Source organism: Capra hircus, chromosome 18 (genome assembly GCF_001704415.2).
Source record: "Capra hircus breed San Clemente chromosome 18, ASM170441v1, whole genome shotgun sequence".
Classification (NCBI taxonomy): Eukaryota; Metazoa; Chordata; class Mammalia; order Artiodactyla; family Bovidae; genus Capra; species Capra hircus.
Genome location: NC_030825.1, coordinates 53,908,626 through 53,975,104, shown reverse-complemented (window position 1 = coordinate 53,975,104; position 66,479 = coordinate 53,908,626). Strand labels below are relative to the sequence as shown.

At 48.8% G+C, this 66,479-nt stretch overlaps 2 protein-coding genes and 2 pseudogenes across 3 annotated transcripts; 1 reads left to right on the top strand and 3 right to left on the bottom strand.

Annotated features, from left to right (window-relative positions):
• Nucleotides 11,587-25,988, top strand: EXOC3L2 (exocyst complex component 3 like 2). Of its 2 annotated transcripts, XM_018062588.1 has the most exons (10): nt 11,587-11,838; nt 13,403-13,514; nt 14,600-14,701; nt 14,805-14,905; nt 15,102-15,212; nt 16,675-16,810; nt 19,665-19,787; nt 20,255-20,410; nt 21,167-21,288; nt 23,450-25,988. In XM_018062588.1, the coding sequence occupies exons 1-10, from the start codon at nt 11,660-11,662 to the stop codon at nt 23,730-23,732; spliced, it is 1,425 nt and encodes a 474-aa protein (XP_017918077.1). In that variant the 5' UTR covers nt 11,587-11,659; the 3' UTR covers nt 23,733-25,988. The 2 variants fall into 2 exon arrangements, with proteins under 2 accessions (XP_017918077.1, XP_017918078.1); XM_018062589.1 differs by lacking the exons at nt 11,587-11,838; nt 13,403-13,514 and adding an exon at nt 14,315-14,509.
• LOC108633299 lies at nt 36,952-37,716 on the bottom strand (annotated as a pseudogene).
• Nucleotides 38,313-39,860, bottom strand: LOC102186990 (annotated as a pseudogene).
• On the bottom strand, nt 40,462-52,911 carry LOC102169696 (very-long-chain 3-oxoacyl-CoA reductase-B). The gene is given in 11 exon segments (XM_018062587.1): nt 40,462-40,969; nt 41,160-41,309; nt 41,776-41,841; nt 42,357-42,438; nt 42,658-42,692; nt 42,920-42,964; nt 47,569-47,639; nt 47,797-47,907; nt 48,171-48,249; nt 52,296-52,342; nt 52,672-52,911. Coding segments are annotated over 11 exon segments (954 nt in total). The 5' UTR covers nt 52,832-52,911; the 3' UTR covers nt 40,462-40,861.

The following is a 66,479-nucleotide window of genomic DNA, read 5'->3' as shown; positions in this document are numbered from 1 at the left end:
GCGGCCAAAAGACAGAAAGGCAGAACGAGGGCGAAGCGCCAGGAGAGACACGGACAGGCAGGGTGAGAGACGCAGAGACACAGAGAGCGACAGAGACTGATGGATCCACGCACAGAGACAGAAGGCGGGACGGAGGTGCACAGACCTCAGGAGAGAATGGAGACAAAGAGGCAGGACTGACAGAGAAGCCCTCAAAGGCAACAGCCAGGCCGGCGGCGCTTCCCTGTTCTCCCTCCCAGCCCCGCCTCCTCCCCAGTCCAGGAAGCTCTGGGGACCGCGGGCTAAGGATGCTTGGGGGGACGGTGTCTGGGCGGAGCCACTGAGGAAGGGTGACCAACCTCTCTAGCAACGCTGCCTCCCACCTCCCAGAAAACTCCAGACCCCACGGTTGTGGGTTGCAGTCTCCTTTCCTTTGCAACCCAGTAGGGGTCTCCAGACTCTGTGTCCAGCTTTGGCACTCAGGAGAGGCACTGGCTCTTTCTGGGCCTCAGTTTCACACGTCTATAAAGGGAGGGGGAGGATCTGCATGTTGCCTTCCTAGCAGGGCTAAAGTAGGTGCAAAAGAACCTGGTGCAAGTATTCTCCTGCTAGGCAAACTGAGACCAGAGAGGTCAAGGGCTTTGCTGAGATCACACAGTGCCGTGGGGGCCACGCGTCCCCTCTAGACTAGGGTGGAATGAAAGGAAGAGGGACACTGCCCTGGCCTTGGATTCAGCCCTTGCATGGGATCGATGTCTGTTTGAACGTCTTCCTGAACCTGTTTCCTTTCCTAAAAAACTGGTTTGACAATAATAGCAGCCTGCTGGAGCCAGCTCAGCAAGCTGGTTGTTGAAGTCTCAGGGATTTTGGAGCTGGTTGTTAAACAGTCATTATTAAAAATTAAATTATGCAAACATACAATTAAATAAATTATATTTAAAGCAAAGATAATAGTCATCACGTCCTAATTATTTCACGTTTGGTTCTTACGTGTGATCCTGAGGTTATTTACATCTATTGTATTCTGTTACAGTGAAACTGCTATGCAAGGGGTGACTGCACGTCTCTTTTCCCCCAAAGGCTTTCAATGTTGACACCTTGGTAGCCTGGAATTCGCCATGGTGGGAATATTTACACCATGGAAATTGGCACATGCTACAAAGAAAGGCTTTCCGCCATCACTCGGCAGAGCGCTGGTTGTAACCTATTGACCTGTATATCACTGCTTGATACCATCAGCTACATCTACTCACAGAGGCTTCCTCTGTGCCAGGCTCTGAGCACTTCATCCTTTCTGCTACAGCGTGAGATCGGACCATCATTGTCACCCCCGCTTGCAGAGGAAAAACCATATGCTGAAGTCCACACAGCTGGTAAGCAGCAGGGCTGAGGTTTGAACACAAGCATCACCAAACTCCACAAGGTAGGGTCTTGTCCACTATGGCTTCCTGTCTCTGGAAAGTAGAAGTAGCAGCCCAGCTCTGTGACAAATTAATGAGACTATGGAAGGAAAGCAGTTCTTGCGGGAACAGATTAGAATTTCTTAAATGGGTGATATTATTATTATTCAACAAATGGAGCCTGAGGAGTCTCAGGGATGGTGGGAGGCAGAGAGGGAGGAGCTCAGAATGTTGTTCTGGAAGCTTTGGGATCCCAAGGTTTCTGCGGGATGAGGGGTGGGGTCTTGGGAATGGGATAGAGGCTGAATCCGCCCAATCCCTTCCCAGCTCTAGCGCTGACAGCTGCAGTTCTCCGAAACACCACACGAGGGCAGAAGATCGCCTCCCTACACAGGTTGCCCACCACTCTTCAGGGCTCACCCTGGCTCCTTAGTTCCCAGTATGGTCCCCACCTCATTTCCCAGATGGGGAAACTGAGGCTTAAAGAGGGGAGGCTGTGGCATGGATAACCTTAAAAAGTTACGCTCATCAAAAGAAGCATACAAAAGACCATTTACTGTATAATTCCATTTATAAGAAATGGGCTTTCCAGGTGGCTCAGTTGTATAGGAATCTGTCTGCCGATGCAGGAGATGAGGGTTTGATCCCTGGGTCGAGAAGATTTCCTGGAGAAGGAAATGGCAACCCATTCTGGTATTCTTGCCTGGGAAATTCCATGGATAGAGGAGCCTGGAGGGGGTTGCGAAGAGTTGGATACAACTTCACAACTAAACAACAACAAATTGATGTGAAATATCCTGAACAGGTAAATCTATAGTGACAGAAAGTAGATTCAGGGTTGCCAAAGGCTGGGGGGAGAGCACAGTAAGGACCGACTGGAAAAGGTTTTAGGATTTAAGGATTTCTTTTTGGGGTGGTGAAAATGCTTTGGAATTAGATAGTGGGGATGGTTGCCACAACCTTGTGAATATACCAAAAACCGTTGACATACGCTTTAAAAGGGTGAATTTTATGGCGTAAGAATTATAGCTCAATAAAAAATTAAGTGAAAAAAGAGGGAGAGATCCAACAGTGTCCATGGCCCATAACAGATGCTTCGTTCCAGCCTGGCCTGCCTTCTCATTGTCATGGGTCCACACTGACTTGGGGAGGACAAAGCCTGTTTCTCCCCCTGCCTTCTCGGCCACCAAATCAGCCCCTCCCCTGGGGCCCTCTGCTGACAAATCCAATCCTTGAGTGGAGGCCTTCAGACCTTGGAATCTTAACCCCTGATGCACTTATCCCAACCTAATGTCCACAGAGCCCCCACTGGGGCTAGGGGGGAAGGAGTGATCCCTGAGCCCAGCTCCTGCCCCTAATGTCAACCCTACCTCACCCCAACCCCAATCGAGCTGAGGCAAGTGATCATTCTCTCAGGCCAAACACCTGGGATACTATGCCTGGGAACCCAAAGGGCCACCTAAGCCTAAAACCCAGCCTTGAAAATAACCCTAATCCTGCATCTCACTCCATCTATCCCCCAACCCATTTCTAGCCCCAACCCATCTGCCGTCTTCATCCACAACCTCCCATCCTTAGCACTGCTCTATCCCCACTGGTGCATTCTGTTAACAGATCTTTACTGAGCACCTGCTATGTGCCGGGCATGTATTTAGAGTTATCACGATGAACACAGTAAGCAAAATCTGCATTGAATTTACGTTTGATTGGGACAGTCAGAAAATCCACCAGGGAGAAAGAGGGATTTGATCATTTCAGGTTGTAGAAAGTGCTCTAAAGGAACTGAAAAATCAGAGCAATGTCTCTGGGGAGCGGGGAGCGTACAGGATGGGCAGAAGTGCTTTTCTGGTCGGGAACCTCTCCTTGGAGGAAAGGACGCTGGAGCTGAGACCTGGGTAATAATGAGAAGGCAGGCGTATGGAGACCTGGAGACAGGGGCTTTTAGGCAGAGAGAACCACGGAAGCAAAGCCCTGCCTAGGGCCACCCCCTGAGGCCTCCAACCAGCCCCTGGTCCCAGCAGAACCTTCCTCCATGTCTTTACCCCAGAGTGGGGAACCCAGGAGAGAACTTCGGGGCCCACAGCCAGCATGGGGTGTCTCTGAGGGGGTACCCAGGAGAGTGTTGTCACCTTGGGAGGTGTGAAGAGCAGACTGGGGGGGTTGCCAGTTCCGGTCGGGGTGGATGAATGTGGGGCCTGACCGCAGCCCAACACAGCCTGGCCTAAAAGGGCAGACAGATAACAAGTCCTTCCCGCCCCTGGCCCCAGAGAGGGAGGGGTTTCCTGACAGGAAATTGACCTCCTCTAACCCCCCCTCCTCAGATCCAAGCTCTTGGCAGTCCTGGCTGAAGGAGCCTCAACACAGGACAGCAGCCGGGACAGGAGACACTGAGGAGGAGGTGAGTGTGCAGGAGGAGGGGAGTCACGCGCCCCGCGCCTCTGAATCGGGCGCTGGACCGTAATTGGGGAGAGCGTGTCCCCTGAGGCCAGGAGAGTCTGGGGGCAAAGAGAAACTCTAGGGCCTGACCTGGTGGTGGTGGGGGCGGTGTCAGCCAGCAAGAGGCTAGGGGGAGGAGAGGGGGAGCAGGAGGAGGAGGGTGCAGGGCACGCCGTGGGGACTCTGCCGATCCAGGCTGCCAGGGAGCCACGGAGAGCTTGGAAGCACCAAGGGAGAGGAGAGACACGGTGTCATTGGGTCGGTGTCACTGGGTCGGAAGCGCTCTGAGTTCAGGTGGGAAGGCTGAGGCCAGAGGGGGATGGGCGGTCTGCTCCGTTCCCAAGAGATGGGGTCCCAGAGATGGGAGGGGTGACCAGGGTTGGGATGGAGATAGAGCAGGAGGCGGGATGAGGCTGGGATTGAAGATGTAGGTGAACCTGGAACAGGCCGGGCTGGTGACGGAGTTGTTTGCGGGCAGGGTCTGGATTGGGGTTGTGTAGGACACAGCTGGTCAGGGCAGTTCCCTGATCACAGGCGTGGGACTGGAGGTGATAAACTTCTGCAAACAGGCTGGCCGGCCTGCAAAAGGTTCGGGGCATTGGGGAAAGGCTGGTAGCAAGGAAGAGGAGGAGGAGCCCAAAGAGGGAAGCTCTGGTGGCCAAGACATCCTGCAGGGGGCACAAAGGCTGGGGGGCTTGAGGGATCCCTCGGAAGTGAGTCAGGGGCCCGCACCCGGAGGCCGATGAGGGGGCTGGAGGGGGCAGGATGTTGGAGTCAGGTTGCAGAGGTAGGTGCTGGAGCCAGGAAGGGGAAAGACGTCGGGGTCAGTTTTGGGAAAATGTTGCAGACGGGTCTGAGGATGTTGGAAATGATTTGGCGGGGAGGGGTCCCAGTATAGGGGTGGATGTGGAAGCTGGTGTGGGAATGTCAAATCTTGTTTGGGTGAAAAAAAGATCTAGTTTGAGTGGTGTTGACTTCTGCTGGAGGGAAATCAAAGGCCCCTGTTTTGAGGGGGAGGGGGAGTGTTTTGCGGGCGGAGGAATGATGGAGCCAGTTCTAGGGAATGACAGAGCCATTTTGGAGATGAGGCCTGTGGAGCCCAGCTTGGAAGATGAAAAAGAATCAGTATGTGGGGTGTGTGCATGCATGTGTGTGTGTGTGTGTGTGTGTGTGTGTGTGTGTGTGTGGAGGGGCTGGCACCAATTGCTCATAGCCACAGGGGTTCCAGGCAAGGGTTGCCATGGTGACTGCCTCTTGGGGGGATCGGGGACCATGGAGACTACAGAGAGGCTAGGATGGTGTTTTGAGGAACAGGAGGCTTGAGAGACAACAGCTAAGGTCTGGAGGCTGAAGTCAGGGAGGAAAGAAGTGGGGTCACCACCAGCAAAGGAGAGGCTTGTGCCCACAGCCCAGCCAACTCAGGGCCCCTTCAGCATCGGCTTCCTCCCAGTGCCCCCATGCCCCCCCACACCCAGTGCCCCATCTAGACCCTGTCCCTAGCCTGCTCCGACCCTGTCCTGGTTGAAAGCAGCCGTGTGTCTGGCCAGAGGAGGACGTGGGAACCTCTGACACTCCACACATTTTGTCGTAGTTGCACAGGGGAATACGGTAGGCAGCACTAATCAGAGCCACAGAGACAGGCGTGGACAAATCTCACATGTAAGATGTGAGGAAAGAAAAAGGCAAGTTGCAGGGACACATGTAGTAAGACAGTGTTTATAGAGAGTTTGAAACCACGCAAAACAATATGATATTTCTGGGTACTAGTCTGGGTAGGCAAAGGGATGGCTTTCCTTGGGAGAGGGCTAGAGCAGGCGGGATGAGGGAGGGGTGTGGGAGGCTTCAGTGCCTTTGCAGCGCTTGAGTCTTAGTTCCCTGACCTGTGCCTAACCTATGCCCTTGGCGGGGAAAGCGCAGAGTCCTAACCACTGGTATATGCTAAAGCACTTCAGTCGTGTCCAACCCTTTGCGACCCTATGGACTGTAGCCTGTTAGGCTCCTCTGTCCATGGGATTCTCCAGGCATAATACTGGAGTGGGTTGCCATGCCCTCCTCGGGGCATCTTCCCGACCCAGGGATCAAACCTGCATCACTCACATCTCCTGCGTTGTCAAGCGGGTTCTTTACCACTAGCGCCACCTGGGAAGCCCCCTAACCACTGGACCACCAGGGAATGGTCTGCAATGCGTATTTCTTTGGAAAACAAAAAACTGAACCCAAGAGAGCATATATTTGCATTAGATGTAGCTAGGATCGTAAGCACAAGGGTGTTTAGTAAATTTGTTTTCTATACTTTTCTGACTGTTTGGACTATTTCATTGTTTTCAAAAGTGCCCTTCCGGAACTTCCCCAGCAGTTCAGCGGTTACGACTCTGCCTTCCAATGCAGGGGGTGTGGGTTCAATCCTTGGTTGGGGAACTGAGGTCCCACACATGGCCAAAAGTTAAAACAAAGGAAAAAGAGCCCTTCACGGCTCCTCAGTGCCCTCGGGAGAAAGCTCAGGCCCTTCCTTATGACTTTTGAGGCCCTGCCTAGCCTGCTTTTTGCTGACCTCTCCAGCTTGACTTATCATTCTTCCTCCCCCATGAGAAATGAAGTCCTTGCCCCCTTCCTTTGTTTCCTGTTTGGCCCCCATTCATTCCCAGAGTGCCTGCTCTGGGAGCTGAGGACACAGTGGTGACCCAGACAGTCCTGACTCAGCCCTCTCAGGGCTCACAGACCCAACCCCAGACAGCGATGACCCAGAGTGGGAATATCAAGGAGGGGAGCACCTGATTCAGCCTGGGTATCCTGGAGAGCTTCCTGGAGGTGGCAACATCTGAGCTGGGTCTCAAAGCCTGAATGGACTATGGAGAACAGAGTTCCATGTAGAAGCAGATGTTGAAGCCCAGAGGAGCCTGGAGGAAGAAGGAGGAAAATGTGGGATCATGCTGATGAGGGATACAGCTGGCCAGCCTGAATTTTGTCCTGAGGGCACTGGGGAGCCATGGAGGGTTAAAAGAAGGGGAGGGGCGGGTTCGAGCCCTAACAAGGTCCTCAAAGGTGCACTGGAGGCCTAGAGGCTGGACATCAGGGAGGAGGCTGAAGTAGAGAAGCAGGAGGGGGCTTGGACTAGGGGTAGGAGCCGTGAAGAGGGAGGAGACAGGGATGTAGGAGATGGAATGGGCCAGACTCTGGAAGCTTCCAGCCCCACAGGGACAGAGACAGTCTGCCTTGGCCGCCGCTGTGTTCTCAGTGCCTGCACAGGGCTGGACTGATACAAATACCTAATAAGTGTGTGTGTGTGTGTGTGTGTGTGTATACATGTGTGCATGTACGTGTGTGTGTGGTAAAATCTGTACAACATTAAATTTGCCATATTAGCCATTTTAAAGTGTATAGTTCAGTGGCATCTCATGTATTCACAAGGGTGGTCAAACATCACCACAAATTCCAGAACATCTCCATCCCTCTAAGAGGAAACCCTGTACCCATTAAGTGGTCAGGCCCCAGTCCCTTTCTCCCAGTCACTGGCAACCACTAATCTTTCTGTCTCTATGGATTTGCTTGTTCTGGATCTTTCCCAGTAAGAGTTTGCTGGAGGAATGAATGGGGTAGAGGTGACAGGACTACTGACTGGATGGGGAGGAGACGAAGGTGCCCGAGAGTGTGGACAGGACGCCTGGGTAGATGGTGGGGTGCGGCCTGGGTCCCCATGTAGGAGGGGACCTTCCCCTCTCAGCCTGTTTTCTCCTGGAATAGGAGGGTCCCAGGGCAGGAGTGAGGTAGGGGAAGGGTCTGAACTCCATTGCTCCAGGAAAAGAGCCCAGGATCTAGAATCAGACAGGCCTGGGTCTGGATCCCAGCTTTGTCCCTGAATCACCATGGGACATTAGGCCCTTATGAGCCTCAGTTTCCTCATCTGCAAAATGGGCATAGTGACAGTGCTCAGCACAGGAAGCTGTGCAGATTCTAGGGGTGTATAAGTGCTCAGCCCAGTGCTTGGCACACATGCTTCAAAGTGCTGGGGACACAAAGGCTCTGTCGTCAGTGTCACCCACCACCAACAATACCGATGGGCCATTTCCACCCCTCCTGCCCCCAGGCCCTCTCCGGTCAAAATGCCCATCCTCAAGAGTCTAGGGATGGCAGACTCTAAGGTGCCCCGGGCAGGGACACTGCCTCTGAGGTCCTCTCGGAACCCCTTTGAGGAAGTCTCAGGACTGGAAGAAGAGGAGGCTGCGGAGCTGGGGGCTCTGCCGAATGGAACGTCATGTCGTCGTCGAGCCACCCTGGAGAAGCTGGCAGGCCTGTCCCCCTTCCGGCTGGGTAAAACCCCTGGCCGGCAGGCGGGCAGCCCCAGGGATGGGCAGCCTCGCTCTTTCCTGGGCCGGGTGCTGTTGCCAGGGATTCGCAGGAGCTCAGCAGACTTCGGCCTCCTGGCCAGGCTTCAGGGGAGCCGAGCCCAGGGCGATGAGGAGGCGGCTGGAGAGGCTGCACGGAGACTGGCCTTCCTGAGACTGGGGCGTGGGCCCAAGCCCCTGCGGGCATCACTGGCTGAGAGGGTGGTGCCCGCAGGTGAGGCAGCTCCCGAGCCCCCGCCCAAGGTCCCAGAGCCCCCAAAGGTGAAAGAGCCCTTGTCAGGTGAGTTGGGAGCCCTGGCTCAGACCTGAGAGAACCAGTGTCTCTACCTGTGACATCACTGTTTCCATCCGCCCACCTCCACGGACAGGGCCAGCCGTCCCTCCTGCGGTCCTAATCTCCATCGTCAAGCTCCAGCTTCAGCCCCATCTCCACCCCCAGCCCCAATCTGTCCCTTTCTCCACCTGCCACCTTCAACCTTGCCCCGTGGTCCAACAACAATCAAATCACCAACTCTGGTCTCATCTCCTCCAATGCCCTCCCTGTCTCCAGTATCAATCCTCTTTCCCTTACTCCCCTCAAATTCAGCCTCAATCCCATCTCCTTTCAAAGTATCCACATTTGACCTTGACCTTAAACCCCTCCCTAACCTCCACAGTCCACCCTATTCCCATCCTTAGCCCCAATTCTGGCCCCAAACTCCAACCCCCACCTCAACCTCCTCCTCCATCATCAATCTCTTCTCTTCTTCCATCCCACTCTGAACTCCAACCCTAACTCCACCCCAATCCTAAACCCCCAGCCCCAGCCTCCACCTTCAGCTTCATCCCTACTTCCACTTATACCCAAGTTTCATCTTCAAGCTCACCCCCATGCCTGATGTCCCCCTCCATCTCCCGGCTACATCCGCCCAAACCCATCACCACCTGGGTTAGTTTTCTGTTAGTACACAGACTGGCTGACTGAAGACCACAGACGTTTATTCTCTTGCAGTTGAAGAGGTCTGAAATCGAGGTGTTGGCAGGGCCACGCCCACTCTGAGGCCTGCCTGGCCTCTGCCACCTTCTGGCACTCCGCTAGCTGCATCCGCCTGTGGCCTTCTCTGTCTTCACCTCATCTTCTCTGTGCCTGTCGGTCTTGGTGTCCAAATGTCCCTTCTTACAAAGATGACAGTCACACAGGGCCCACCCTGTTATCCCATTTTAACTTGATGACCTCTACAAATGACTTATTTCCAAATAAGATCCCATTCTGACGTATTACGGGTTAGGGCTTCACATATCTTTTTTTTTTTTTGAGGTTGGAGGGGGGACAAACACAATTCAACTCACAACACCACTTTAGCTGTATCCTCAACCCCAGCTGTACCCCAAACCCCAGTGTCTTCCTTGGTGCCTTTCTGGTTTCCAGTCACACTTATTCCAAACCCATCATCCGTCTCCACCCTGAGACACATCCACACGCTTATTCTCAACCCATCCCTTTTTCCAAATGCCATCTTTAACCTGAGAGCTATGCCCAACACCATGACAGCTGCCAAGCGGTCCAGTCCCTTGCTGCGGCCAGTTCCTCGTCTCTTAGCCCACCGCTCAATCCCGGTTCCTCGCCTCTTAGCCCACCACTCAATCCCGTCCCTGTGTGCAACTCTTTCCCCGTTCCATCTCACTCCCACCCCCCAACCCCAGGTCTATCTCAGTGTCCCCCTTCAACCCCACTCACCTCCCCAACTTCCTGGTTCAGGAAGTCGCATTCCCAGCCCCAGTTTTCAACCTTAACCCAAACTCATCCTCTCAGTCCCAATCCTAACCACCCACTTCCAGCCTCCAACTTCAACTCTCCGCATTCCTAACCCCAGTTCACCTCCAGGCGTCTTTGAACTCACCTCCTTCTTTCCATCCTCACCATTGCCTCAACTCATCCCCAGCCCCATCCTTACCCCAAGCCCAGACATGATCCTCAACTCCTTCCCCACCTCCCTCTTCAGATTGCAGCACCACCCTAGCTCTCCTGAACTCCCGCATCCCAACCCCCACCTTCACCGGATCCTTATCTCCAGCCCCAACCCTGAGGCCTTGTCTCTATTCCCCGACCCCCACCCCTGGCCTCCCCCCACAGACAGCCCTTGCTGCCCCAGCAAGGGCTCCATCCTCTGATGCCTTCCACATCCTGCATCAGAGGCTATTTCAGCCTGGCGCCCTAGGGACTGGGAGGGCACTGCAGGGAGGGGCAAAGCGGGTGAGTGGAGCCCCCGCCTTCTGGAAACGGATGGGCAGAAATAGCACTGGCCAGGAAACAGTTTCTCTGCCAGGGAGGAAGGGGAGTGGGGGGAGGTGTTGGGGGTAACCCTGGGCCACTGGGACCCTGCTTCTGCCTTCACTCAGAGGCCTCTCAGCCCCTCAGAGGACCCCCCTCTCCTGGGGGAGTGTGAAATCGCCAGAGAACCAGATCACCCCCACAGTTGTCTGCACCCCAAAAGCCCTACCTATGGTCCTCACATCCTCCTCCCACCTCCAGGCCCCCATCTCTCCCCTCACCTGGATCTGACTGCCCTCCCTCAGCCTCTCCACTTTCTCTGATGCCTTTTAAAAAAATCTTGATGCACGTTTCTATCCTGCCCTCAGCTCCCCAACTCCTCCCCACATCCTAACCCACCCCCTGATACTCTCTTCCCCAAGCCCTAATCCTTTCCTTCTTCCTCAAACCCTACCCCCATCTTACTCTGACTCCCCCATCTTATCTTCCTCCTAATTAGACACCCTCTAGTCTTTTGACCTCCTTCCCAAATGGAGACTCCCTCTCCCATCACCAAACCCCTTCTTCCCTCCCCAACCCTCTCCTGTCTCCTTTTTCCTGACTCTCTCTCTCTGCCTCCTTCATCCCCTGTCCCCCATCCTCCCCTCCCCAAGTCCTGACCCCTCTCCTCATTCTCTCCATTCTCCTCATCTTCCTCCCTTGACCTCCTCCTCCACCTCGCCTCCCACCTTGTCCCATTCTTCGCCCCCTTCCGCCCCGTTTTCCCGCCCCTGATCGCCCACTTTGCGCCCACAGTGTTGGAGATCCTGAGCTTGATCCAGCAGCGTGAGCTGGCGCGGGCCGACGAGCACATCTTGGAGCTAGAGGCCGAAGAGCTGGCGGCGTCGGGGGGCGGCGCGCCCGGGCCGCCCAAGGCCGAGGGCGCGGGCGGCGGCCGCCGGGCGCGGGACGTGGCTCTGCTCTACGAGGCCCTGCAGCGCGAGATGTGGGCGCTGGTGCGCGAGACGCTGGCGGGCCCCGGGCTGGGCGCGGGCTCCGGGGCGGGCGCCGTGGCGCAGCTGGGCCAGGTGTTGGTGCAGGAGGAGGCGGCCGACGGGCGCCGGGGACCCGAGGCTGCCCGCAAGCTGCGCGCCCGCTGGGCCGAGGCGGTGGCGCGCGCGGCCCGGGAGCGCCTAGAGGCGGCGGCGCCCGGGGCGCCCGGGGGCCTGGCCGGGCAGCTGGAGGCGCTGCGGGGACGGCTGCTGGAGGACATGGGCGTCGTGCGGGGCCGCCTGGCGCCCTCCTACCCAGCCGGCCTGGGCGCCTTCGGCACCTACCTGCGCGGCTACCACGGCGCGCTGGCCGAGTGGATCGGGGCCGCCGCCCGCCGGAGGCTGCCGCTGGCCGACCGCTACGCGCTGCTGCACTGGCACAACCAGGTGTACCCCAGGTGAGCTGCGGACCAGCGACCAGCTGCCCGAAGTCCGCAGAACGCCCCTCCCTCCACCCCGTCCAGTCCCGGCCTTCTCAGCTCCTAAGGGCCCTGGACTTTCAATCCTAGAACTTGAACGTCTTTGACCCTTCCAGACTCGGCGCTGGTGACATTTACGTTTCGAGAGTCTTATGGCTCAGCACGCTTTCCACGCTAGAACTCAGCAACAGGAAGCCTCTGGTCATAGCACCATACACGAACCTTAGAATCCTCAACACTTGGACTCTTAGAATTTTAGCAACGCCCACCCTTCTAATCTGAGAAGCTTAGCACCAGTGACCCTTGTCCTGCTGAAATCTTGGCACTGTTGACCCTTAGAATTCTAGAACCCATACAGCACTCTAGCCTTCAACCCTAGGGCACTAGCGCGGATGACTCTTCCAATCTTAGAACTTTAGAACTGATGACATTTTCAATTCTAGAACCTTGGCGCTGATGAGCCTTTTGAGTCCTATACCTTAGCTTTTTTTTTCTGGTCTGCCATGTAAGGCTTGTGGGATCGTAATTCCCAGACCAGGGACTGAACCCGCCCTCAGCAGTGAAAGCTCAGAGTCCTAACCACTAGACCACTCGGAAATTCCCTATCCCCTCTTTGGATCCTAGAACTTTGACACTGTTGATCCTTCACAGTTTTAGCCTCTTGAATTCTATAATCTTAGCATCTAGAACCTGAGTACCATTGACACCTCCAGTCCAAGAATTTTATAACCATCGAGGCTTTGGACCTTCAAACATTCCATTCTTGTGGCCAGAGGATGGCATAACATTATTAGCAATAACTGGGTCACTAGGGGCTCCAGGGAAAAGGGATCAGCCACACCCAAACCACACACTGGAAGGAGAGGGAGTGGGTGGTTCCTCATCAAAATCAGGGTGCTGACACCAGAATAGTAAGGCAACAGTTACCCCCAAGCCACATCCCATTTGGGAGTATCTGTTCATGACGCTCTCATGCCGACTGTCACAGGGGGAGGCAGAATAGGGAGCCTGGGATGTGAGATGTCAAGTCTGACTTTTAGGGAGATGGGGCTTCTGGCTGAGAGGATGCCCTGAGCCAAAGGCTGGTGTGTGGGGGGGTTAGTGGGGAAGTGTGGTGAGAGCGATGGCATGGTACAGGCCGGGGCATGCAGAAGGGCAGAAGCCAAGGGGGACGGCTGACACTGGAGGCCTACCAGGCGAGGCGAGGCCGCAGGGACTAGGGGCAGAGGTGGAAGGGAGCTTCTGTCCTGTGAACCTTTGGTGGGTGAGACCTTGCGTGCCAGATCCTCACGTCTGGACTTGATCCCTCCAAGTCTTGCCCGGACACCATCCATCAGGGAGCTGACTCAGAGAGCTGGAGCCAAGGGAGCAACAATTCCAGAGACTTCCTTTGAGGGATGAGCAAAGCTGGCCCCAAGGGAGGAAGGGAGTGGCTCAGGTCACAAACACAGAGAGCGAGAGCGTGAAGGAATGAGTGTGGGGAGGGGTTCAGTTGTCCAGCCTCAGCTCTCACAGACCCCCTGCCTCTTTCCCCCACTCCTAGAGAGGTCCTGGGTCTGGTGGACATGGTTGCTCTGGAGAACGGGGAGCTGGGGCCCCTTCTGTCGCCCGGCACCCTTCGTGGCTTGGAGGATGAATGTGTCACAGACGTGAAGGTACCCAGAACTTGGCATTAGTGATCTGGAAGCGGGAGGCACTCTGCAGAGGGGGGTGGGGGTTACACTGGGCTTGGGGGGGCCTCTCCCCTCCCCCTTTCCCTTTCCATCTCCCTTTTCCCTTTATGGACTTCTGAGTTTTGTCCAAAAGAGAGAAATGTAAGCCCATACTGATCCATTCTGTCTCATGTTCAGTGTATCTCAAACACCCAGCCAGGCATAGGAACACTCGGTAAAGGTTCAATATATTCGGACACTTCAAATCTTACAGCAAGACAGAGTTGGTCATAGGACCTCAGCTCACAGACTCAAGGACTCACAGAAAGAGGGCATCGAAACATCTTTGCAGGATTCATGTTGATGTATGGCAAAACCAATACAATATTGTAATTAGCCTCCAATTAAAATAAATTTATATTAAAAACATCTTTGCATATAAGCAGGGCTGATAGTAAATAAACATGCTTAATGATTGGCATAGTTACTGCTAAGCAGAATGGTCCTGCTGTAAACACCCATCCCAGCCGCAGCTGTGTTTCTGGTCTAAAAAGCCAGTCCTGCCTCAGCCACAGAAGTCAGAATCTTTGCAACTCTAATTCTAGTTGCAATTCTGATTCTAATTAGTTCAATTCTAAACTTGAAGCTTTGAAATTTAGACTCGAACAAGTCTAGATACTCATACTCACTGAACTGAAGACAGGGCAGGACTAGAGAATCAGAGATGTGTAAATCTGAGAACCTCAGATTCTTGGAATTCTTGACTCACAGAATTTGGAAACCCTGAGCGAACTATTTTGCGGAAGCTGAGAGCAGAGTCTTAGAATCATCAGATAATGAGAGAATAAACCCTCAAGCCCTCTGCCTATTAGATGGGGGTGCCTTAAAACCACAGACTCTTAATATCAGGCTCCAAACTGTAGGCTTAGGAATGGAAAGGGCTGGGGCAGTTTTCTGGGCCAGCCCCTCTCTCCAGTGTTGCCCTGATGAGCTCACAGGTAGACTCCGGACCTGCTGGGGCCTAAGGTATGGAGATTGCGGTGGGAGAGGCTCGCGGGGTTCTGACGCCTGCCTCTGCCCTCCTCCAGGCTCAGACGCGGGCAGCCCTGCTTCGAGTGCTGCAGGAGGATGGGGAGCACTGGGGGAGCACGGAGGACTGGTCCAGCAACCTGGCCCAGGACGTGTGTGAGGTACGGGGCGGGGAAGAAGAGGGCGAATCAGCTGGGGTGGGCCACTGGGACCTGGCTCCCTCCTCACCCCCTCCTTACACCCCCCCCACCCCGGACCATGCAGCTGCTGGAAGAGCACACAGAGCGAGCGCCCCGCATCAGCCAGGAGTTCGGGGAGCGGATGGCCCACTGCTGCCTAGGAGGGCTGGCGGAGTTCCTGCAGAGGTACGGAGGACTGGGGATGGGGGTGGGCATCTGGACCCGGGATCCAACAGAGAGAGGACAGATGAAAGTGAATCGAGTCAAGATGGGCAGGAAGGGGCGCCTCTGTAGGGATCCCAGGCTTTGCTGGGCTGACTGCCCAGCCAGGGACCCTTATCCTGCAGTGCTCCCATCTGTCTGCCGTTTCTCCTCCCACCAGCTTCCAGCAGCGTGTGGAGCGATTCCATGAGAACCCAGGAGTCCGCGAGCTACCACCCGACACCTACATCAGCAGGACCATCTCCCTGGTCAACTGTGGCCCCCCTCTGAGGTGAGAGCATCCACAGGGTATGGGGGAGATGCCAGTCCAGGGTGACAAGCTCAACTGGGGTGCCTGGATCCTGGATGGGGTGGCCCCGAGAGGCATACACAGGGGACCTGAGAATCCTACGACCTGGGAGTCCTAGAAAGAACCGCAGCACCACTAGATTATAGAGTAATGGAAACCTGGGGGTGTTGGAATCCCAGGAACCTAGAAGCCAGACTCTAGGAATTATTTTTTTTTAATGTTTTTGTCTTACTTGTATAGTTGATTTACAATGTTGTGTCAATTTCTGCTGTACAGCAAAGTGATTCAGTTATATTACTTCCCCTTTTATTGACTTATTTTTAAGTGAGTTTTTAAAATCGGGAATGCATTCAAGATACAATAGGGCATACAATGAAAAGCTTCCCTCCGTTACTCCTCTGGTCAAGTTATTACTAACGTCTCCCATATCTTTGCAGGGTTATTTGATACATTTTCCAGTAAATATGTGTAAATAAATGTATATATGCAGAGGCAAGCTTCATGCATATGCAGAGATGTGTATGCATATGCATATTTCAAACATACACAAGTAAATATATTACTATGTACATACATATTATTTCTTCCTTAAAAAAAAAAAAAGAAATACAGGGACTTCCCTAGCAGTTAAGACTCTGTGCTTCCACTGCAGGGGACGAAATTTCGATCCCTGGTGGGGAACTAAGATCCCACATGCACATGCCTTGCATCATAGCCAAAAAAAAAGGGGGGTGACTCCCCCCAAAATAGAGATGGTAGAATACTGAACACACTCTGTCCTTTTCCCTTTTACACCTTGGTGGTCTTTCTGTGAGCACCTGAAGAGTTCCCACATTCCTCTTTCATATCTGAAGTGTTGTCCACTGTCTGGATCTGACATCATTCATTTAATCTATCCGGAGTGGGTGGACAGTGGCCTCCACCCTTTTGTAGAGAAAAACTTGGCACAAGTTTGGGGACTCAGGGATATGTTCTCAGAAGGGGGTCTGCTGGAATTTGGGCAGAAAGTCCCAAATGCCCTCCAAACCGGGTTATTCTCCTTTCAGTGATGGAGATGGCCATCAACTGTTACAATGACAGAAAATGAGAAGGGTAGCATTTTAGAATTATAGTCCTTTAGAATCACAGACTTTTAGGATGGAGGCGTCCCCACTCTCACCCAGAAAGCACCAAGACAAAGAGACCCAGAGAGACCGCTTCCTCCCCATTACATCCCCCTAGACTCCCAGACAGTCCACAGAGCCCCCCAAATCCCCAACCCTCCAGACATCCCCCGATATTTCTCGCCCCAGACCCTCCCCAGAGCCCCTGACTTCCACCAGCTCCTCCTCTGACCTGTCACCCCTGTGACCTACAAAATAGGGTCCGTCTAAGGGGAGACAGGTCCAGACAGTTGGGCTGAGATGTTTGGGTCCGTGACTTTTGGTTCCATGGATCCCTGCAGGGCTCTGGCGGAGCGCCTGGCCCGAGTGGGGCCCCCCGAGAGTGAGCCAGCCCGGGAAGCAGCCGCCAGCGCTCTGGACCGCGTGATCCGACTCTGCCACCGCATCCTGACCGACCTGCTGTTCCAGGAGCTGCAGGTGAGAGGCCATGGGCTGGGGTGGGGCCAGGGTAAGGGGGCGCCCCCACCTCATCCTGCAGCTCCTTTCAGCCCATGACTCAGTGTTTGGGAAGCAGAGTGGGTGGGGTGGGGTAACAGCTATATCTGGGTGGTTTAGGGGGGTAGGGGGTGCAGGAAGGAAGAGGCAGGAGGACATGGTCAGGGGAGGATGGCCATCAGCAGGAAGGGGCCTTGGGGACTGGGTGGAGCTCCTCGTCACCGAGGTCCCCCAAATCCCTGCCCAGCCTCTCCTAGTTCCAAGAGCCCCATTTACTCATCTCTGGGCTCCTGCACATGCGCAGAGGGGACAAGGTTCAGAAGGAGTGGGGGGCTGGTGGGAACACTGGGGAACAGAACTGAGCATTGTGCGTGTCCCTGCTTGCAATTGGTGCTCAGTCCACATTGTATACCAGATTGTGTCCCACCTCTGCTTAGAACCCTCCATGGCTCCCAGCTCTCTCTGGGCAAAAGCCAAGGTCCTCGCTGTGGCCCCCCAAGGGCCTGGATGGTCTGCCTGTTCCCCCTCTGACCTCATCTCCTCCCGCTTCCCTCCTTGTTTATTACACTCCAGCCACATCCACCCGCCAGGCCAACTGCTCCTTAACGTGTCAGACACATTCCAACTTCAGTACCGTTGCACCTGAGGGTCCCTCTGCCTGGACTTCTCTTCCCTCAACAGGCCCAGAGCTCCCTCGCTCACCTCCTTCAAGTTTTGACTCAAATGTCACCTTCTCAGAAGGACCTCCTCTGACTGTCCTATTTAAAATAGAAGCCCCCTGAGACTCTCCCTCACCCCCCCGCCCCAAGCTCTGTTTGTCTCCAAAGCACTTATCACTACCTGCCATGCTATATCCTTCGCTTTTTTTTTTTTTTCCAATCTGTCTCCTCCCATTGGAATGTTAGCTTCTCAAGGGCAAGGATTTGTTGGAATGCTTCTAAAATAACTTTCTTGTAATGGAAAATTTCAAACATACACAAAAGTCAGCAGAATGACCTCCCGTGGACCAGCTCCAGCAAGTATCAGCTCCACCTTCCCCCTACCTCTCCTGCCCACTGGTTTCTTTTAAAGCACATCCTTGATATCCTATCATCATCCATCAGCACTCCAACCTGTATCTCCAAAAAGATAAGGAATCTGGCCTTAAAAAAAAAAAAAAAACATAATTCACTGCCACTCTCCTGCCTAACAAATGGAACAATCAGTCCTTAATATCATCACATATCAATCAGAATTCAGATTCCCCCCAAAGGCTTATGATGATCACGTGCTTGGAGTTTTGTTTATCTCATTTTGCACTGTGTCCCCAAGAGTTCTCTGATGTGCTCCCAGTGATCCACGCAGGGCTGGGCCATGCAGGAAAGGTTCAGAGAATGTTTGTTGAATGACTCAATGGACAAGTATGGGAATGAAAGTAAGTGAGTGTGGTGGAGGAATTAGGTACAGTTTTTATTCCAGGCCTGGCGGTACCACTTCCAGGTAGGGGGTCTTGGGCAAATGGCTTTCCCTTTGGGGTTGCTGTTTGCTCATCTGGAAAATGAGCACAGCCTTCTCAGATGGCTGTGTGGAAGCAATGGGCTTGCGGCCATAAAGTGTTTAGCTCTCGGGTACTGATCATTGTGATCTTCGTAAATGTACAGAGTTCATAGCATCAGCAACACTTCCTGAGTCAAGTGCTGTACTAAGAGTGACGGCTCGTTTGATTCACACACCTGCTTTTTAACAAAAGCCCACATTTTTGGAGGATCAGAAAACTGGGCTACTGTGGGATGAGAAGGCAGGAAGGGGGTGCAGGGCCGAATGGGATAGGATCCTGCTTCGGGCCCTCATGGACACCAACCTCAAAGGTGTTTGGGGACCTCCTGCTCCCAGTGTCCACCCAACAGCAGCATCTCCCCTCGCTCCTCCCAGCCTCCATCTCAGGGACAGACCCACTCCCCATCCCACCTCCAGGATCCAGATGCCTCCCGTCCCTCCCCCAACAGGCGACCACCCACTACGTCCTATGCATCTGCTACCTGTATTCTCCTTGCCTCCTCCTCATCCCTTCTGTCTCCTTCCAGACCCCCCATTTCTGCCTCAGTCTTGCCCCTTCCCAGCCATCTCGGTGAAGCACAAAGCTGATCTGCTCCCTCTCCTGCTCAGAACCTTCCATGGCTCCCCAGTACCCTCAGGAGAAACCTGGAGATCCTCACACAGCCCGGGAGGCTTGTGTGTTCTGCTCCGTTCACCTGGCCAGCCCCATCTGTCTACTGGGCAGTCATACATGACCTTCCCCTTCCTTGCTAACCCTGACTCCTTTCCCTGCTTAGATTGGCCCTTAGCTTGGTTTAACACTCTGCTGCCTCTTAAGTAATTATTTTTGAACAAAGGTCTCGCATTTTCACTTTGCATTGGGCCTGTGAATTATCTAGATGGTTTTGCCAGCCACACTGACCTTTCTGGCCCTCTGACCTGCAAGCCCATCTGAAATCTGAATCTTCTTCACACTGGCTCTCCCCTGGATTCAGCTACTGCCTCTCCCACTCCTCACTTGGCTAACAGTGACCATCTTCTGCGCCTCAGCTCTGGGGACCCCTCCTCCAGGAAGCCCTCCTTGACTCTCTATGCTGACTCAGCCATTCTCCTCTGGATTTCCTAACCCCCTGGAAATGGGTCTGTCTCCCCTTCTGGACTGTGAGGCCCCAGGGAGGCAGGGCTGGACTGTCTCTGGCACTGCTGTATCCCCAGCACTGTGCAGGAGCAGAGTTTGGGGAACAAATATTGAATTGCTAAGTGAAGAAAGAGGGTGGAAAGGAGGCGAGCCTCGAACCTCTGCCCACTCTTTCCCACCCAGCCGCACTTTAGCAAGCTGATGCGCAGGAAGTGGCTGAACAGCTCGGAGGCCCTGGATGGCATCGTGGGCACGCTGGGCGCTAAGGCCCTGGCGCTGCGCAGAATGCAGGATGAGCCTTACCAGGTGCGTCTGCTTGGGCGGGGGAGGGGTGCGGGGTGGAACCCGGGCGGCCGCGGGGCGAGGGGCGGAGGGGAGCCAGAGTGCTCGGCTGGGAGAGGCCTCTTCTAGGTGGGGAGCAACTCTATCAGGGAGAGATAGGTGGCGCTCAAGCTGGGGTCTGCGCGGAGGGCGCCCACGGGTATGTGGTATAGCCGGGGAGGGGTTGCCGGCAGGGTTGGGGCCTCTGGGAGTGGAGCTCCGGAGAAACCCGGAAGAAGGCTGGGATGGGGCATCCTTTGGGGGCCGGTGGGCTCGCGGGCTGATCAGGGGAGCAGGTCGGGGGTTCCCCAGAAGGAGTCAGGAGGACTGCCTGGGGACTGGGGGCGGGGAGGGGTTCCCGTAGGGTGCCCGGAGTGGGCGCGGGCGGGTGGGAAGCGGGGAGAGAGGGTCATCAACAGCTCACACTCCCTCGCGGCTTCCCGGGTCCCCAGGCGCTGGTAGCTGAGCTGCACCGGCGGGCGCTCGTCGAGTACGTGCGGCCCCTGTTCCGCGGGCGCCTGCGCTGTGGCTCCGCGCGGACCCGCAGCCGCGTGGCCGGAAGGCTCCGGGAGGACGCCGCGCAGCTGGAGAGGCTGTTCCGACGGCTGGTCAGTGCGGTCAGAGGGCGGGGGGGCTCCGAAACCAGGAAAACCGGGAATCTGGGGACTCGATAGCCGGGGGCGGGGGCTTAGAATGAGACCCGTACCCAACTGTAACACTCTGATCTCTGCCCTCTGCGGGTAAAAAGTCGGCTTTCTCCCGGCGGCGAGAGCTCAGTCAGGGCTCAAATGAGAAAAAAATGGTCCCTATGCGTTGTTGTGGCGATTAGATAAGTTAAAGGGGCTTAGGACCTGGAATCCTGAACATTAGCTATTATTACGAGCACAGAGAGTCGCTAAATGTGACAGAAACTCAGGACTTGAGCGCTCCCAAATCCAAGCATTTAAAATCAGCAAATCTTATTTGTACCCCGTTACAATCAGCAAGACCGGAAGAGTCTCACCCAGGCTATCCGGGGAGTTTCTAACCTAGAGTTCTTGGAATTTTCTTGTTAATTTGTGGGGAGATAACTGTAGGTTCACACGGGGTTATAAGAAAGTGCAGAGAGAGATCAATGACATACTTTGTCCAGTTTCCCCCAATGCTAACATTTGTCCCTGAGCCCCAAATTAACTACAAACAGTAGATTATATTACGGATTTTCCTTCAAATTTCCAAAGGTTCCAGATAATCTCTGACTACAGCCCGCCCTATGCCTGGTTTTACCGACGAGAAAACCTCGGGGCCTCGGGAGAGGGTGGTTACGAAAGGGTAAGCGTTGACGGGGGCGAGGTTGTGAGCCCGGGGTCCTCTCTCAACTGCAGGAGTCCCAGGCCTCGTGGCTGGACGCCGTGGTGCCCCGTTTGGCCGAAGTTCTCCGCCTGGAAGACACGCCGAGCATCCAGATGGAGGTGGGGGTGCTGGTGCGGGACTACCCGGACATCAGGTGAGATCCCCACCCCACCCCCCCACGGCCGCCCTGGCCCTTTCTGCCGCCGGCAGGGCCGAGGTCTCCCGCGAGCCCTGGCATATCCGTCCGTGCGTTTCCTGCCTCTTGGGCGAGGGAGGGAGGCGGCGAGCGTGTCTGACGGCCGTTTCCTGCTGGAAACCAGGGCATTATTAATACGATTTCCCTCCTTCTGCCGCCGCCGTCGCTGCCGCCGCCGCCACCAGGGCTCACAAACAAACAAGCAGTCACAGGAAGCCCGGGGCAGGGGGGCCGCGGGGCCGCCCGGCCGGCAGGAAGGGCCGGCCCATCAGGGGAGCCGCGGGGGACTCGGGGACACGCAGGGGCGCACGGGCGCACACGCACTGGGATAGTGGCAGGGGCCGCTCAGGTCCTGATGGACTCTTTCCTTTGTGATCCTCTCTGAGCCTCAGTCTCCCGCTTCTGATCCATGGGGACAATAGTTCTCTTTTCATGATTAACGAGGGATGATTTACCATCCTCCGTGGTAACAGCAGTGACACCACCAGTTCTTGTTTATTGAGTCCTTAGGTCAGACCTAAAACAGCCTTGCACACACTCGCTCTATAAGTAAGAGTTATTTTAGAATGGAAGCTATTTTAGAAATTCTTTGCAGGTAAAAGGCAAGCACTGTTCTGAGAGCTTAGCACCATCGGAGGCAGGCAGAGAGTAACTAGCTGACACCAAATGTCACAGCTAGCCAGCAGCAAAGTCTGGACTTGAACCCAGGCAGTAGGCCCTAAAGCTGGTGCTCCTGACCACCGCACAACACTGCCGCTTGCATAAGGTGGTGGTGGCGGTAGTCCCACAGCGTTGGGCAGACAGACATTCTGTATTCAGAGAGACACACCCCACAGGACCCCAGAGTACCGCTGGGTTTAGGGTCAGGACTTGGGGCTGAAGGTAAGGACTCTGGAGCTGATTCAGGATGAATAGTTCTGGTTGTGAGGTGGGGGACTTGTGTCCTTGGGAAACCACAGCATCCCAGAGTTGCATGGCATTCCTGCTGAGCTGGGGTTTCTGAACTTGAATCTGAACTTGGATATACAGCCCACCAGCTGCATATCCAAGTTTGAAAGGTCTCCAGCTGGCCTGGGAGGAGGGGTTCCAGAGCTGAGTTAGGGGGGCCACGTTTTGAAGCTCACTTGAGCTGGAAGGTTCTTGAATCCCATTTTAGATTAGTGTTTGGGAGCTATGGGGATTTTGAATTTGGAATGTGGACAGGTGAAGATGCTGAGGTGGATTGAAGGGGGTGGTAAAGACCCCAGAACCTTGTTTGAAATGAAAGTTCTGGAAATGAATGTTGGGTGCAGGGTATTGAATTGAAATATGGTGGTTCTGGAATTGCGTTTTGGATCCAGGATCTAGAGCTGAGATCGGGTGAAGGGGAGGTTCTAATGTGTTGCATTTAGGGCCGAGGGTTGTGGAACAGAATTAGTTTTGACAACAGAGTTTCTGGTGGGAGTGAGGGTCCCCAAGGTGAATTTGGGGTTCTGGGGGAGAATTTTGCTTGGTAACAATTCCAGGAATGGGCTAGTGGTGAAGTGAGTGTTCTGAGGTTGAATTTGGATGAGAGTCCAAACAGCAGTGGTGGAGAATATTCTAGACCGGGTGTTGGGGTGAGGTGAGGGTTAGGATAGGGATGGGGGTGAGCACTTCCAGGCTAGATCTGAGGGATGATGTGGAGCCGTGTGAGATGAAAGTGAAGGTGAAGTTAAGGGTTGCTACAGAGTCCAGAGCTGAAACAGGCGCGAGAGTAGCAGAATGGTCATTCAGGAGTGGTCTGAGCTCCTGAAGGGGTGGAGATGGAAGGTTATTTTAATCAAGAACTGATATGGGGTGAAGAGGAAGATGCTTGTGCTGGTTTTGGAGGTGAGGGTTCTGGAATCCACTGTGAGTAGGGGGATTTGGAACTGGTTGGAAGGGAAGTTCTGGAGGGGGGCTGGTGGGATCTAGGGGAGCTGGTGGGAAGGGAGGATCTGGGGGGAACTGATACGGAGGAGGAATATGGAGAGAGCAAAGGGGTTCCAGAGCTAAGACAAGTTCTGGAAGAGATGGCTGGGGGGCAGGGTGGGTATCCCAGGTGGGCTGGAAGTATATCTGGAGGCCCCCATGCACCTGTCCCCTCCTCCGCCCCCAGGCAGAAGCACGTGGCAACGCTCCTTGACATCCGTGGTCTGCGCCACACGGCCGCCCGCCAGGAGATCCTGGCAGTGACCCGGGACCTGGAACTCTGCGAGGTGGCAGCCCTGTCCCCACCTAGGGACCGTGCCTTCTTCGCAGACATCCCCGTGCCCCGGCCGCCTGTCTGCCTAAGCCTCCCCCTCTTCCTGGGCCGCCTCACCCTCTCCCGGCTGGCCTGCCTGCCGTGGCCTCGGCCTCCGGCTCCGTCTCCATTACGGCGGCCCCAGGCCCGACGCTGAGACTCTCCCAACCCCACCTCAGTGCCCCCCATCTTTGCTGCTGACAGACCATCCCCCCCGACCCTGACTCGACTCCTAGCCTGGCACCACAGACGCCTGGGCTGGCAAGATCCTTAGCGGTCTTCTCTCCTACCCCCAAACTCCCTGTTCCGAGGAGAAAGCGGCTAAAAGGAGCAAGGACTTTCCCAAGGCCATGAAGCCCGTTCCCAGCACCAGCTCCCCAGCCCAGCATGGGGTGGGTGGCGTTTTGGAAGGCTGTACACAAATATCCCAGGCCCCCCCCTTTCCCCTCACCTCAAGGTCTGGCCTCAATCCAATGTATTAAGGAACGTACGATACTTAGAATAAAGAGGTTTCTATTTAACACAAGGAAGGGCTGAGTCCCCAGTGTGTGGGGGGAGGAAGGACTGGGGCAGGGCCCAGGGCCAAGGGCTTCTCACACACCCAAGGCCGGGCTAGGGTCCAACTCCTGGGCAGAGCAGTGGAGGCCGCGGGAGGCCCTGCAGGACTGGAGCAGCCCTGCCGTCCCATTCACACCAGGTCCCCGAGGCTGCGTGACTCTACGGCAGGCCCTCGGCCTCTCTGGGCCAGCGACCCTCATTTTGTCCATCCCCAAGTGCCTTCTCTCCTGGGCCCAGTGGTCCCACCTTGGCACACACCCCCTCCCCCATCCTCAGGCGGGAAGCGGTATCAAGAGAGGAAGGAGGTTGGGGGCAGGGCTGGCGGCATCCAGGGCGCCCTCCTGGGTTGACGCAGGAAAATCTCAGGGTGGGAAAAATTCCAGCCTCTCACCCCCAGCCCTGCCGCCGGATCCTAGTCCCCACGGAGACCTTGAGGTGACCTCCTTGCTGACCCCTACCCCTCCGGCCCAGTTGGACAGGCTGTGATGGATGCTTCCTGGCATGGCTTTTTTTTTTCTTTCTGCAAAGTCGGAAGAAGGAGGCAGCCAGGGGTCAGAGTGGAGGCTGGGGTTGGAACCTCATGCACATTTGAACTCACGTTTGACGTCTGACGGTCTCTTGGAGCCCCAGGGCTGTGTGATGCCAGGCAGGAAGCTGACCCTCTCTGGGCTGCAGTTCCTGTCCCTCTCTGAGGAACTGCTTAACCTCTCTTTGCCCAGGACAAGGTGAGATGTCCAGAGGATATATGCCCCTCACCTCACATCCTCAAGTGATACTTTCAATGTCATGGATATACAAGCGGGGAGTTGAGGAATGAACCGGCTGCAGTTTGTGGACATTTAATGAAAGATGTATTCATCTCAGTTTGGTAGGATTCTTTTTCGAGAGTTTGGTGCCCCACTGTAAAATGGCTGTATTGAAATAGAATTTACACAGCAGAGAATTCATCCATTTAAAAGTGCACAGTTCAGGGCAGCCACCTCTGCAGTCAATCTTGGGAACATTTCATCCCCCTAAAGAAACCCTGCACCCCTTTAACCATCAACCCAACCCCTCTATCCCTTTCAGGCCTTGGGGACCACTGGGCTCCTTTTTCTCTCTGGAGATCTGCATGTTCTGGAACGTTTTTGTGTAAATGGGATCACAGAAAATGGGGTCTTTGTGTGTGTGTGTATGTGTGTACGGGTGTTCAGAACACAATGTGAGATCTACCCACTTAACCCATTTCTCAGTGCGTAATACAGTGCTGTTAACTATCGCCACAAAGCTGAACAGCAGATCTCTGCACTCCAACCGTGCGCTCATTAAACAACTCTCCCCCCTCGCCCATCCCATCTGTTCTCTACTTTGATGACTCTGAGTTATTTTCATTTTTCTTATTTTCTATTGAAGAGTATAGTTGACTTACAATGTTGTGTTAGTTTCTGCTGCACAGCAAAGTGATTCAGTTGCACATATCTATATACATAGTCTTTTCATATTTCCCATTATGGTTTGTTATAGGATGTTACACATAGTTCCCTATGCTGTATGGTAGGACCTTGTTGCTTACCTGTTTTATTATGTCGTCACTTGTATCTGCTAACCCCAAACTCCCAGTCTGTCCCTCCCTCACCCCCCGAGTTTGAGTATTCTGAATACCTCATGTAAGTGGAATCATGCAGAATTTGTCCTTTTTTGACGGGCTTATTTCACTCCACATCATGACTGTCACAAATGGAAGGACTTCTTTGTTAAGGCTGAATAGTATTCTGCTGTGTGGCTTCACCCACTCATCTGCTGCTGGACATTTGAGTTGTTCCCATATCTTGGCTACTGTGAATAAAGAAGTGATTTTTGGGGGGCCTGTCTTCTTTCACTTCGCAAAGTATTTTCAGGATCCGTCACGTTGTAGCACGTGTCACTACATCATTTCTTTTCATTGTCAGATAACATTCCACTGTACGGCTATACCTCACTGTATTCATCTGTGTATCAGCTGATGGACAGACTTCTCAGGTGGCGCTAGTGGTAAAGAACTCTCCTGCCAAAGTAGGAGATATGAGATGCAGGTTCAATCCCTGAGTCGGGAAGGTCCCCTGGAGGAGGGCACGGCAACCCGCTCCAGTATTCTTGCCTGGAGAATCCCATGGACAGAGGAGCCTGGCGAGCTACAGTCCATGGGGTCGCAAAGAGTCGGACACAGCTGAAGCAACTTAGCACGCACACATGCAGCTGATGGACATTTAGGCTGTTTCTACTTTTTAGTTATGAGTATTGTGCTCCACTTTTTTTTCTAGATTACAAACATTTTCTTGGTTCCCTGAGAAGTTCTGACCTTACCCTGAGCTTCATTCCACCGTGTTTTTTAATTTTTGACCTTGTTGCATGCTTGCAGGATCTTAGCCCCCTGACCAGGGACTGAACCCAGGCCACAGCAGTGAAAACCCAGAAGCCCTAACCATTAGGCCACCAGGGAACGCCCTCAGTTTCCACTTTTGTAAAACGGGAGAAGAGTCCTAACAGCAGCATTAATGTGGCGCCTGCAGCATGCCAAGTGCCATGCTCCCAAGGATTCACTCAGCAAACCTGCAGATTTGGAAACAGACGCCCAGACAAAGACAGGAGTGCCACTAAAGTCGCCATCCAGGGGCTTCCCTGGTGGCTCAGTGGCGAAGACTCTGCGCTTCCAACGCAGGGGGCATGAGTTCAGTTCCTGGTTGGGATACTAAGATCCCATGTGCTGTGTGGTGCGGTCAAAAAAGTAATAAAAAATGCCAAATCACCATCCAAAGAGTGCCAGGGGCAAGACCCCACCTACTCACCCCAGGCTCCCGAGGAGATTGTGTGCGAGAAATCTGGCTCAGATCCTAACCCAGGGGGAGTGCTTGGAAAACCCTTAACTGATTGGATTCACACAGAGCTGATTTCTGGACTGTGGGACTGGGGCGGGGTGGTAACTGTTTATTGGGTACCTACCTATTCTGTGTCAGGGGCTCCCTGAAAGTATCCTACATGCAGAGTATCTCAGGACTTCCCTGGTGGACCAGTGGGTAAGACTCCCTGCTCCCAGTACAGGGGGCCCAGGTTCAGTCCCTGTTCGGGGAACTAGATCCCACATGCCACAGCTAAGAATTCCCATACCGCAACTAAGACCCACTGCAGCCTAAACAAACAAAGACAGAAATAAAAAAATTTTTTTTTAATGCAGAGTGTCTCATGGCACCACCCCTTGGCCCTGGGAGAAGGGACTGGTCCTCTTAGGCAGGAAGCAGTCTCAGAGGTTAGGACAGAGGCGGTGGCTGGGATTTAAACCCCAATCAAATAGATTCCAAGAGCTCTCAGTCACTGTCTGCTGGCCCTGCTGTGCGCCAGGCCAAGCACGTGCCTAACTCACTGTACCCGTGCCTCGCTGCCTGGTCCACGGCCAGCCTCCCCGTCAACCCCTGGGAGATGGATGGTGTTATTGTTCCTGGTGCACTGATGAGGTCCCCAAGGCTCTGATGGACACTCTGGTCACACAGCCAGGAAGTGGCTGAGCAGCGCCTTCCTGGGAAGGGGAGAAAGGAGACGACGCCGGCTGGGGAGGGGCTATACATATGGGCCACGGCCACGGTCCAGATGAGAGAAAGGGAGGCAGGGGGCCATGCCCTCCCCTCGGACTGGGCTTGGTTCAGCTGGAAACAGGATCATTCGGCTTCATCAAAATGTGAAATTGCAGCCAGGACTATAAAGGCACCAGGGCAGGAAATTCTGGGAAAGGAGAGGGCCTGGGGTCAGTAGCCACCCCCACCCTGGGTCTTCCCGCACCCGCCCCTCCAGCCCCACCCAGAGTGGGTGGGGACCCTCCTTTTCTGCCCAATGCCTTTCTGATGAGCTGCCCACCCATGCCTGGTCATTTTCCACTGAGCCCTGTGTTTAAGGCAGCCCCATCAAAGCACCCAGACAGTGTGAAAGAGGCCCCTAAGGCCTGGGGGAGAGACCAACGGTGTTCAGTGCTGACCTAGCAAAGCCCTTGAGCCCCTCCCAAGGCCTCCATGACCACGCAGGTGGTCAAGCTGGAGGAGGCAAGCCTGGTTGTTGCTATCTGCAAGAGGAGGAGGAAGAAGGTGGGAACCTACGCAACTCCCATCCTGTCTAGGAGCCTCAGTTCCCAGGTCTTCTGTAACCTCCAGCCCCGTCAGAGCACCTGTCATCCTTGCCAGCCTTAACAGCTCTCTCTAACCCCCAGTCGCTACTGAGTCCCCATGCCTCATCCTGAGATGCCACCCCTCTCTGGCTGTCTCTCTCTTCGTGGCCTTGCTTCCTTCTGGAAGCCCCCTTCCAATCCTCAAGTCTCCACCTCTCACTCTGAGCCTCTCTACCACCTCTCTGAGCCCCTGGAAGCTGAGTCCTGTCCCCATCTTGGGTCCCCTCTCTTTCTGTTGCTATAAATTCACTCATTCTATCCATTCATCCACTGAGTTCATCTTGTACACCCAACCTTGTACAGGGTGATGCTGGGGACACTGTAGTGACCTCAACAACCTTGGTCCTGCCCTGACGGAACTGACAGTCCAGGGGGGAGACATGTCTGTCATACAAAGTGGTCAAGGCTAGAGTTGGGGAGCTCTCTAGGGGAAGTTCAAACTTTCCCTGACTTTGTCTGGGAATCAGGAAGGCTTCCTGGAGGAGGAGGCACCTGCTCTGAGATCCATCCCTCCACTAGACCACGGATATCATCTGGCAGGTCATAATACCCCAGAGGGCCCGAGGAAGAAAATGGAATCAATAGATTCCCCCAAATTTTCTTGTAGTCTTGCCTAAATAACTTTGTAATACATGGAACGATGTTCAAAGGGAAATTTAAAATGCTCATACCCTTGAACACAGAAACCCCACTTCTAGGAATGTGTCCCTTTGCAGTACTCTCGCAGGCGCAAGACAGACACTGCTACGCTGTTCAAAGTGGCAACGATGGACAACAGTCAACAGGTGACCAGTTAAGTTGGGTCCAGTAGGTACAGTCCCCAGTGGAATACAACATAACTAATACAAGATTGGAGGTTGACACTCTCATTTTATTCCCAAGCTCAGAAGGGAAGCATTTAGTCTTTCATTATTAAGTATCATGTTGTTGTTGTTTAGTCGATAAATCTTGTCTGACTCTTTGCAGCCCCATGGACTGTAGCCTGCCCAGCTCCTCTGTCCATGGGATTTCCCAGGCAAGAATACTGGAGTGGGTTGCCATTTCCTCCAGGAGATCCTCCCAACCCAGGGATGGAACCCGATTCTCTTGCATTGGCAGGTGGATTCTTTATTGCTGAGTAATCAGGGAAGCCCAAATAGCATGTTAACTGTAGGCTTTTCATAGGTGCTCCATATTAGGAGGAGGAAGATCCCTTCTCCCAGCATGATGAGAGGTTTGTATGGAAAATAAAGTTTGCTTGATGCTCTTCCTGTATCTTTTAGGGTAATTAAACTATTTTCTTCTTTATTCTATTAATGGAAGATGAATTACTTAGATTGATGGTTGATTGTTCAAACAATCTTGAATTTTTAAGGTTAAACCCACTTGATCATGACGTATTACTATTATGTATTGCTTGCTTTGTTTTCCTAATATTTTATTATTTTTGCATTCATGTTCATGGAGATATGAAAAAGAATTAGACATGAACTGACACCTTTTACGACAAAAAGCAATAGATAAACTAGGAACAGGAGCTAAATTCTTCAACATGATAAAGGAAATATATTAAAAAATAAGTAATATTACCTGCAATGGGGAAAGATTGAAAACTTTCAATCTTTTTGAAACTCCCTAAGATAAGAATCAAAACGAGAATATTTGCTTTCACCATTTCTATTCAACATAGTACTAGAGTTCCAGCTTCTAGAAAAAGGCAAGAAAAAGAAATAACTGGAAATGAAGAAATAAAATCTATTTGCAATAGCATGGTCTTATAAGTAGAAACTCCTAAAGAATAAAAAAAAAATTAGAACCAAAAATGAATTCAGCAGTGTGTAGGATATAAAATCATCACACACAAACCAGTTGTATTTCTATACACTAGCAATAAGCAGTCTAACATAGAAATTAAGAAAGAATTCCATTTACAAAAGCACACAAAGTAATAATTAGGAGTAAATTTTGCCTGGGAGCGAAATTAGGAGTAAATTTTCACTGAAAACTAAAAAGGTACTGCTGTAATGGAGAAGGAAATGGCAACCCACTCCAGTATTCTTGCCTGGAGAACTCCATGCTCAGAGGAGCCCAGCAGGCTACAGTCCATGAACTCGCAAGAGTTGGACACAACTTAGCAACCAAACCACCACCACCACGCCCCGCCAGGGCACCCCAGGGCACAACAGATTGCTGCCGCAACACAACTGGCCCACCCTCTCAGGCAGGGCTCACATCAGGGATCCAGAGGTGGGATATAAAAAACAAAACAAAACGCTGCTTTAAGAAAGTATAATTTGAAAAGATACATGTCCTCCTATGTTCACAGCAGCACTATTTACAACAGTCAAAACATGGAAACAAGCTAAACAGCCATCGACAGATGAATGGGTAAAGAAGATGCAGTGTATATACACAGTGGACTATTACTCAGCCGCAAAAAGAATGCGCGAATGCCATCTGCGGCAACACGGGTGGCCCTAGAGATTCCCATACGAAGCGAAGGAAGTCAGAATGACATGATATCACTCATCTGTGGAATCTAAAACATGACGCAAACGAAGATGTCTGTGAAACAGAGACAGACTCACAGACATAGAGAACGGACATATGGTTGCCGAAGGGGAGGAGGGGTGCAGGCGGGAAGGACTGGGAGTCTGGGAGTAGCAGATACAAACCAGTGTACATGTAGGATGGTTAAACAGCGACGTGTGACACAGGGAACTCCTTTCAACACCCTGTGATAAACCATAACGGGAAAGAATACGAAGAAGAATGCGTGTTTATGACACTGTACATCACCTATACGTCAATCATTTTTTTAAAGCTACAGTAATCAAGACAGTGTGGTACTGGAGCTTCTCTGGTGGCTCAGAGTTGAAGAATCTGTCTGCCCATACAGGGGACACGGTTTGATCCCTGGTCCGGGAAGAGCCCCCATGCCGAGGGACAACTATCCCCGTGCCACAACTATGCAGCCCATGCACGTGCCGAAACTGAGGAAGCCTTAGCGCCTAGAGCCTGTGCTCGGCAGCAAGAGGAACGACGGCAGCGTGAAGCCCTTACACGGCAACCAGAGAGCAGGACCTGCTCACTGCAATTGGAGAAGGCCTGTGTGCAGCAATAAAGGCCCAGTGCAGCCACATATAAACCAGTAAATACTTTAAAAAAGACAGTGTGGTATTGGAATGAGGATATATATCATACAAACACAATAGTGCCAAAATAGACCCAAAGTTTATTTTCTATAAACATGTAGTATAATTCAAGGGGAGGAAAGTCTTTTCAATAAATGATCCTGAAACAACTGGATATTTGCATGAATAAAACTGAACCCAGTTCACAGTGCACACAAAAATTACCTCAAATGAATCAGAGACCTAACATATAATCATAGACCTAGCATATAAACTCTAAAACTATAAAATTTCAAAAAAAGAATTGGAGACAATTTTCATAAACTTGGGGTAGGCAAGGTTTTTTAGACAAGACATTAAAAGTACTAACCATAAAAGGAAAAAAAAAAAACAAAAGATCAATGCAACTTAACAAAACTTAAAACTTCTGTCCTCCAAAAGACAAAATTAAGAAAATGAAACTGTAAGCCACAACCTGGGAGAAAATATATGTAATATGTTTTCCACCAAACTGGTTGAAATCAGAATATATAAAGTATCTTTATAATTTAATAATGAAAAAAAATTTTAATTTCCAACTTTAAAATGGGCAAAAGACATGAACACTGCCCAAAAAGAGATATATTAAAGGCAAACAAACATATCAAGACAGTTAGCATCTACAGTCACCAGGCATTTTCAAATTAATGCCACAAATAGATATGACTATACATCCAGAAGACTAAAATTTAAAAAGACTGATAATACCAAACACTGGAAAAATATGCAGCAGCTAGAACTCTCACATAGTGTTGAAGGGAGTCCAAAATATTGGGTTGGCCAATAAATTCGTTTGGATTTTTCCTTAAGATGTAATGGAAAAACCCAAATGAATTTTTTGGCCAACCCAATAGTACCCTCACTTTGAAAAACAGATCAGCACTTTCTGGTCAAGTTGAATATACACTTACCCTGTGATTTAGAATCCTCTTGGGTATTTATTCAAAAGAAATATATATATGTATATAAGGCTTCCCTGGTGATGCACTGGTTAAGAATCGCCTGCCAATCCAGGGACACGGGTCACATCCCTGGTCCAGGAAGTTCCCACATTCCTCGAGGCAACTAAGCCTGGGAGCTGCAACTTCTAGAGTTCTAGAGACCATGCTCCGCGACAGGAGAAGCCACGGCAATGAGAAACTGCACACGGCAACCAGAGAGTAGCCCCCCCTCTCTGCAAGCAGACAAAAGCCCAACAAGCAACAAAGACCCAGCACGGCCAAAAAGAAATAAAATTATTTTTAAAAAATAGTGTATGTCAATTATAAGCTTCCTGAATTCAATCGCTGAATTGTTGTTATTAGAACAGAGTCTTTGTTCTTGGGAGTTACCTGCTAGAGCGTTTAGGGGTAAAGAATCATAAGGTGTCAAATTACTTTCAAATGGCCCATTCATTAACAACACCACCACGACCATCATCATCACATATCCACGGAGAGAAATAAAATCAAGTTAAACGAACATTAATGAGCAGTGACTCTAGATGAAACAGTGAACAAAGATACTAGTCTTGTAATTTAAATAGGCTTAAAAATGTTCAAAATAGAAAATTAAGAATGGCCCAGCCTGTGATACCTGTTTCTGTTCTTTGAAGGTGTTCAAGCTTGACCCCAAGGGGAGGGCTTGCTCTTTCTGTGGAGATGGGTCTGCAAGGTATATTCCTGGGAGTGGCATTGCTAGGTCTGAGTAAAGACATATGTTGTTCAGCTAGTTAGCTGTCATCAGATGTCTCCCCATGGAGTTTGTATCATTTTGCATATCCACCAGCAATGCATGAGAAGGCGTTTCCCACCTTAGAAATTGTTGCCAGTTTTATAGGTGAAGACTGCCACTTCAGGGTAGTTTTCACTGGAGTTGCTCTTATTATGAGTGAAGTTGAATATCTTTTCATATAGTTAATGATGGCTCATATTTGTTTCTCTGTGATCTGTTTCTTCTGCACATTTTAAAACATTGGGCTTTTAGTCTTTTCCTTATAAAGAGGTAAACATTTTGTGTGACAAAAGTTGTAAATATTTTCTCTGAGATCGTCACAGTTTTACTTTGCTTATAGCATCATCTTCTTTTTCAATAATCTCAACACTCCAACGTTTTATTAACTATTTTATGTGCATTGCTCTCCAGTCTTGAAATCTGATAAAATATGTCCAGAGTTCTTATAAAGACAAGTGCAAATGCTCATTTACATTTTGCACATTAATAATGACAATGAAAATGACACTACAGTTATAACGACATAAAAATATATACAAAGATTTGGAAACTCCGTGGTGGTCCAGCAGTTAGGACTCAGCACTTTCACTTCTGTGGACCCGGGTTTGATCCTTGGTCTGGGAATTAAGATCCCACAAGTCATTTGGTGTGCCCTCTCTCTCTCTCTGTCTCTCTGTCTCTCTGTGTATGTATATATATAGTAACTTTACCGACAAAGGTCTGTCTAGTCAAAGCTATGGTTTTTCCAGTAGTCATGTATGGATGTGAGAGTTGGGCCATAAAGAAAGCTGAGCGCCGAAGATTTGATGCTTTTGAACTGTGGTGCTAGAGAAGATTCTTGAGAGTCCCTTGGACAGCAAGGAGATCAAACCAGTCAGTCCTAAAGGAAATTAACCCTGAATATTCATTGGAAGGACTGATGCTGAAACTCAAATACTCTGGCCACCTGATGCGAAAAACTGACTCATTCTTCAGGAAAGACCCTGAAGCTGGGGAAGATTGAAGGTAGGAGGAGAACGGGATGACAGAGGATGAGATGGTTGGATGGCATCACCGATTTGATGGACATGAGTTTGAGCAAGCTCTGGAAGTTGGTGATGGACAGGGAAGCCTGGTGTATGTTGCAGTCCATAGGGTCCCAAAGAGTCTGAGCGACTGAACTGAACTGATATAATAAAAGTATAATATAGATTTATATGGATTCAAGATAGACAATGTTATTTGACTTATAAAACAGGTAGATACTACACAAAAACTGAGGATGTAATTTCCAGAAAAGTAAAATGTCACTTTTCTTCTTAACAATAAATTTCCTGTTGTAATTACTAATTCATAGCCAAATCTTAGACTAATTCAAATTAGCCAGGATTAAATACTCTGCATTTAAAAAATAAGGTTTGCAATTTAATAAACATACGTAGGGTTTCCCTGGTGACTCAGATGGTAAATTTGATAGCATTTTGACAGAATTAAGAACTGTTTATCCATGTCATTCTAGATCCTGGAAACACACTAGAAAAAGTGAATACTGAACAGCTGATTCTTTGGAAAGCTGCACCCCTAGCCCTGGAAAACATCCTTAAGGGGCCCAGGGATCACACCCTAATGGAGGACTTCCCTGGTGGTCCAGCGGTTAAGAATCTCCCTGCTAATACAGGAGACGCAGGTTCAATCCCTCGTCCAGGAAGATCCCACACTGCCGCAGGGCAGCTAAGCCCATGTACCACAGCTATTGAGCCTGTGCTCTAGAGCCCAGGAACCGCAACTACGGAAGCCCCCACACCTACAGCCTGTGCTCCACAACAAGAGCAGCCAACACAATGAGAAGCAGCACACCGCAACTAGAGAAAGCCCTCCACAGCAACCAGTGCGGCCAAATAAATAATTAAAAAAGAATAGGGGGTTGGGAAGGTCATATTCTGCTATATTCAAAATGGATAACCAACAAGAACTATTGAATATACACGTGACATGAAACTTTACTCAATGTAATATGCCAGTCTGGATGGGAGGGGGGCTTGGGGGAGAATGAATACATGTGTACGTATGGCTGAGTTCCTTGCTGTTCACCTGAAACTATCATAACATTGTTAATCAGCTATGTGTGTGTGTGTGTGTTAGTTGCTCAGCTGTGTCTGACTCTGCAACACCATGGACTGTAGCCCACCAGGCTCCTCGGTCCATGAAATTCTCCAGGCAAGAATACTGGAGTGAGGTACCATTCCCTTTTCCACAGGATCTTCCTGACCCCGGGACTGAACCTGGGGCTCCTGCATTGCAGGCAGATTCTTTACTGTCTGAGCCACCAGGGAAAGCCATTAATCAGCTATTCCCTAATACAAGATAAAAGTTTAAAGTTTGAAAAAAAAAAAAAAGAACTGCTTTTTAAAAACCCTAATGGGAAACTTACAAAGTAGCAATGATGCTGAGAACAAAGAGAGGGGAGTAATATGCAGATGTTTCATTGATGTATATAGTATAATTAAAAGGTATGAGGTGATATTACTGAGGTTTTGGAAAAGGTGTCAACTATTCTTAGGGGATCAGTTAAGACACTGAGAATGAACAATCCTATTAAGACCTCAGAAAGAACATCTCCCCTATTATCATGGTGTTATCTCACTAATAGGAAATTCAGTTTCTAACAACTCTTTTCTATATTTTACTCTACTGGCTTGAGAAGCAGCTTCCTATTTTGAGAAATATATGACATAATATAATCATATATAATTAAGCTAATGGCTTAGAAAACAAAATGATAGTAATTTTAAAAAGGAGCAAGTATCTCTCTTGCTAGGTTGTAACACCAGGCTAAGAGGGCTTAGGGTTGGAAAGTAAGTCGTGGGGATTGTGAGCGGTTCAGGTATAAATCTACCTCCATTCAAGGAGAGGAAGGGCATGAGAAGAGTCTGGACAGCCCAGAATGGTCCTGGCACCTGGATGTACAGTTACCACGCTGGGTCAAAGACAGGCTGATGCATCTCCTCTGCCCTAGATGCTATGGGACCCAACCGCTGCCCAACATTAAATTGGGAACATAAGCATCTCAAAGCATACTTGCCAAAAACAGATTATTCACCCTCATAGTATGAAGCCTAGAAGGAGAAGACATTTGATTATTTTAAAAAGTGGGCTATAAAATGATGATGTTTCTCCTTACTTCATCTGAAAAACCTGAAGAACAAATATGTTAAAAATTTTGGGACTTCCCTGGTGGTCCAGGAGTTAAAACTTCCTGCTTCCACTGCAGGAGCCAAGAGTTTGATTCCTCGTCAGGGAACTAAGATTCACCCCTTCAGGCCACATGGTGCAGCCAAAAAAAAAACAAAAACAACCAACTACGACTATTAACATGTTTAGAAGGTACCTAAAACATTTGTTTGCAATCCAACTCAAATATATCTGCAACTACATTTTGGACAAATGTTTAAAAAAATCCCGCTTAATTTTGATGCAAGTTTTCTTGTAACTCAGTGATATTTACTACTTACAAGGGCTGAATGTTTTGAAAAACAGAGCTCCAACTTTCTGCAAAACATCCTGAAAGTGCTTTTATCCTAGAAATGGGGAGGGGCTAATGATCTGCTCTTTCACTGACAACATCCTGTAGTTATTTAAGTAACACATCGTCATTTTCTTGATGGTTGGTGATTCTACAACACCATCGATAGCCATTACTTGCTTCTTTTATATTTTTTGGCCAAGGCACGTAAGACCTTAGTTCTCCAACCAGGAATGGAAACTGTGTCCCCTGCATTGGAGACACAGAGTCTGACCACCAGGGAAGTCCCTATCGTCCATTTCTTGGTTCTCTGCTCACCTTGCCTTATCACGCTGTTGATATCTTTCAAACTCTTAGAGGCACGGCACTGGATTTAAACAGCAGAGCACTCCTTGGCTTAAGGACTGACCCATCCATGGAAACTGATATCAGTGCGATCGATCCAGCATCGTTTGCTGGACTGTATGCAATGGGATTGTAATTTTATGTTCTGTTGTCCCTATTCTATGTCTCTGGCCATTAACAGAAGACTCTGTCTGGGTGAAACTGACATATTTTCAGCAGTAATGCTTGAAGAAGGAACAAATTTCTATTTTGTTCCCTCTGTTCCGATCCTGTCTTTATGCATTTCCTTTGGGGGAAGTCTTCTCCACAAAGTCTCTTAGCACTCCCAGCTGTAGGAGAATCGTAGTGTTCGTGGACAGAAATTGGAGACAACAGTTCCCTACCCTTTTGAAGACTTCCACTGTCAGTCCAAATTTCTTTGACCCTTGGATGACAAGGTCATCCATTTCTTTGACCCAGGAGACACTGGCATCATGGGAAAGGTGTCCTTGTACATTTCCCCCACCTCCTGTTTCAAAATTATTTGGGAATATAACTTCTTCACAGGTAGGAACTTTGCAGAAGCATGGAGAGCCTCCCACAGTGCAGAATCATGACTCCATACTAAATTCTCTAAAATCTGTTCTTCGATGCTGTTCAGGTGTTTCACCATGTCCCTGGAGAGTCCCTGTTCTGAGCAGATCACCACCTCTATCACTTCAGTTCAGTCACTCAGTCGTGTCCAACTCTTTGTGACCCCATTGACTGCAGCATGCCAGGCTTCCCTGTCCATCACCAACTGCCAGAGCTTGCTCAAATTCATGTCCCTCAAATCCGTGATACCATCCAACCATCTCATCCTGTCATCCCCTTCTCCTCCTGCCTTCAATCTTTCCACAAATCAGGGTCTTTTCCAATGAGTCAGTTCTCCACATCAGGTGGCCAAAGTACTGGAGTTTCAGCTTCAGCATCAGTCTTTCCAGGGGACTGATTTCCTCTAGGACTGACTGGTTTGATCTCCTTGCAGTCCAAGGGACTCCCAAGAGTCTTCTCCAACACCACAGTTCAAAAGCATCAATTCTAAAAAAAAAAAAAAAACCATCAATTCTTAGGCGCTCAGCTTTCTATATGGTCCAACTCTCATATCCATACATAACTACTGGAAAAACCATAGCTTTGACTAGACGAACCTTTGTCGGCAAAGTTAATGTCTGCTTTTTAATATGCTGTCTAGCTTTGTCATAGCTTTTCTTCCAAGGAGCAAGCATCCTTTAATTTCATGGCTGCAGTCACCATCTACAGTGATTTTGGAGCCCAAGAAAATAAAGTCTGACACTGTTGCCATTGTCACTCCACCACCTCTATAACCTTACAAAAATAAAATGGCCACAGATTAAAAACTTCAGTAATCCAGAGAAAAGTATGAAGTGAGCTATAGGCAAAGAGGACCATTTTGAAACAATAGGCCATCAGGGAATGATGAAAAATATATATCCTGCTCTAAAATAACTGACATGTCTATTCCATGAAGTCTGTTGCCTGAACCATTGCAGTCTCTCATATTTTATAATACAAAATTTCTGCAAGTTCCTGTTTGTTTACAGCGAAGTCTATGCAAGATTCTGGCTGCTCATCTGTTGATTGAGTATAGTGTTGGCAGAGTCTCTCTCACTAGTTTCATTATGTTTTCCCTTGGATTACACAAACAAGACTCAAAAATATTTGTAACTTGGTTACTTGGTGCACTTTTCAATCCAGCCACAATACTCTGTAATCAGCTCATACTTTGAGTGACTGAAGCAACAGGAGTTAATGACTGCTACTTTTTCTCTTAAATACTGCTGTCCTGTCAGTGGGGTAGAAGGTATAAATAATGTTTGTTTCAAAGTATTGTTGATGGTTGCACTCCACAGTAGTCTGGGTTGTCAATTTCCGAACAGGGCATCACCAGTGAACCTTCCAGGAGTTTATTTCCTCTTCTGCATATTCTCCCCAAAAGAGCTTCTCATCATAACCACCAATAGTTAAAACATATTTTTCACACTCCGTGTTCACTGCTTCGCTATTGTCAGTAAACTGGAAAGGCCCAGGAGGCATTCTCTCCTTTAAAGTCTTCCTGTCAAATAGTTTTGAAACATATGGCTTAAAGTAGTGCTCCTTTATCCCTCTGGCTATAGTTCACACAGTACAGCAGTGATGCAGCCAGGCTATACAGAAGCTCTAAAATCAGCAATACGAAAATCAGGATGGTAAACCTTTAAAGATGAATTCAAGGAGTCTCGTCAATTTGAGCATATAATGTCACTGGCGAAAATCGGATCCAAGCAGCACAGAAGGAAATGATGAGTTTACTAAATCATCTCCAATCATATGAAAATTATCCTCAGTATAAACAAAGTGTCCAAAAGAAATTAAAAAGCTCCTTAACACTGCAAGGACTCCTCTGCTTCCTGCTTCGTGGTAACTTTGGTGGCGCTTCATATGGATTTTGAAACACATCTTTAAAAATTGGCTCAAAGTTTTTGAAAATTACGGTAGACACCTCAAAATTGCGTTTCGCTTAATTTCCTTCCAAGATACGGTTTCCAACTGTGGGGATAATACTTCTGAGGCAGGCGACAGATAACGAACAAGCCGACCAGTGTGTAACTTCCTCTAGGCCGTAGATGTCCTGGATGGCGGCGGAGTTAGCTTGTGTTCCCCTCGGCCAGGTTCAGCTCCCGACACAAAACGCCCGCAGCGCCACCCACATCGCGCCACCACCGCCTCCTGCCTCAGCTTGGTGCCCGCCCTTGTTTATCCTCCTTCCGCTGAGCGCTACCCACAACCACCCGCACCAAGGCGGGCGAAGAACGACGGCTCTTCCATGGTCTACATCCGCGCTTCGCCTCAAAAAAGTCCGTTTCTTCTCCAGGGTTCCGAGCCTGTCCTTCACCAGAAATGTGATAAAAAGCATACCATCTTAAGTGACTTATGAATCTGCTTAAGTCGTTTTATTTATAAATTTAACTTGATTGCTCCTGGATTTCTCCCAACGTTTTATTATGGAAAATTTCAAACACGCAAGAAAGTTGAAAGAGGTGTACATGTGTCTACCACTTAGATTCTGTTACCAACATTTTGCCATACGTGTCTAACTGTATTTCTATTTACTCTATCCATCTGACTTTTCAATGCATTTCAAAGTAAACTGCAGACATCAGTACACTTTCCCTAAATAATTCAGCCTGTATGTCATTAACCACAGTTCAATTTTTTTTTCTGCTTTTAATTTTCAATATTAATAATAAAAGATTCTCCCACTTTCAAGATGGAAAGAAATTCATTCATGGATTCTTCTAGTTGATGTGTTTCCACTTTCACACAGCCATTTAGGGATTTCTAATTTATTTGGAGTTTATGCAGGTACATGTTGTGAGAACTAAATCCAACTTTATACATAAATATATATATATACATACACAGGGGCTCTCTGTTTTAAAAGTATTTTTATTGAGATTTAATTCACATACCATAAAATTCACCCTTTTTAATTGTGTACATTTTAGCGGGTTTTAGTATTTCACAAAATTGTGCACCTATCATTGCTACAAGCTATATTTGTACATATATGTTATGTATGTGTGTGTGCGGATTTGTTTTCCTCCAAATGTCTATCTAGTCTTAGCGGCACATATTAAGAGCTCCATCTTGCTGTCAGAGAGTTGAGATGCTGCTGCTGTCACTAATGTCCGGGTATCTGGGAGACCAATTCCGTTCCACTGGTCTGTTTGTCCGGTCTCCCTAACAACGGTTCTGGTTTAGGACTCTGGTAAGGGGCGGGGGGCGGGGGGGCGACAGACATGCGGTCACGCCTTCAAGGCCTTTAGTCAAGTTCTTTCAGAAAAGAATCCTGCTACATTAAGGCTCTCCAACAGAGTAAATCCCCTTGGACTCATAAAAAACCAACTGGGCAGGAGCATGGTCAGCAGGAAATCCTGGGAAGGAGAAGTACCAAGGATCAAGACACGCCCCATTCTTGAGTCTCCCCTCTCCTCTCCCGGCTCCCCAGCCCGGGCTGGGCGCCCTCCCCTTCTCTGTCCGTCTCCCCCTTTCTGAGGGCTAGTGGACCCGCACCAGGGGCTGTCCCATCCAGCTCGCATCCTAGGACTGTCCGCAGGGAAGCACCTGAATAGCGTGGCTGAGGCACCCAGTGGTTTCGGAAGTGAGGCCAAGCGTGTCCAATGCTTGCCGAGCGAAGTCTTCGGCGCTCACCACAAGCAGTCCCTTTCTCAAGGGATAGGTCATATTTGTTTCAACCAAAAAGGGGCTCACTGTCTGCAGATAGGAAAGGGATCAAGATAAGAACTCCCGTCCCTCCCAAGCCTAAGCTCCCGGGCCCTCTCCGAGAATCCCTGAATCCTACCGCTCTTGCGGACCACGCCTCCCGGGCCACGCCCCCTCGAGAACCCACCCCTTGTGACTTTCGTGCCACGGAAACTTTTTCTTAAAAAAGGTTCTTCCTTCCTTCTTCCCTCTTTCTCTCTTTTCCTTCCTTCCTCCCTTCTTCTCTCTCCCTCTTTTCTTTTTTCCCCTCCCTTCCCTTCCTTTCTTTCTTAAATTTTACTGAAGTATAGTTGATTTACATCCACCGAAGCTTTTTGACCTCACCCCCACCTCATTCCCAGCCCGCCCCTGCTCCTAGGAGCCTCCACTGAATCCAAGCTCCTCCTCCTTCAGAGCCCGCCCCTCGTGAGTTGCCCCTCCTGCCCCTCTCGAGCTCCTTCCCTCCGGAGTCAGGCACCTGCACGATGACACCTTTGCAGCGGTACTCTGTGCCCACCGCCACGGAGAAGCTTCGCACAAAGGCCTGCGGAGAAGGAGAGGCGGGTCCCAGGACCACGAGCTTTCCGCGTGGAGTCCTCCAGCCTGCCCCCTGTCCCGGCGTGCCGTCCCGTATCCTAGAACATTCCCTCGTTCCCGGAGGGGCCCCTCCCTCACGGCTCAGGTTCTCACCTTAACACCTGAAAGTTTCTTTGCTCTAAGCCCTCTTTTTGCTCCCATACTCTCACTCTCCATTCCAGCCGCGCCAGTCCCTGTGTATTCCCTCCTCCCACCGCACAGGTTCTCGAAATCCTAGCTTTCTTTTCTCTTAAAAAAAGAACACAAAATCTGACTTGCCCACTGGACTGTGCCTGAGATATCTGTCCTATTAATAGCCTCAGACTCTGGTGATACATCTCACACACACACACACACACACACACACACACACACGCAAGCATTCGGGTCTTTTCCGCCATAATCTTCAGGGCCAAAATTAAGGGCTACTGTAGGAATGACAGCATGCCAGCCAGCCAGTGCCCGGTCTGTGGGTCTGGGTACCTTGGTGGCCGCATACACTGCTAAATATGGATAGGGCTTCCTGTCAGCTACTGAAGATATGTTGATGATGATGCCTTTGCCCCTGGAGGAGGAAGCATTAGTTGGAAGGCAGTCACTGCCAATGGGGAAGAGAGGGTCCTAGTGATTTACCCACCTCCCCCCCCTTTAGTCGCTGTGCTAACCAGAAAGATCAGAGAGATAGGGAAGAGGTGGAAATGTAAATGGGAGAGCTGGGGAATAGAAATAGGCAGAGGTTGGATGGGAAAGATCCAGAGTGAAAGACAAAGAGACTGCCTCTTACCTGCTGACCATTTGGGGCAGGAGGATTCTAGTCATCTGCAGGAGGAATGAAGAGGATCCTGTCTTTCCTTCTTTCCACTGCTTTCACCTGCCCAGACTCCGGGCCCCTCCTCAAGTTCACTCCTGTCCCCCTACTTTCCATCAGGGACTATTCCGCTAGCACTGCCTCCATGCCAAGTCCAGTACTGGGGGATATTGAGGACCACCCAGAGTGGTCAGAGCTACGCTGACTCTGAACCCAGTCCCTCCTAGCCCTGACTCACCTGGGCCACAGACAGCATGTTGCAGTTTATAATATCCTGGAGTTTCTAGGGGAAGAAAATGGAACCAATCAGTCCTTTCCTTCACCACAACTCTGCCACAACTCCCATATTTTCTAGCTTACTTTTCTTTTAATGTGGAGCACAGTTTTTAAAAGTTGCATCTACTAGAATTTAAAATACACATAAACTTCGACGCATCGACTCCACTTCTGGAAATGTATTCCTTTCTAAGATACTCACATATGTGGGGAATGCATAGGTCCAAAAATACACATTATAACAATTTGTAGTCAGATATACCAGGAAACAGCCTGAATATCCATCAATACTGGGATGACTAAATAAACACTGGGTAGCCCATGGATAGACCACTGAACAACAAGTAAAAAGAATGGATCAGCTAATTATTCTGATTAAAATGATCCCCAAGATACATGTCTACTTGTGAAAGGTAAAGTGCAGAACAATAGGCTGCCGCCATTTGGATAAAAATTACATATACATCCTTCTGTAGGCATAAAGAGAAAACTCTATCACTATTTTAAACTGCGGGGCACTTGTGGGGAATAAGATTGAAGGGAGAAGGGAGATTTTCACCTTTTCGTAAACGTCTCTCTTTGGATTTTCTGATCAGTAAACTATTTATAAATGCATACCATATACATACCAAAGTGCGCAAATCTTAGAGTAAAAACTGAACACAAATCTTTAGCTTCTACTCACATAAAGGAAGTATTGGGACTTCCTTGGTGGTCCAGTGGCTAAGACTCTACACTAGCAATACAGGGGGCCAGGTCAATCCCTGGTCAAGGAACTAGAACCCACAGGCCGAACTAAAAGATCCCACAGCCGCAACTAAGACCCAGCGCAACCAAATAAATAAATAAAATATTTTTTAAAAGATTCAATTCAACTGCTATTAAAATCCTAGTAGCATATTTTGCAGAAAGAAAAACCCTGCCCAAAATTCATATGAAATCTCAAGGGACCCTGATATTAGCCAGACTAATCTTGCATCCATCATTTCCACTTCTGGGTATATGCCCAAAAGAATTAAAAGCAGGTACCCAACACTAAAAGCCTCTTGATGAAAGTGAAAGAGGAGAGTGAAAAAGTTGGCTTAAAGCTCAACATTCAGAAAATGAAGATCATGGCATCCGGTCCCATCACTTCATGGGAAATAGATGGGGAAACAGTGGAAACAGTGTCAGACTTTATTTTGGGGGGCTCCAAAATCACTGCAGATGGTGACTGCAGCCATCAAATTAAAAGACACTTACTCCTTGGAAGAAAAGTTATGACCAACCTAGATAGTATATTCAAAAGCAGAGACATTACTTTGCCAAGAAAGGTCTGTCTAGTCAAGGCTATGGTTTTTTCTGTGGTCATGTATGGATGTGAGAGTTGGACTGTGAAGAAGGCTGAGCGCCGAAGAATTGATGCTTTTGAACTGTGGTGTTGGAGAAGACTCTTGAGAGCCCATTGGACTGCAAGGAGATCCAACCAGTCCATTCTGAAGGAGATCAGCCCTGGGATTTCTTTGGAAGGAATGATGCTAAAGCTGAACTTCAGTACTTTGGCCACCTCATGTGAAGAGTTGACTCATTGGAAGATTCTGATGCTGGGAGGGCTTGGGGGCAGGAGAAGGGGACAACCGAGGATGAGATGGCTGGATGGCATCACGGACTCGATGGGCATGAGTCTGAGTAAACTCCAGGAGTTGGTAATGGACAGGGAGTCCTGGCGTGCTGCGAGTCATGGGGTCGCAAAGAGTCGGACATGACTGAGCGACTGAACTGAACTAAAACCCAACACTGCTGTATTTAAAATGGATAACCAACAAGGACCTATCGTATAGTATGTGGAACTCTGTTCAATGTTATGTGCCAGCTTGAATGGGAGGGGAGTTTGGGGAAGAATGGATACATGTCTATGTATGGCTGAGTCCCTTCACTGCTCACCTGAAACTACCAGAACATTGCTAATTGGCTATACCCCAATACAAAATAAAAAGTTTAAAATTTGGGGAATAAAAAGCAGGTACTCAACAGATATTGGTACATCAACGGTTCATAGCAGCATTATTCACAACAGCCAATAGGTGGAAACAACCCAAGTATCTATCAACAGTGTAGAGATAAAGGGTGATACATATTAATACATATGATGGAATATTATTCAGCCTTAAAAAGAAAATTGGGACACAGGCTGTGACATGGATGGACCCTGAAAATACTATGCTAAGTGAAACAAACAAGGCCCAAAAGAATAAATACAGTATGATTCCACTTATAGGAGGCACCTAGAATAGGCAAATTCATAGAGACAGAATGGTGGTTTCCAGGACCTGTAGGTAGTTAGGAACTGGGGGTTACTGTTCAACAGGCAGAGAGCTGAAAAAGTTCTGGAGATGGATGGAGGGGATTGTTTCACATCAGTCTGAGTGTACACAATACCACTGAACTGCACACATAAGAGTCAAAATGACAAAATTTAAGTTATATATATTTCCCATAACTTAAAAGCAAAGAACAGAAAAAGAATGAAATTCTGATATTTGCTAACAACACAGATGAAGTTGAAAACATGCTAACTGAAATAAGCCAGACACCAAAGGAAAACTATTCTGTGATTTCTCCTGTATGAGGTATCTAGAATTAGCAAGCTTATAGACACAGAAAAGTAGAAATAGATGTTACCAGGGAATAGGGAAGAATGTGGAGATACTGCTTAATAGGACCTGTTTAACTTACAGGTCCTGTATTTAACTTTACTGCTTAATGAGCTTCTGTTTGGGATGATGGAAAAGTTTTGGAAATACACAGTGGTGATGGCTGTACTACATTGTGAATGTATTTAATGCCACGAAGTTGCAAACTTTAAAATGGCAAGTTTTATGTTATATATGTCACAATTTTTTTTAAAATGAAATGCTGATATTTCCATTACCCTGGCTCCATGTGGACCTTGCTATATTATCTATTATTTCTCTTGTGTTCAATCATGAATTTTCTTCTAATACTCCTGGTTATATTTTTTTGGTGCTGAATATTTAATATTAAAAAAACTTAACTGCTAATTTGAGTCTCTGGACTACATTGTTTTTCTCTAAAAATGGTTTGGGTTTGCGTCTCCCAGGTAGCTAAACTAGGGGATGCCAAAATATCAGATCCACATAATCCCAGTGGAATTAAGATCATCTGAGAGTTGGCTTCAGTTCCTATGAAACCTGCTGCTGTGCTGTGCTTAGTCGCTCAGTCATCTCCAAGTCTTTGTGACCCGCTGGACCAGGCTCCTCCGTCCATGGGATTCTCCAGGCAAGGATACTGGAGTGGGTTCCCATGCCCTCTTCCAGGGCCTATGAAACCTACATCACCCTAACTCCTGGATTACAGTGTTCAGGATTCCAACCTAAAATCTGAGATAGTTTCCAAAGCTTCGTGCTATGTTATTTGTTGCAGCTCCAAACACTATCCATGTTGAAGGGGAATGTTGCTTCAAACGTCAGATCTCACCTCTCTTGGATTCTCTCTTCCCTCAAATCTTGATGTGACAATTCCTCATTGACTTAGTAGGTTGATGCCTTCAAACAGTTATTTTAAAACTATTTTATCCAGCTCTCCTACTCGTTCTCATTTGCAGGGTTAGTCTTCAGTCACAGCTTCCTCTAATACCAGAGGCAGAATACACAGGCTGATTCTCCTTGCATTTTCTAAAATGAGCCTATGCCTTCTTTTTCTTTTCTGACTTCTGTTATCACAGATTAATTTTTATTGGAGCATAATTGCTTTACATTGTTGTGTTAGTTTCTGCTGCACAACGAAGTGAATCAGCTCTGTGTATACATATATCCCCTCCCTCTTGGACCTCCCTCCCACTCCCTTATGCATTCTTTCTGAAATAATAATATTTAGAATTTATTTATTTGTGTGTGTGTGTATAGCAAAGTTTTGTTAATGTGATAAAGGGACAGGGAAAGCTTCTGACAGACATCAGAAGGGGGACGGAGAGTGCCCCCACTCCCTAGTCTTATCAACGCCTTAGATACTTTTACTGGACCCACTCCCACAACAGACGTCTTAAACTAACATGATTAGAACTAACAATAGAGAATTTAAAAGCCATCCTGATCTCCTATATTTAATAATAATAGCCCTCATTTACGGAGCATACAACTTAGGTTTATGCGCATTATGTTGTCTTATCAGCTGATATCTTATCAGCTCTACGAGGTCAGCAAAAAAACACTGATTCCCATTTTATAGATATGAGACTGAGGCGCTGATTTTTCCACGTGGCTCATTCCCCGCCCCCTACTCTTTTTTTGGCCACACTGTCGGCCACATGAGATCTTATTTCCCTGACCACAGACAGAACCCACAACCCCGGCCCACCCCCCCTTCACTGGAAGCACGCCAGGGAAGTCCCTCATTTCTCCAGAAAGTTAGCACCGGAGAATATAAAATGGGCAGAACCAGACTCAATTTAGACAGTGGTCCTGGTTGAGCACTGCAGAAGGGCGCCCCATGGAAGGAGAGCATAGATTCCTAGCTCTCCACTTAATCAAGCTCGTGTACTGCGCGAGGTTTTCCAACAGAGGGAGCAGTGTAAGACGGATGTCCCGCGGACTAGTTCTCGGTGTTACTCACTTTGCCGACGTCCTCCTCACAGTCGAGCAGTCTACGCAAGTGGGTTGTATATTTTTGGCCCACGTTGTTTACTGAATGAGAGGGGACAAAGTGCTTGTGTCACTCCAACAGTCCCTGGGACACCGGGCGGGGCCAAAGGGGAGTGTTTGCCAGGAGAGTGTTCCAGGGTCAGGGTGAGCCCGAGGGCGGCTGAGAGCAGCGCTTCTCCCAACGGGTACGGGGACATACCCAATACTCCGATCTCCAGGTCCTTCAGTCCCGCCTCAATGGTCTCGTAGATTTCCAAGCCCCCGGTGAAATCCACCTGAATCACTCGTGTACTTTTGCCGTAAAGTCGCTCTGGGAAGTGTGTGAGGGGTTGAGGGGCAGAGGCGGAGTGGGAGCCAGGCTTTTGGCTGTAACTCATCTCTGCCTGCATCTCACTCCAGTCTCAGTTCAGCCCCAGGTCCTTACCCCATCCTTCGCAGGCCGCAGAGGCAGTGGGAGCGTGCTCCCTGCACCTGCCCCGACCACGCCTTCGACCACGCCCCGACCACACCCCGTCAAACCTCAGCCGGTGAGCCAGGAGGGCCGCGTTTCTGAGCTCCCCTCCTTTCCTTTACTCACCTATCTCCTTGCCTCGCGCTTCAACTTGCTCAGGTCTCGACTGATGAGGACGACGTTCAGACCTCTCCGGGCGAGCTGCAGGAGATGCATTCGTTTATTTATTCACGAAAGCCACAATTATTTACTGTGCGCTGACAGCGTGCTGCGCTGTTGTAGCCGCTGCGGATGCAGAGGTGAACAAAGAGAAATAAGGGAAGTCGGCCCTCGCGGAGCATGCATTCTGGGGCCAGACTATTCCAGGCAGAAGGAACAGCAAGCGCAGGCCCTTGCGCAAAGGCTGGCTAGCTGAAAGGACAGCACACAGTCCAGGGTGCACTGAATGAAGTATTCTTGCCTGGGAAATCCCATGGACAGAGGGTCCTGGAGGGCTACAGTACATAGGTCACAACAGAGTCGGACACGACTTAGTGACTAAACAGCAACTAGCCTCCCCTGCCTTCGTGCCCGCTCGGGACATCGCTGCAGGTTTCTCCCATTTTCCCCCTGCATCACGCTCTCTCTTTTCTGGATGATTCCCATCCAACGTGCAGACCTGCCAGAAGGTCTTTGTTTCGGTATTCCCCCATTTCTCATCACGCCACCCCACTTTACTCAACATTCTAAGAACTGCTTACCCTGGCTCTCTCCCGGGCTGCTTGTACCCATTCCAGTTGGACTCCTGCCCCCACTGTGCCACCCAAACCACTCTGGTCAACAGTAACTTCCACGGTGGTAAACCCAGTGCCGTTCTCAGCACCTCCCAGCACTAGCTGACACGTTCATCACCCCCTCCTCCAGGCAACGTTCTTTCCCTGGCTTCCAAGACAGCTCTTCCAACCTTGGATTCCCTCCTGCTCTGGCTCAGATCTTGTGCCTCATCTTCCCTGCGTCTTAACTTTGAGTGCTCCACTGGAGCACTTTGGGGGGATTCAGACTGTGCTCCCCTTCTCCATCCACATCCACTACCATGGGCATCTCATCTAGTATTGGGACTTTATTTTTTACAATATTATGTATTTTATTTTTGGCTGTGCTGGGTTTTCACTGTAGTGCAGGCTTTTCTCTAGTGGTGGCAGGCAGGGGCTACACTCTAGGTGCAGTGCTCGGGTCTCTCTTCCTGGTGGCTTCTCTAGTTGGAGAGCACAGGCTATAGGCACATGGGCTTCAGTAGTTGCAGGATATGGGCTCAGTACCTGTGGCTTCCAGGCTCTAGGGCACAAGCTCAGTAGTTGTGAGGCATGGACTTAGTTGCTCCTCAGCGTGTGAGATCTTCCCAGACCAGGGATCAAACTCATGTCTCCTGCACTAGCAAATGGATTCTTTACTGCTGGATCACAGGGAGGACCCCTAGTCTTAGGACTTTAAATGGCATTGTTATGATGTTGATGCTCCAATTTCTATCTCCACCCATTCTGAACTCCAGAATGGCATTTCCAACTTCTGGAACTTCACAACTCGGATACCTAACTGGTATCTCAAATGTGTGTGTTAGTCGCTTAGTCATGTCCAACTCTTTGCAACCCCATGGACTATATAGCCCGCCAGGCTCCTCTGTCCATGGGATTTCCCAGGCAGGAATATTGGAGGTTGCCATTTCCTATTCCAGGGGATCTTCCCAACCCAAGGATCAAACCTGGGTCTCTCACATTGCAGGCAGACTCTTTATCATCTGAGCCACCAAGGAAGATAGACTGTCCAAAACGTCAAACTTAGAATGCCCAAAACTAGACTCCTTTCCACTTCCCCCAAACGTGGTCCTCTCCTCAGTTCAACTCCATTGCAGTAATGGCAGCTCCATGCTTTGAGGTATTCTGGTCACAGATCCTATAAGTAATTTATTTTATGAGGTCAGCATTATCCTAATAGCAAAAATCAAACAAAGATGACAAGAAAACTACAAACTAATATCTCTCATAAACTTAGACACAAAAGTTCTCAATGAAATATGAGTAAATCAAGTCCAGCAATATAGAAAATGATAAGAGGTAATGCTCAAGCTGGGATTTATTGCAGGAATGCAGGGTTAGTTCATCTTTTGCAAAATCAATTGATGTAATTTACCATATAATCAGACTAAAGAAGGAAAACCATATGATCACCTTAACAGACAGAAGAATTACCTGACAAAAGCCAACTATCCATGATAAAAAAAAAAAACAAAAAAAAACCTCTTAGCAACCTAGGTATAGAAATGGCCTCTCTTGACCTTATAAAGGTCCTATAAATAAATACATACACACATACATGAATTTTAAAAACCTAATATTATGCTGAATGGTTGAAAACTGAATACTTTTCCTCTAAGAACAGGAACAAAGCAAGGATGTTACCTCTTACCCCTTCTCTAAATGTCCTATTTAATTTCCTGGGCAGTACAATAAGGCAGAGAAAAGAAATAAAATGTATGCAGATTGGAAAGAAGAAATGACATTGTCTCTGTACATGGATGACACGTCTGTCTACATAGAAAATCTCAAGAAATCTACAAAATGGTTACAAAAACTCAGTGGGTTTAGCAAATTTTCAGTTTATATAAGGTCAGAGGTTTGGAGTCATACTCTACATCCAATCTTTAGAATAAATCTTGTCAGTACAAGTCTTCCCTTATAGCTCCGTTGGTAAAAAAAATCCACCTGTAAAGCAGGAGACCCTGGTTTGATTCCTGGGTTGGGAAGATCTGCTGGAGAAGGGATAGGCTACCCACTCCACTGTTCTTGGGCTTCCCTTGTGGCTCAGCTGGTAAAGAATCCATGAGCACTGATGTCAAAATCAATCCGAAATTTGGAACTTCTCTGGTGACCCAGTGGCTAAGACTCTTGTGCTCCCAGTGCAGCGGGCCAAGGTTTGATTCCTGGTCAGGGAACTAGGTCTCATATGCTGCAATTAATAGATGCAGCATGTTGCAATGAAGATCAAAGGTTCCCTGTGCTAAGGGAATTTGCTGCAGGTCAACTAAGACCTGGCACAGCCAAAATAAACGAGCTGATAATTCAATAAAACCTAAGTGCAAGTACTTCTCATGCCCCGATGTGATCACACTTGGATGAATCATCAAGATCTCTTGCTTGGATTTTGCAAGAGCATGCATAAGCAGAATCTCCCTGCTTGCATCCTCACCCCCTATAGTATCATATCCCTCTTCAAAACACATCTCACTCAGTAGATGTTAAAGTCTCCACAATAACCTACCAGATTCCCCATGATCTGTCCTGAAATTGCATTTCTGCCCTCATGTCCTACTGCTCCTCTCTCCTTGTGACTCTGATACAATCACAGCCGGCCTTTTCTTGCTTCTCCAACAAGTGATGCTCCCTACCGCAGGGCTTTGCACTGGTGATTTCTTCTCCCCGGAAATTCCTTCTCCCAGTTATTCACAAGACTCCATCCCTCATCTCCTTCTCATCTTTGCCCAATGCTGTCTTCTCAGTGACACATTTGATTACCCTATATAAAAATTGGAACCTGCACATCTCCAGGGCTCCCTCTTCTCCTTCCTTGATTTATTTTTAACTTTTTAAAATTTTAAATCTATGTCTTTCTTTCTTTTTTTGGCCACACCGTGTGGCATGTGGGATCTTAGTTCCCCGACAGGACCAGAGATGGAATCCTTGCCCCCTGCAGTGGAAGCACAGTCTTAACCACTAGACCACCACAGAATTCCCTCTCTTTAACTCTTGTAACCATTTGATGGGCTTCCCTGGTGGCTCAAGCAGTAGAGAAACCACCTGCAATGCAGGAGACCTGGGTTCAATCCCTGGGTCAGGAAGATCTCCTGGAGAAGGAAATGGCAACTATTCCAGTACTTGACACACTATACATTTCATTTGTTTATCTTACACCTATCTCCCCTCACTACAACATAAGCTTCCAGAAGACAAGTTCTTTTGATTTTTTAAGAAAAATCTCTTTTGTTTACTGTTGTACCTCCTAGCATCTAGAAGATGCCTGGTGCATGGAGGTGCTATATAAATATGTTTTGAATGAATAGATTCCTGCCCCCACCTGGGGAGCAGAGGAAAGGCTCCCTGGAGAGGATGTCTGCGGGAACCAGAGAGAGCACAGCATTCTCAGTCTGATAGAGTTAGCTGACAACAGACAAACAGGAGAAGCCCTCCCATCACCCACCCCAAGCCCTGGCTCACCTCATGTGCGTAAGCCTTGCCGATGCCGCTGGTGGCTCCTGTTACCACTAGAAAGGAGAGGAGGAAAGGGCAGGAGGGGATCCCCACCCTCTCCTACCCCCGTCATCCACTTCATGTCCCTCTTGTCCCTTTTTGCACCTTTTCTGGGAACCCCCCTCACTGAGACCCAACCCTCCTGCTTTTCGTCCTCCTCTTTCATCAGCAAGGGGCTCTGACACCTCGGACAGGTTGGAGGACTTCATACATGTCCAGCCTTCACCCTTCATGCTTCCAGGGGTCCCTGGCCTCTGCCCTGACTAGGGGTCCTCACCGGTCATCTGTCCGTGTTTCTGCTGCCCCGCCTCTACCTGCTTAGTGCAGAGCCCTTCTTCCTTACCTGCCCAGGCCCCGTGCGCCCGGAGCCAGTGGTTGCTCCGACGTGCCTGAGGCAACAGATGCACATAGACTGTGGAGCCCACAGCCCAGGTCGCCCACAGCAGCAGGAACAGGGCTGTAACCGCTCCCAGCACTCTCAGCGCGTCCCACTCCGCCTCCATCACAACCCCAACCAACAGATCACCCGACCTAGGACCGAGGGGGTTTTTCCGGGGGCAGCTATTAGAAGCCTGGGCTTTAGCCCCGCCCACACTGCCAGTCAAGCGTTCCACCCCGCCTCTCTCCCTAGCTACGCCCAATGAGGGTTTAATCTAACCAACAGCCACGCCCATAGCCTTAACACCGCCCCTTGATGGGTCCACACCTGAGCTCAAAGTCCACTCCCAGCGCCTGCAGAGCCAGCTTACATCCAGCCTCCCCTCAACCTACAGAGCTGGGCAAAGGGTGCCCACAGATAACCTCCATTTGGGTCACTGAACTCAATCTCGCTGTTGGTGGGTGAAGGCCAGAACTGAAACGAGGGACCAATCACGTCGTTGTTCAGGCGCCAAGTTGTGTCCGACAGGGGGTGTTTATCAATACACAGTTTGTCAGAAGAACCTCACCTACAACTTATCTGCCGGGGCAGTATAAAAGCCGGAGGCCTTACAGTGGCTCTATGTAACCTTTCTCCTCACTTCTCCTTGGCAAATTCTGGGTTGTTTTTTTTTTTTTTTCACTTGTTCTTCGCATTTATTATTGAGTAATTTGTTGTTGTTGTTCAGTCCGGAAGTTGCGTCCAATTCTTTGCCACCCCATGGACAATAGCATGCTAGGCTCCTCTGTCCTCCGCTACCTACTGGAGTTTGCTCAGATTCATGTCCACTGAGTTGGTGATGCTACCCAACCATTCCATCCTCTGTTGCCTCCTTCTCCTTTTGCCTTCAATCTTTCCCAGCATCAGGGGCTTTTCCAGTGAGTCAGCTCTTCACTTCAGGTGGCCAAAACACAGAGTTTCAGCTTCAGAAACAGTCCTTCCAATGAATATTCAGGATCGATTTCCTTTAGAATTGACTGGTTTGATCTCCTTGCAGTCCAAGGGACTCTCAGAAGTCTTCTCCAGTGCCACAATTAGAAGGCAATTATTTACAATAATAAATTGTAATTATCATCTAATGATTATGGCTATGGTTTCATAACATATAGTTATTTATAATAAATATTATTATTATTTAATAATGGGGTTCCCTGGTAGGTCAAACAGTAAAGAATCCGTCTGCAATGTAGGAGACCCGTTCGATCCCTAGGTAGGGAAGATCCCCTGGAGAAAGGAATAGTTACCCACTCCAGTATTCTTGCCTGGAGAATCCCATGGACAGAGGAGCCGGGCAGTCTATAGTCCATGGGTTTCAAAGAGTCGGACACGATTGCTGTGGTAAAATAAATATACGTAACATAAATTTTACCATTTTAATCCTTTCAAAGTATAGATATAATTCAGTGACATTAGGTGCACTCACAAGATTGTGTGACTGTCACCACATCCTAGAGCTATTTCATCACCCCGATAAAAAGAAAACAGGTGCCAAATGGAGTCAGCTGTGCTAAGCCTCGGGTTAACAAAGCAAAATTGAATAACTAACTTAGCGGTTGTTTCAACCCCACAAGAATGTAAACTTTATTCAACCTAGGATCGCCTGGTTGGTACTAACGAGCCTTGCTGCTGTTCAGTCACCCAGTCGAGTCCGATTCTTCGCAGCCCTGTGGACTGCAGCCTGCCAGGCCTCTCTGTCCCTCCCTATCTCCCAGAGTTGGCCCAGGTTCATGTCCAATGAATCAGCAATGCTAGTGAGGTAGGCCACCCAATAAGCCCTTCCATCCCCTTAGGAGGATAGCCTTGACTCCAACAATGAATTTCTTTGCTGAAGAGATCCTTTTTTCAACTCCCTTTCTGCCTTTAACAACTTCCTTTTTCTACAGCTCAGTGGAGATCCTTTCTACGGCTAGATGGGATGTAGCCTGATGCATGAACCATTGAATAAAGCCAATTTGATCTTTAAGTTTACTGAGTTGGGACTTTGTGTTTTTTAACTGATTTGGTGGCAGCAGCACGACAAAGGGGATTTCTGATGGCTTTGGGGACAGCAGGAGACAGGTGTGGCGCCCCGTGAACCCTTTGGGCTCACTGTCTTTCTGGCCATTTCCAAGGATCCTGGGTGAGTTCTTGGTTCTGAGTTCTGTCCTTTTTGTGTCAAGTTCCTGACCTAGTGGGCTTTCCAGTTAGTTTTCCCATTTGTCTGGAATTACTAGTTCCATGTCGGGAACAGCCGGTGACCACTGCAGTTTCCCATTTGTCTGGAAGAAGCCTGCAGTTCTCATTCTCTGGAGTCTGCGGGTTCAGTCCTTTCCTCAGTCCCTGGTTCCATGTTGGGAACTGGTCATGGTGTCCACAGGACCTTTTCTGGGCCAGGATGCAGTAACAGCTCTTGATCTTCACCGATATATTAAGGTACATGTGTTTGCTTGTTTTGAATCAATGAGGGCTGTTGCTAACTGGGACCTCAGAGGTCAAAAGCTGCAAAAATTGATGGGTCTGGATGGAGCAAGAACAGAGTTATGACAAAAAGGAATATAAATCCTAGCAGCACAAGACACCATTACTGAGTTTAAGTAATCCCTCCAATGTAGACCTCATTCCTATGGGATCCATGACAAAGTGTTTCCTGTGAGACTGAATCCATGTTCTTGCAATGACAAGCAATCTTATTGTCTAGCACTACTCTAGCTAATGAAGTTCGGGCTTTTTGCTGGCAGGTTATGGCTTAAACCTGCTCTTTTATGTCCTTTACAATCTGTCCTTGATATAGAAGAGAAAGAGTAACAACAAAAATTCTCTAGTTTAACAGAGGTGCCCCCAAATCTATGGGTTATTTCTCTTTTTCTTTCATTTTTGCATTTTAAGCTTTACTTATGAAACAGTGACATGCTCTCTTTTATATTAGCATTTAATACTTACGAGAATTGGTCTGTTTACTGTTACCTGCCTTCATAACTAAACCATTTTTATTGTTGTTTAGTCGCTAAGTTGTCTCTGAGTCTTGCGACACCAAGGACTGTAGTCCGCCAGGCTCCTCTGTCCATAGGAATTTCCCAGGCAAGAATACTCAGTCTATGGGCTACTTCTAATCCTGACTTTGGGAAAGCAAAAAACGGCAGAGCTGGTAAAATTTCTGACATATGCGGTTAGACCTCTTTCTAAACTGCCTCAATATTCATTAAAGCCTGAATGCATACAAGGCCTCATACCAACAATAGACAATCTAACCACCAAGGGTTGATCATTTCCTGTACCAGCCCCTATAACACTGGTCTGGCTGACTGGAAACCCTAATGAGGACTTCCCTGGTGGTCTAGTGGTTAAGAATCTGCCTGCCAGTGTGGAAGACACAGATCTGATCCTGGTCTGGGAAGATCCCACGTGTCATGGGGCAACTAAGCCTGTGGGCCACACCTGCTGAGCCCCCTCTCTCTAGAGCCTGTGAGCTGCAACAAGAGAAGCTACCACACCACGAGAGAGTGGCCCCAGCTCCCCATTGCCAGAGCCTGCCTACAGCAGTGAGGACCCAGCACAGGGGAAAAAAATCGAATGGTTGGGAAGCTGTTTACAAGATAGTTACTCCCCGCTTCCCAGTTGTTTCAAACACATTCTTTTGTCACTAATTCCACCAGGCTCAAAATGGTTCACTGCTGTAGCTCTTTGCTTGGCTTTTTTTCCCCCCAGCATCCCTGTGGGGGGAACATCTATTTGCCTTTACTTGGAACAATCAACAATATACTTGGACACTCATGTGGCAAGGGTCCACAGAGACCCCTTCTTATCTCTCCCAAGTGCTCCACCAGGGTCTGAGTACCCTCCACTTCCCCAGGAAGTCGACTCTCTTATAATATGTGGATGGACTCTTGCTTTGCTCAGTGCTCCCCAAGAGGCGTCCATAAATGATTCTATTCATTTGCTGCAACAGTTAGTTCAAAAGAAACATGGAGTCTCTGATGCAAAATAACAACCATCTCTAGACACTGTTTATTATCTAGGTCATAATCGAAGTGCTGAAGGAATCCAATTGTCTCTCAAACAGATTAAGTTAACCCAAGAATTTCCTTGACCCACAACTAGGCAACAGCTTGGTGGATTTCTAGTCCTGGCTGGCTACTGCAGATCCTCATTTTCCTCTCTATAAACTTACTAAGGGCTTCCTCGGTGGCACCAGTGGTAAAGAACCCGCCTGCCCATGTAGGAGATGCAAGAGACGTGGGGTTTGAACCATGGGTCCGCATGATTTTCCTGGAGGAGGAAATGGCAACCCACTCCAGTATTCTTGTCTGGAGAATCCTGTGGATGGAGAAGCCTGTGGGCTATAGTCAATGGCGTCACGAAGAATCAGGCACAACTGAGCAACTAACACTTTCAAACTTTCATTGCCTTTTACAGCAGCACACAAGTGGATTCAGAGGGTAGTGCCTACCCCAACTATAAGGCTGTAACTAAAACTGTGCTCCACAGGGTTAACAGACATTGGTGACTAACAAATTCTTGAGCTGGTCTTACAGAACAGCAACTAAGGAAACACCTTGTTTAAAAAAATAAACAAATCCCCACTTGTAACTTGCCTTCACTGACCAAGCTTGCCTTAACCACCCCTATAGATAACACTACTGACCGATGGGTCACTATAGTAATGGGGGCTTAAGCTGTTTTTCAGGGACTTGGAGCCAGCTTTTGTCCTGTCTGAGTCAGCTGAGACTGATTGGGACCACCGACCCTAAAGCTGGTCCTGCACAAGTGTCCAACAGATGCCCTTTTGACATCAGAGGGGCAAAAACTCCAGTCTCAGAGTGCGCTGTGTGAGCAGTCGTGTCCGACTCTTTGTGACTGTACCCCTTCAGGCTCCTCTTTCCACGGGATTCTCCAGGCAAGAATACTGGAGTGCATTGCCATTTCCTCCTCCAGGGGATTTTCCCAACCCAGGGGTCAAACCCTTCTCTCCTGTGTCTCCTGCATTGCAGGCAAATTCTTTACTGCTGGGCCATCGAGGAAGCCCCTCAGATTGCACTAAAGCACTTCCATTTTTTAACATGCATCTCATGAAGAATTATGTATTAATAATTAGCATCTCATGTATTAATAATTCAGAGACATCTGTGCAGAATGCCAGTTACTTCAGCTTTTCCCCTACCTCCAATCTCCTTTCCCCACGCTTATGACCACCCTAACTCTTTCACCCACAGATAGTCCAAGTTCCTCACCTATGAGGAGCAGGATTTGTGGATTTGAGATCTCATTTGGCTGCTTTGTGAATAAACATTTTCTGTTGCAAACCTTAGTGTCTCGGCCTTTGGCTTGCTTCACTGTGGGCAAATGAACCTGGTTCAGTAACAAATTTGGTGAGCCATCCTGGAGATAAAGGTCCAGACGGACTTCTTGCTGGTTATTCATTGGCCCCTTGCTGACACTGAGAGTCTGTGGACAAGTCTGAGCAGCTGCCTGGTCCCCTTGTTTTAGGGACTGTCCCCTGGATATCCCTCACCACAGTGTCACTGAACTTCAGAGCTCAGTATTTTTTTTTTTTTTCTGCATTAGAGACATCTTTTGATAGCAAGCAACCTTGTTAAAATATACCTGTGCCAGGGACTTCCCTGGTGGTACAGGCGTAAAGAATCCACTTGCCAATGCAGGGTGCACTGGTTCGATCCTTGGTCCAGGAAGATTCCACATGTCTTAGGACAACTAAGCTGGTGTGCCACAAGTACTGAAGCCCGTGCACCCTAGAACATGTGCTGCACAAGAAGAGACACCATCGCTATGAGAAGCTTGCACACTGCAACTAGAGTAGCCCCTGCTTGCTGCAATGAGGCTTCCCTGGTGGTGCTAGTGGTAAAGAATCGGCCTGTCCATGCAGGAGCCTCAGGAGACCTGGGTTTGATCCCTGGGTTGGGAAGATCTCCTGGAAGAGGGTGTGGGAACCCACTCCAGTATTCTTGCTTGGAGAATCCCATGGACAGAGGAGCCTGGCAGGCTATAGTTCATGGGATCACAACGAGTAGGACATGGCTGAAGTGACTTAGCATGTTGTATCTAAAGAATGTCTGTGTGCAGCAACAAAGACCCAGTTCAGCCAAAAATAAACGAAAAAAAAAGAAAAACTAAAAGCTTGTGATTAGGTTTAAAAAAAATCCGCCTTCCAAAGCAGGGGACTTGGGTTGCATCCTTGGTCAGGGAACTAAGGTCCCCCATGCCATGAGGCCACTAAGCCTGTGTACTACAACTACAGAAAGCCCAAGAGCTGCGCACCCCCCACCCCACGCCGCAAAAAAAAAAGACCCGTTCATATTTTAGCTAAGTGTGAAACCCTTTCTTCTCTTTACTCTGGCATTGGCCTAGCAAGATAATGCCCTCATCATATCTCCCAGGCCCTTGTTAAGTGAAGCAACCTTTCAGACTGCTGAATATTTCATCAAAAACTCACCTGTCCATGAGGTGAGAGATCCCCGCAGATCCTTCCAGTGGCCCACTTTTCTTCTGTTCGCAATGTCACTGCAAACCATGACTGACTCCCCTTAGAAGTCTCAGCTGCTGTGGCCAGAATATCCGGTGCCTTGTCCTTCCCTTCTCTTGTTATGCCCGTGCTTACCCGATTACACAGGAATACCTATGTAACCTGGAGGAGGGCATGGCAATCCACTCCAATATTCTTTGCTTGGAGAATCCCAAGGACAGAGGAGCCTGGTGGGCTACAGTCCATAGGGCCACAGAGTCGGACATGACTGAAGTGACTTCACATACACACACACACCCCTATGTAAATCTTTGTACACTTGCACCCGCCACCTACTCATGATTATCTAGATCAGATCTACTCCCATTCACTAAACATTCTCACCAGCAGCTCCCATCTTTGCAAGGGATTTAAAACGACTCTGTTTCAGGCTAGGAGATTTTCTTCCTGTATGCACTAAAAACCTAACTGACCTCTGGCTTGAATGGGTAAACACAGCCATGCCTTTGAATGGATCTATTTATAGTACTCCCATAAGGGGAACGGTCTGTCCTGCAGCAAGTTTCGTCTTTGTCTGTAATGGTTATCATTCTTGTAGGGTGTATGAATGCCTAGGTGACTGGTGTACAGCTGGGTAATGCCTCTTAGATTATCTAACTGCGCCTCTAACTTTGTGGACAAAGGAATGAAGACATTTCATTGATTGAATCCCTTTGACCTACATTGTCTAGTTAGAAAGGAACTACCAGGAGGCATTCATGATTCAAGGTTGATGTCCTTTGGCAGGGCCCTACGTTTCCAGTTAGGATTAACTGCAAATGGGAATATGACCTCAAACATCTCCTTAACTCTTGAAGATACTGTAGTGTCCATTGCTAAGACCACAGCTGCCCAACAAAGGGCCTTAGACCCTGGTCCACGTTGTTCCTGGTAACAGGACAGCCCTTGATTATCTTTTAGCTGAGTGAGCCGGTGTCTGTGGCCAACACCACCTGTTGTACCTGGGTTAACACTTTTGGAGAAGCTGAAACTCAGGTACATATGAGCATTGAGGAGGCCACCTGGCTTAAGAAGATGACTCTCTGGGCTTCTCAGGTGGCTCGGTGGTAAAGAATCTGCCACTAAAAAAAGAAAAAAAAAAAAGAATCTGCCGCTAATGCCTGAGACACAGGTTCGATCCCTGGCCCGAGAAGATCCCACATGCAACTGAGTCTGTGGGCCAAAACTATTGACCCTACACTTTAGAGGTGGGGAACCCCAACTATTGAAGCCCACATACCCTAGAGCCCATGCTTAGAAACAAGAGAAGCCACTGCAATGAAAAGCCCGTGCTTGCAACTAGACTGTAGCCCCTACTTGCCACAAGTAGAGGAAAGCTCAAGTAGCAACAAAGATCCAGTACAGCCAATAAATAAATAAATAAAATTATATAATATATTATAATATATAATATAATCATCTTTATATACACATATAAAGATCATTCTTTTAGTGGAGTTTTTCTTTAACTTATTTGATTTGATTGGTTTGGGTCTTGAGGATCGTATCTCCAAAGTGCACTCAGAACACTAAGAAATATCCTGCTTATAAAAACCAGTCATCTCCCTGGTACACTGTACCCTCTCATACTCTTTCAAAAGCTTTAATTGTATGTTCATAGCTGATAATCACCAAACAAGTGTTCTCCCTGGGATATAAGAAAAGAAACAAAGTGAATCTGAAGTTGTGGCTGCGAGTATCACAGATTAAGGAAGACCATCAGGACTTGGGGATACGGCACAGAGGATCAATAGGAGCTCGGAGAGCTGCAGAGCAGTAGCTTCGAGTGGCGTTAATGCCTTAAAGGTTAATCATATCTCTCAGGCTGAGAATCTAATCAAAATTAGGGGATGGTTAAAAAGAAGACATGCATGGTCAATTGATTAGTCGAGTCCTACTCTTTTTGATGGAACTTTTTAGGGAGGAATACTGGAGTGGGTTGCCAGTTCCTCTTCCAGGGAATCTTCCCAACCCAGGGATCGAACACGAGTCTTCTGCACTGAAGGCAGATTCTTTGCCATTGAGCCATTAGGGAAGCCCCCTTAAAAAGAAGATAGCAGGCTCAAAATGGAGTCACTTGTGCTCAACCCCATGCCAGGAAAACAAGACAAAATCTAACCCAATTGTAGTCTCAATCTCCAGGTATGTGACCTTTGACCAGTCAACCTGGAATTGCCTGGTCAGTACCACTGAGCTCATAGCCCAGTAGATCCTTCCATTCCCATTAGGAGGGTTACTATGTCTGAAAAAAATCGTTGTTTTTTTTTTCTAATAACTTTTTTTCCCCACCTCTTTCCACCTATAAAAGACTTTCCTTTTGGGATTCCCTAGTGGTCCAGTGGCTAAGACTCTGTGCTCCCAATGTAGGGGGCCCGGGTTCAATCCCTGGTCAGACAGTTAGAGCCCACATACCACAACTAAGAGTCTGTGCGCCACAGTGTAAAGATGCTGCGTGTTGTAACTAAGACCTCACTAAGCCGAACAAATGAATAAATATTAAACAAACAAACAAACAAACTTTTTACAGCTCATGGAGCACCGTTCTGCTGGGGGATGGAATGTAGTCTGAGTCATGAACGGTTGAGTAAGCCAAATTAATTTTTAATTTGCTTACCTGAATTCCATTTAACATCGCAAATAGAAACTCTGTGCCCATTAAACAATCATTCCCTAACCCAGGCCTATGGTGATGGAATTCCAGCTGAGCTCTTTCAAATCCTGAAAGATGATGCTGTGAAGGTGCTGCACTCAACATGCCAGCAAATTTGGAAAACTCAGCAGTGGCCACAGGACTGGAAAAGGTCAGTTTTCATTCCAATCTCAAAGAAAGGCAATGCCAAAGAATGCTCAAACTACCGCACAATTGCACTCATCTCACACGCTAGTAAAGTAATGCTCAAAATTCTCCAAGCCAGGCTTCAGCAGTACATGAACCGTGAACTTCCAGATGTTCAAGCTGGCTTTAGAAAAGGCAGAGGAACCAGAGATCAAATTGCCAACATCCGTTGGATCATTGAAAAAGCAAGAGACTTACAGAAAAACATCTACTTCTGCTTTATTGACTATGCCAAAGCCTTTGACTCTGTGGATCAGAACAAACTATGGAAAATTCTGAAAGAGATGGGAATACCAGACCACCTAACCGGCCTCTTGAGAAACCTATATGCAGGTCAGGAAGCAACAGTTAGAACTGGACATGGAACAACAGACTGGTTCTAAATAGGGAAAGGAGTACGTCAAGGCTGTATATTGTCACCCTGCTTATTTAACTTACATGCAGAGTACATCATGAGAAACGCTGGACTAGATGAAGCACAAGTTGGAATCAAGATTGCTGGGAGAAATATTAATACCCTCAGATATGCAGATGACACCACCCTTATGGCAGAAAGCAAAGAAGAACTAAAGAGCCTCTTGATGAAAGTGAAAGAGGACGGTGAAACAATTGGCTAAAAACTCAACATTCAGAAAACTAAGATCATGGCATCTGGTCCCATCATTTTATGGCAAATAGATGGGGAAACAATGGAAACAGTGATAGACTTTATTTTTTCGGCTCCAAAATCACTGCAAATGGTGACTGCAGCCATCAAATTAAAAGATGCTTGCTTCTTGGAAGAAAAGTTATGACCAACCTAGACAGCATATGAAAAAGTAGAAACATTACTTTGCCAACAAAAGTCTGTCTAGTCAAAGCTATAGTTTTTCCAGTAGTCATGTATGGAGGTGAGAGTTGGACTATAAAGAAAGCTCAGCACTGAAGAATTGATGCTTTTGAACTGTGGTGTTGGAGAAGACTCTTGAGAGTCCCTTGGACAGCAAGGAGATCCAACCAGTCCATCCTAAAGGAAATCAGTCCTGAATATTCATTGGAAGGACTGATGCTGAAGCTAAAACTCCAATACTTTGCCCACTCATTTGAAAAGACCCTGGTGCTGGGAAAGACTGAAGGCGGGAGGATGAGATGGTTGGATGGCATCACCGACTCAGTGGACATGAGTTTGTGTAAACTCTGGGAGTTGGTGATGGACAGGGAGGCCTGGAGCACTGCAGTCCATGGGGTTGCAAAGAGTCAGACACGACTGAGCAACTGAACTGAACTGAATGTCTATGTGATCTTTATTCTACTTTCTGTCTTGATTAATTTGCATATTCCAGATGCATTATATAAGAGAAATTATAGCTATTTGTCCTTTGGTGTCTGTTTTATTTCACTGAGTATGTTTTCATGCTTGGGCATGCTGCAGGATGTATCAAAATTCTGATCCTTTTCCAGGCTGGATACTGTTTCATTGCATGTACATACCACATTCTGTTTATTCATTCATCTGTTGACGGACATCTGGGTTGCTTCCACCTCCTTGGCTATTGTGACTAATGCTACCATGAACGTTCGTGTGCAAGGATCTGTTTGAGTCCCTGCTTCCGAGTCTTTGGGGTATATTCCTAGAAGTGGAGTTGCCAGATCATTTAGTAATTATATATTTAACCATTTATTTACTTATTTTTGGCCACACCACATGGCATGTGGAATCTTAGTTCCCTGCCTGGGAATCGAACCCTTACCTCCTGCATTGGGAGTGTGGAGAGACCGCATTGCCCAGAACCTTCTGCCCACTCTGGAGGCTGCAACTGAGAGATCCCAGGACCTGACAACGGCAGCAAAACCTTAGGCTTCTTTTCTGTTTCCCGGACCTCTGCACGTGGTCTGATCAAGCCCAGCAGCACAAGTCTCTACAGTACTTCTCCCTTCTGAATTTACATTAGCTGCAGAAAACATTCGTGTGAACTAACTCCTGGAGTCCAGTGACTCTTGTGGTTATTGTGTCTTTCTGGGTTTTGGGCTTCCCAGGTGGTGCAGTGAGAAAGAATCCGCCTGCCAATGCAGGGGACATGGGTTCCATCCCTAGGTGGGGAAGATCCCCTGGGGGAGGGCATGACAACCTACTCCAGTATTAGAATCCCATGGACAGAGGAGCCTGGCGGGCTACAGTCCATGGGGTTGCAAAGAGTCAGATACAACTGAGTGACTAAACAACATCTTTGAAAATTCTACCCATCAATGGTGAGATAAGGGATCCTTTGATTTGGAAAAACATTTGTGTTTTTAAAAGATTTTAAAGACTTCTCATCCTAAATAAATGTCCTGTTGGAACCAAGACCAAACTGATAGAAGGAAGCAAAAGAGCATCCTGGCTAGCCTTAGGGGTCCCTTCAACAAGATTGAAAAAAACAGAAGTCAGACTTAGAACACAAACCTACAGGCCCCATAAATTCCACTCTCCCACATGCCTCTTCATACCCAACTCCCTGTCGCTGACCCTCCAGAAGGTCTTCTGCATCTCTGGGTCCCTGCTTCAAATCCATCTCCCCAAAATCTAGTCTCACCTCTCCAGCAAATACCTTTAATTTCTAAAATTACCCCAGCTTCCCCGGAAAATCTCTCAAACACACAGCTGCCAGGATTAACTTCCCCTTCCCTGAAAGAATCCAGAGAGCACTTGGGCCTGATCTCTGGACTGAGGGATATAGGCCATTTATGTAAATGCTGATATTGAGGAGGAACACTTGGTAGAGGCTTCAGTACTGGTCTTGCCACCTCTGGTAATCAGGGGTACTTGCCAGGGCTCTGTAATCAAAATCCATCAGCTTCAGGCTTTCCCAGGCAAAGGGCTGGTCAGACGTTTCCTGGACTCAGACTTCCCTGCTGGTCCAGTGGTTAAGAATCCCCCTGCAAATACAGGAGACATTGGTTCGAACCCTGGTCTGGGAAGATGCCACGTGCCAAAGAGCAACTAAGACTGTGCGCCACAACTCCTGAGCCCAGGTGCCTAGAACCGGTGCTCCAAAGCTAGAAAACCCACTGCAACGGGAAGCCCACGCCCCACAATCAAGAGTAGCTCCCTCTCCCTGTAACTAGAGAAAAGCCTTCAGGCAGCAAAGCAGCCTCAGTGCAGCCATAAACAAGTAAACAGATAAAATGTAAGATTATGCTTGGGGTAAACCAGAGCTAATAAATGAATAAACGTATCCGGGACGGGGCTGTCCCTGGTGGTCCAGTGGCCTAGACTCCATGCTCCCGATGCAGGGGCGAGGGTTCAATCCCTGGTCAGGGAACTAGATCTCACATGCTGAAACCAAGACCTGTCTCAGCCAAAAAAAAAAAGAAAGAAGTATCCTGGATTCCACTGGAAAGCATCCATGTTCCCTGGATACCAGCAGATCTTTTAAACTTCTACTTCCAGAAGATCCTGCCAAATGCAGAGAGGAGCCAGAAACGTTAGTGGCCATATATAGCCCTGCGCATAGGGGGAAGCTTGTAAGATGCGTTCTTTCCATTGATGATGATACTGTGGCGGTGGTTTAGTCGCTCAGTCGTGTCTGACTCTTGCAATCTGGTGGACGACAGCCCGCCAGGCTCCTCTGTCCGTGGCATTTTTCAGGCAAGAATACTGGAGTGGGTTGCCATTTCCTTCTCCAGGGGATCTTTCCAACCCAGGAAATGAGCCTGTGTCTCCTGCGCTTCAGGCGGAGTCTTTACCGACTGGGCTCCCAGGGAAGGCCCTCTGATGATACTAAACCATATGCCAAGAGCTCCCGCAGGAAACTCCTCACACCAGGGAAACTGGTGGGCAGAACCCTCCCCAGATGCTTCAGCAAATGGCCAGGAAATGACCCGAGTGGAGCCTGATGTTCCAGGTCTGATAGGAGTGATGCTAAAGGGCTTTCCTCCAAAGGTAAACTGGCCCCAGGTTGAACTGTGTGCTCAGAAAGAAGAGCGTCCCCAAATCTCCGTGGAAGGTGTTACACAGACTTCTCAAAGATACACTGCATCAAACTCAGATGCCCCAGAACATGTCTGCTTTGGCTGGAAATCTCCCTAACGTGTGTGTGTTAGCACACATGTGTGCGTACTCAGTTTTGTTCACCTCTTTGTGACCCTCTGGACTGTAGCCCACCAGGCTCCTCTGTCCACGGAATTCTCCAGGCGAGAATACTGGAGTGGGTTGCCATGCCCTCCTCCAGGGGACCTTCCCTACGTAGGGACAGGCAGATTCTTTACTGTCTGAGCAAATCCAAAATAGCGTAACTGGCCAGAATGGACAGGCTCTCGATGTTATTACAGAAATTGCTTCTCGGTTCTTTTACAATAGCCTTCAGGAAAGCAGGAGGAAAAAGCAGTTAAAATCAACGGTCCCTGCCTTTGTCCCAAGACAATTGTACATTCTGTAAAAGG

Coding starts and splice junctions, on each gene's coding strand:
- EXOC3L2 (XM_018062588.1), top strand. CDS start 11,660: ATGGGCGTCGTGCGGGGCCGCCTGGCGCCCTCCTACCCAGCCGGCCTG. Junction 11,839..13,402: donor CACAACCAGGTGTACCCCAG/GTGAGCTGCGGA, acceptor CCCCACTCCTAG/AGAGGTCCTGGGTCTGGTGG. Junction 15,213..16,674: donor AACTGTGGCCCCCCTCTGAG/GTGAGAGCATCC, acceptor GGATCCCTGCAG/GGCTCTGGCGGAGCGCCTGG.